The 67,373-nt window shown below is 40.0% G+C and overlaps 2 protein-coding genes across 2 annotated transcripts; both read left to right on the forward strand.

Annotated features, from left to right (window-relative positions):
- Positions 1–3,525: 3,525 nt before the first annotated feature.
- rundc1 (RUN domain containing 1) lies at positions 3,526–30,780 on the forward strand. The gene is made up of 5 exons (XM_034055361.3): positions 3,526–4,336; positions 20,221–20,379; positions 22,340–22,538; positions 22,949–23,023; positions 29,529–30,780. The coding sequence occupies exons 1-5, from the start codon at positions 3,935–3,937 to the stop codon at positions 30,395–30,397; spliced, it is 1,704 nt and encodes a 567-aa protein (XP_033911252.1). The 5' UTR covers positions 3,526–3,934; the 3' UTR covers positions 30,398–30,780.
- A 14,297-nt stretch (positions 30,781–45,077) lies between these two features.
- On the forward strand, positions 45,078–51,614 carry LOC117433340 (large ribosomal subunit protein eL27-like). Its single transcript, XM_034055498.2, has 5 exons — positions 45,078–45,201; positions 46,519–46,601; positions 46,986–47,155; positions 49,397–49,507; positions 51,530–51,614. The coding sequence occupies exons 2-5, from the start codon at positions 46,521–46,523 to the stop codon at positions 51,576–51,578; spliced, it is 411 nt and encodes a 136-aa protein (XP_033911389.1). The 5' UTR covers positions 45,078–45,201; positions 46,519–46,520; the 3' UTR covers positions 51,579–51,614.
- Positions 51,615–67,373: the final 15,759 nt, after the last annotated feature.

The following is a 67,373-nucleotide window of genomic DNA, read 5'->3' on the forward strand; positions in this document are numbered from 1 at the left end:
TTATTTCTTAGCAGACGCCCTTATCCAGGGCGACTTACAATTGTTACAAGATATCACATTATACATTATTTCACGTTATACAGATATCACATTATTTTTACATACAATTACCCATTTATACAGTTGGGTTTTTACTGGAGCAATCCAGGAACCCACAACCCTCCAGTCAAGAGTCCAGAGCCCTAACCACTACTCCACACTGCTGCCCCATATTTTATTATTATTATTTTATTTCTTAGCACAACTGTTACAAGATATCACATTATACAGCTATCACATTATTATTTTTACATACAATTACCCATTTATACAGTTGGGCTTTTACTGGAGCAATCTAGGTAAAGTACCTTGCTCAAGGGTACAGCAGCAGTGTCCCCTACCAGGGATTGAACCCACGACCCTCCGGTCAAGAGCCCTAACCACTACTCCATACTGCTGCATTATACGTTTCAAATATTCTGATATTTATTCTAAAGGTTTAAACATGTAAAAAAAAAATGCTAAACGGTTGAAATTAACCTAAAACCGCTCTGTTATTTTCAGCAGGTGTAATAGGTTATTGATGAAAGGCTATCAGGGACAGGGAATAACCTACTTTGAATTAAGGAGAATAAATCAGCTTTAATAACAGGTAGTTGAAGTGAGATATGTGACCGTATGTGCAAGTATTTGAACTATTTTTGTCCCAGATCAAAATACAGTTCTGTCTAACAACTCCTTTGTGTGAGGGCGGGGGAATCCTGCCAGTTATAATACTCATTAATTTGTCTCACATCACAAAACATACGTTTATATTATCTCTTTATAGCAGGGACTGTTTCTACTATACATTTTCTGATCATGCTGTAAATTATGAAGCTGGTGGAGCACAAGGGAACTTCGATTGCATCCACTTCTGCGATTAGAATTTCTCCCAACATCACCTCCATTTGGTTCTGCTCAGAACTGTTGTTCATTTATCAAAGCTGTCCACGCTGCGTCTGCACAGACCGTGACGTTATAGCCGGCAAAAAAGTGTCGGGAACGCACCCTAAGTTGTGCATTATTATCTCTCTCCGCAATGCGGCTCTTCAGTGGTTTCGTCGCAAACACTTACTTCCTTGGATATTGTTGCTACGCGGTCTAAAACATATGGCGCTCTCATTGTTCTCTGCATAGACTTTTTAAAACTCTTTCAAATCAGGGTAATAACAATCATCAACCAAAAAAGTTTCTCGCTAAATTAATTTTATTATAATTTATTTCTAAGTATATATAAACGATTTCAAATGTATTTTTAAACAAGAATACTAGTAGTTGATAATATTAATGAGAAATACGGGGACTAGTTGACACCGATTTATTATTCTGCTGTACATTTTAACAGTTGTGCTTCGTTGTTCTCTAGTATACAGTAATAATAACAACGAACATGATAAAATTACATGTCTATACAAACATTGTAGTGTTTATTTTTATTAGTAGCCTATTATTCCGACAGTTTCCTACAAAACACCATGTCTTGCCATTTAGGGACCAGCAAGACATAAAATCGATTAACGAACTGCAGTTTTCTCTTTCTCAGAACGTTTCTGAATATTGGTTGCAGTCTGCAGCACAACACTAGACCATACTGTTTACTCTTTTTTGATTTATATAAAAAAAAAATGACCTCTTACATTTTAATGTATAGGTTTTAAAACGCACTAATGCCTTCCCAGCTAACAATTTAATGTTGTCACAAAATTCCTTTCATGTTTTGGCAACGTTGTAAAACTACGTTGTTACAACGTAAATGTGTGGACTCCCAGATACGTCACTACAACGTGAGTAGAATGTTCTGACAACATAACCACAACGTTGTATTTATGTACTTACAACGTTGTTTAATTACGTTGTGAAAACGTGAGTAGAATCTTCTGACAACTTACCTACAACTTCGTATTTACAACATTGTAAACATTAAACACATATGTAAAAAGGTCAAAACAACTGTATTTAATGAAAATTGTTACAACATTGTGAAATTAAGAAATTACGTTTTGCCTCTGAATTGAAACGGCAAAAAAAATGTATAATTCAAGATTGACGTCAAAACCTCCCAATAAGCCTGAACTCAAAAAGAGTTACTAATCAAAATATAAACTTTACCAGAAATCAAATTAAGGAATGAATTCAAACATTAAAAAAAACCCTCTTGCGTTGTTGAGACATTTACAGACTGGAGAATAGATGAGAGCGTTCTATTAATTAAAAAAAAAAATGGCAAAAATGACATACAAGGTTTTGTCATGACGCACAGTGAGTCACATTTTTATTTGAAACAAAACAAATTTGCACCAAAACAAAACAATCAGACATCTTCCATGTTCTCCTCCTTCCATGTTATCTGTAGTGTTGCGTCTGTGGGAAAACAGAATACAAGATAACAACATCAATATTAATTATATTTAGGGCCCTGCGTTTTTCGTGACTTGTTTTTTTAAGCTGTATTTCGGCACCGCGAGATGCCGATATAGCGCCATTATTAAACTACCTAAGCAGTTATTAACAATCACCTCATTGCATTACCTTAATCATCTAATTTAGTGATTCTATTGCACACTCATTGGCACGTTTATTAACATGACAAATTGTTTTATTTAATAACATTTATGGATAACAATACATTAATCATAAAAATAAATACCTCAGGATCTCGACGATCTCCTCCAGCTACAAGTCCGAGTTCTGTTTCACACACACAACTTACTCTAATATATAAAAAATTTAACAAACAAACATACAAAAACACAAATATATATATGTAAATTAAATACATATTAAGAAATAAATGATACAAATAGCTATACAAATACAACAATGTATAAATGATCTCTCCGCTCTCTCTTATTCTCCTCCATAAGCTCTGACAGGTGCGCGAGCATCTTCAGTTGATGCTCCTCGAGGCGCGTGCAATGGAACACTTTAACCAATTAGAATCAAGCTAGTAAACCAAACTAATGCTCTATTCTTCAAGAATAAGAGCTATAGGCTTGAATACTACAACAATAATAAAACTGAAAACACAAATGTAATAAAATAGCTATTGCCACAACGTTTATTTAAACCAAGTAATATATATATATATATATATATATATATATATATATATATATATATATATATATATATATATATATATATATATATATATAACGTTGTCACAATGTTGCGTTTTTCACTACCAGACCACAACCTTACCACAACGTTGTGTATAAGTTGTACAGAACATTTCTACAACGTTATCAAGTGTGGTTGTAGCAACGTTGCCACAACGTTTATTTGAACCAGTAACATCTCTAACGTTGTCACAACGTTGTGTTGGCACCAACCAACCCACAACCTTAGTGCATCGTTGTGAGGACGTTGTGTGTTAGCTGGGTTTTGCCATTGACTCGCCTCCTTGTTTACAACCACATAGAAGCAGATGTGACGTCACACTAAAGAAGAATATCAGACTTTGATTGACCAATAGTCAGGTGATAATGGGTGCGCTCACAGAGATCATTCTGCGCAGATTGTGCGCAGAATCTGACCAATTTAGCCAATGGGTGCGCTCACAGAAATCATTCTTAGAAGATCATTGACTAAATTGGTCAGGTTCTGCACATAATCTGCGCAGAATAATCTCCCTGAACGCACCCTATGTATAGTATATCTTCGCATTTTGATCTGGGGTGGCAATCTGCTAAATCGACGCTCTATTTTGGTTTGCGTGTTGGTTTGTGGGCAGTGCTTGGGTTTAGCCGACGTCACCTATGCTAAGCTTTTTCCAAAATGGCTTACACCTGCTGACTCCGTTGTAATGACAGCAACTGGGATCTGTTTAGGTTTTTATTTTTAATTTCCTTAAGTAATCATAAATCTAATCAAACAAAAAAAACATAACAAAGTAAAAAAAACACAAACAAACATGTCAACCGAGGAACTGTCAACGTCGGACAGCGAGCCGGGGTTTGCCGGTGGAATACGGTGGGCGCCTGTGGGAGCGGTGGCAAACTCGGAGGAAGAGAATGAGGTGAACGTGAAGAGGTGTCCCCCGGAGCCGCAGCCGATAGGTTTTGTGTCGGCAGGAGGGACGGCAGAGATGGCTGAGAAACTCATGAAGCTGGAGGAAGAACAGGATCTCCTCAACTCGTCCCTGCTGGCCCTCACCTCCCATTTCGCCCAAGTGCAATTCCGGCTGAAGCAGATCGTGCACGCCCAGAGCGAGGAGAAGGAGAAGCTGTTGCTGGAGCTCGAAGAATTCGCTTTCAAAGGCTGCCCTCACGTTTTGGGAAGCTGGGCTCAGGAGGCACAGCTGCTAGAAAACTCGGTAAGATCACAACTGTCAAACCGCAGTCTTGCTCAGCTGCCTTTATATATATATATATATATATATATATATATATATATATATATATATCGCTTCTCTCTCTCTCTAGATATATATATATATATATATATATATATATATATATATATATATATATATATATATATATATATATATATAAATGAATAATGTCAAGTAAACATAATGTTTCAGCCTTAGATACCATTTTATGGAATTGTATTGGGCCCATGCCATTTTAAAGATAATGTCATGAAACCGTACATGGGGCTGATGGTTGTTAGCTGCTGGTAGTATCCAGGTTGTCGCTGTGCTTGTTGTGATCTGAGTGTATGCTTTTCTGCCTAAGGCTTCTTGGGATATTATTGATAATCTGTTTAGTCTTGATTAAAACTCTCTTTCTCTCTCTTTTGCCGATATATTTGAACGTGGGACCTTTGTCGTGGCATTTTCTGGGAAAATCGACCAATGTTCCCTTTATCCTCGGTGTGATCCAGCATTTTTCTCTATCCTCTGTTAACGGCGATTACACGGTGATTACGTTTTAAGCGTACCTTTACGCGGGCGCGTAATTTCGTAATTTACGGGGTGTAAATAACAATGTTTTCTGCAGCGTTTCACGAAGTATAGCTTGTTTAATTATGTAATAGTATATAAACACACAAACCAAAAAAACCCTGCTTCTCTGAACTGTAAAATAATCTGCATCATGATTCATTGCAAGGCATGCTCCTAACACAGCCACAGAAGCGGTACTGTTTCTGCTAGAAAGAGAGCATGTTGCGATTGGAATGATTTGTTGTCCTACACCTCATTGCCCTCATATTTCATTTGCAGCCAGTTTATCTGTCTTCAGGTAATAATATCCCTTTAAAAATTAAAGGGTATCCAATAAAATCGTAGTGAAGCAAGACTTCTTAGACTCCATACAAACATTTTGATAAAAGTGCGTTTTGAGACATTTTTTCTGAGACGCTGGTCAAGACTAAGGTATCTGTTTAGTTTTACTCAAGGGAAATATCATCATGTTGAATAAAATAGCTGTCACTGTCCATCAAAGAAAGCAAACGGTAGTCGATAGTACAGGAAAGAGAAGTTAACAGTAGTTGTGGGGTGTGGGAGACAACGACAATGCAGTACAAACTAATAAAGGGCAAGGCAGTGTGTTTTGAAATCTTGCCGACCATACTGAATGATAACCTGATTTTAAATGTTGTTTTTCTTCTTATTCACATGCTTTACTTTTAGGAGGATTTGGTAAGTACTTTTCACAACATTGTTCTGATTTCTTTTTATTTCTTCTACTGGAGCTTGTGCACAGTTAGTTATGTGAAGATTTTATAAGATTACATTTTCATGCATACATCTGCTGGATGTTAAATAATTACTTGTTGATATTTTCAGTGTTCAAGTGCTTGGGGCTGAGTGCAGAAGCTGTTCTTTTCTAGTAACCTGCCATAGACATTTGAAATCCAGGCTAGATCTTTATAAACGTAAGAGCCAGCATATTTGGCCCACAGGAATGTATTGCCAGCAATACAAAATAAAATTGTATCTTAATTCCGTTCACTAGATGGCGCGGGCTCTTACTTTATAAAGACACTGGCTAGCCAGGGTATATACAGCTACTGAACTCGGCTCAAAGCACACAGAAAATATAAAATAGCAAGGGCTTGAATTTCTGCTCGGGATCGCATGAATCACACATTTTCCAAGTTGCTCCCGCATATCTGCAACTTTCAGTGCAGGGAAATCCAGCAGAGATATTTTAAGAGAAGCTACTGTATTCTTTCTTCTCACCCTATTTTTCAGCCAGTTTAGAATGCCTAATTTAAACACATGCACTATACTAAGTAGTGCTGGATATATCAAATGACAAGAGAATTTAATCTCTCGTACGGTGATATGTGATTCTCGGCGGCCATCTTTAAGTATTTTTTTTGTAGAAGCCGTCAAGACTTGGGTAGATGTACTAAAGTGTTGCGGCTGTCACAATAGACTTTTTAGGGAATGCTTTGCGGCAGCAGTTTTTCTTTGAGGTTCAACCTTAGATGAGTGTGTAATTAGAACATAAGAAAGTTTACAAATGAGAGGAGGCCATTCAGCCCATCTTGCTCGTTTGGTTGTTAGTAGTTTATTGATCCCAGAATCTCATCAAGCAGCTTCTTGAAGGATCCCAGGGTGTCGGCTTCAACAACATTACTGGGGAGTTGGTTCCAGACCCTCACAATTCTCTGTGTAAAAAGTGCCTCCTATTTTCTGTTCTGAATGCCCCTTTATCTAATCTCCATTTGTGACCGCTGGTCCTTGTTTCTTTTTTCAGGTAAAAAAAAAAAGTCTCCTGGGTCGACATTGTCTATACCTTTTAGGATTTTGCATGTTTGAATCAGATAGCCGCGTAGTCTGCTTTGTTCAAGACTGAATAGATACAATTATTTTAGCCTGTCTGCATACAACATGCCTTTTAAACCCGGGATAATTCTGGTTGCTCTTCTTTGCACTCTTTCTAGAGCAGCAATATCCTTTTTGTAACGAGGTGACCAGAACTGAACACAATATTCTAGGTGAGGTCTTACTAATGCATTGTAAAGTTTTAACATTACTTCCCTTGATTTTAAATTCAACACTTCTCACAATATATCTGAGCATCTTTTTGGCTTTTTTTTTTTTATAGCTTCCCCACATTGTCTAGATGAAGACATTTCTGAGTCAACATAATCTCCTTTTTCATAGATTCCTTCTTCAATTTCAGTACCTCCCATATGATATTTATAATGCACATTTTATTGCCTGCGTGCAGTACTTTACACTTTTCTCTATTAAATGTAATTTGCCATGTGTCTGCCCAGTTCTGAATGCTGTTGCAACAGTGTTTGCCACCGGCAAGCCGGTGTAGCTCTGGGCGCAGCCATCTTGGGGAGTGCGTGTTGATGTCAGGCTTTATTATAGCCGTGAATGCACTTAATAATAGTTAATGGGGGGGGGGGGTATGTATCCTTTTGCTGGGTTTTAACTATAGTATGCTTAACTGGTGAAAGTGGGTATATAATGTTTAAACAAAGGGAAATTACCCTAACATTTTAATAAGTGTGAATCGGTTAAATGCAGATACTGTAACAATTATAAAACCATACATTAATGAAGGTGTAGTGGATTAGTCCTGGGGAGGGACAAGTGATAAGGGAGGGTATAAGTACCTGTGTAGAGCTCATTTTAGGGGACAAGATTTGAGACTCTAGTGAGGCTGGAGTGACCTGAGTAGCTGTGTACTCAGTAAATAATATCTGTGTTAAATACAGGCTTGGGGATTTCTATAGTTAATTATTAGTGTTTTGTACTCATTTTTGCCTGAGGCTTAAATAAAAGCTTACTTTTGGCATTTTAATTTCAACTTCTGACTGTTTTCTGCCATCTGCAATAGCCACTTGACCATGATACTTTACATTTATTAAAATAAATAATAATAATGGTTTCCCATTGATGTTTTAAGTATTACTGTGCAGTACAGCCATTATTAGATTGTTACCTTTATTAAAAATGTGCACGGATTAAAATACCGATTTTAATCAACTAATGCCCATAAATTGAAACAATCAAAAGTTTCAATCGAGTGACAGCCTGTGGCAAAGTGGTGAGTGAATACAGGTGAATGCAATGCAGTTCGGAATAAACACACGATATCCAGATGCAAGTTTATTGTTTGTTTCAATGTCCAGAGCCTTATGGCAAACACCTGTAAATAATAAATGAAAAAGTGATACAGTGGCATGTATCACTTTGCGTTGTAAATCCCTGGGTTTAACCCGTAACCAAAAGTCTTTATCCCACCCACACGAAACACAAACACAGTTTTTAGTGAGTGAAATTAGTCCTCGTGGTGAAAGACAGTCCTCCGTGAAAAGAAGGAGGAAAGTGCTGGCCTTCGCTACAGCTCCCGATCGTGTTAGTTGTAGTCTACAACAACAGACAAACAGTTTTACTAACACTGACAAACAAAACACAACACAGTTTCTGGAATCACAGGGTCTCCTTTTAGGTCTATCTAACCGTTTACAAAGGAACAGATTACTTACACTACGACCCCTTTTATACCCTCCCCCATGACCTCTAGGTTAACGAGCGCATCCGCTCCTCCAATCCGCATATGCCACGCAGTGTCCCGTCTGTGTCACTGAGTTTGTGTACCGTAGCTCCTCCCCTTTTCTAGATGGCTGACTTCCACCTAACCCAAGGAATAAATTGTCATGCCATTTACACAGCGCCGATCATTACCGCGATTGGGCTGTCTAATTTCGTAATTCACTTTTCCTGTAGCCTGAATCACTTCATATGGCCTTTGCCATTTAGCACATAGTTTTGATTCTGATGAGGGAAGCAGCAGCCTTACTTTGTCTCCTGGTCAAAAGGTTCTAATTTGTGCATTTTGATTGTAATGCAGCTGTTGCCAGTGCTGAGCCGATTTGAGCTTGACCTGGGCAAAACGACCGACCAAATCTAGGCGATCTCTGAGTAGGAGCACATGCTGCACTACATTTTTGGACGAGCCTTTGTGCTCCTCCCACCCCTCTCTTAGCAGATTGAGGATACCGCGAGGCTGTTGGCCGTACAAGAGCTCGAAGGGGGAGAACCCTGTCGAACTCTGCGGCACCTCTGCAGAGGTAGGGAAGGAGCGATGCCCAATGTTTTTGCACTTGATTCACAAATCGTCTCAGCATCTGCTTCAAAGTCTGATTAAAACATTCCACCAAACCGTCCGTCTGTGGATGATAAACAGATGTCCTGATAGGACATTTTTTTTGTATTTTGTAAACTTGCTGTAACGTATTAGACAGGAAGTTAGTTCCGTGATCAGTCAGGATTTCCTTGGGGATCCCTACTCTAGCCATAATCAGCAATAATTCTTTGGCTATTGCAGCGGCACTAGTGGACCTCCAAGGAACTGCCTCTGGGTATCGTGTTGTGTAATCTACCGCCACTAATATATGCGTATACCCGGAGTCAGAAAGTAGCAAAGGGCCGATTATGTCCATTGTGATGCGGTCAAAGGGAGTGGAAATAATCGGCAGTGGAACCAAAGGGGCGGGGCACACTCGACCCAGCGCTACTCGCTGGCAGTCTGGGCATGTGGCTACATATTTCAACACATCTTTATGAAGTCCTACACTACTCTTGTCTTGTCAGCTCCGAGGTGCCCCGCAAAAGGGATATCATGCGCCAGCCTCATGACCTCCAGCCGACAAGACGGGGGAACCAATAATTGTGTTACAGGCTGTCCTGATCCTTATAGCAAACAACTGTAAATAACAAATGAAAAAGTGATACAGCGGCGTGAATCACTTTTGCGTCGTAAATCACTTTGTGTCGTAAATCCCTGGGTTTGACCCGTAACCATAAGTACAGTCTTTATGGCACCAACACGAAACACAAAACACAAACACAGTTTTTAGTGAGTGAAATTAGTGCTCGTGGCGAAAGACAGTCCTCCGTGAAACGAAGGGGGAAAGTGCCGGTGTCCGGGTTGGTGCTTTCGCTACAGCTCCGGATCGTGTTAGTTGTAGTCTACAACAATAGACAAACATTTTTACGAACACTGACAAACATACCTCAACACTCACGGTTTCTAGAATCACAGGGTCTCCTTTTAGGTTTTACAAAGGAACACTTACAAAGGATTACTTGCACTACGACTCCGATAAGCAAGAGAAAAGTAATGGGCAAGTGTATGTTAATACAATGTAATAATAAAGTAACAGACAAACTAACATTAATAAACTGTCAAACTAAATTAACACAGCACCTCTGCAATATACAAACATGCACATAATAGAATGGTGAAGCAACTCGCCAGAACGGGGAGCACCAAATTGTCGTCCCCCCCCCCCCCCCCCCCACAAGAGCTCAAAAAATTTTCACTGTTTGTTTACATGCCATTTTGTAACGATGAGGTGCACTCATGGAAATCGGAATACAAAACGAGGCAATGATATGACGGCGATTCTAGAAAGATTTAGTAAACCAGTCCGCGTGCATAAAGACACTCTTGCGATGAGTCACTTTTGAAATGAGTGAATAAACAATTTTAATTGAACTTTAATGATAATTATCAGGTTACAAAACAGTACTGTATCCGTTGTGAACAAATCGCTGCCAAGAAGGTGTTCTTTTAAGCAAAGTTCCTGTTCCTTTAGCCGGAGCATTTACAATGGGAAAAATCAGTTTCTCCACAAGGGTGTTCCCTTAGGCGAAGTGTTCTGTTGAGACTACTGTATAATGCAGAATTTGTTGCTAGTCCCTTGAAATTAGTATTAACGAGAATTGACTGTCCTCTTGTAAGTATCATAACTTGTCAATGCGGCACCATGGTCTATTTTGTGTTAAATGTCTAGGCTACTAAGTAGGCCAAGTTAAAAATAATAATTAAAATATATATTATGTTACCGGTAATCATAAAAAGAAAGTGCGCTAGGTATTCATTTGATTTTACTACTGTACTGTACTATATAGGCCTGCTTTACAGATTTATATTTTTACATAATATAATGTGTAGCCTACCCAAAATACATTAGTGTTATTTCAGTGCAATGACTTATACGTTTAAAATACATTGAGCACTATAAATGTATGTGTGTTAGATTTAAAAACCCGACACCTCCTAATGTCGGACAAACATGTCCGGTTTAGCGAGGGTATGATTATGAAAAGCTTTTTTTTATAGAAACACATGTTTTATTTGGAGGTGAAGGTGGGGGCCCTGCTATAGAATCTGATGGAATTAAACTGCCTTTCATTATTTATTCGAAAAGATGTCGCACTTCTCTCATAATGCTAAGATGATGCAACAAATATTTAAAGTAGTATATTGCAGCTCTCTTCATTAACTTCATTAATACATACGACAAAATGTATACTTTTGCGAATTGTCGCAACAAAAATGTGAATTGTCGTATGTTTGCGTTGCGACTGGCCCATCTTGGTACATCTACCCCTCATTCTATTGCAGTAAGAGGAAAGTAAACAGTATTGGGAGAAACGGCATTTAAGACCCTCGTTATTTTGCAAGCGGTGACTTTGGGAGTTGCTTTTCTTTATAACTTTAAAAAGACAACACTGCATAAAAAGACTTTTCTTCAGAAATGTCTCCATAAGTGCGATCTCCTACCTAAAACCGTAAAAGTATCAGTGGTAGCCACAGCCCTCAAGAACTACCATATGTGGTTGTGATTTTATACCAAATTGTTTGATGTGTGCGTAATGCGAAGAAGTTCAAGAAATTCAAGCCCTGGGTAGCATAAAACACTATACGAGTAATTTTAAAATAGAACCCTTCAGAATGATCTCAATGTGAATCTGTTGATGGGACTATGAGGAAGTATTGGAAATCAGAGAGTTTGTGCACAGGATGACAAATTGCCACTTGCAGAATTAGCCTCCTTGATTTATGATGAGGCTTATTTAAATTGAACAGCATAAATCATGGTCATGAAAAAGTGTATTTAAGGATTCCAGGGTGAATGGAAACTCTGCTACCATTTGCACAATGAAATCAGGCTGTAAATACAATGTTGCCATGCAATCTAATCAGCAAGAGGGCGTGAAGCAAAGGGCAAAGATTTTCTATGTGGAACTAAAGATGGATGTGTGTGTTTTTTCTGGTAATGGTTTGCTTTCTTTTTCAAATCAATTGACATCCTGTCATTCTTTGTGTTTTTATTGATTGTTTTGTGTCTTCATTCAAAATGTGAACCCATATGCACTGGTCAATATACAGTAAATAAGATCTATGCTCTAAATACTGCCACTGTTTAAATATTTAAAATAGCCAACAAACCTGGCATTGCACTTGCTTGTTAAATTAAATGGACCCTGTCACTGGTAGGCTTTGTGCTGATGTCAGACCAGGAAGAGAGTCGACACACAGGCAAGTACTGTGGGGCGAGACGCTAATGCGCTTGTTTCTTTATTAATTAAATCGCCAAAACACATAGTGGCAAAGTGGTTGCTGATTATGTACAGGTGCAGAGGTGATGCAGTGCAGGAATGAGCAGACAGATTTGTAATCCGGTATGAAAAATAGACGTTTTATTTTCGTTATAATCCAGGTCTGGTGACCAAATAATAAACTCCAGTTATAAGAACATAAGAAAGTTTACAAACGAGAGGAGGCCATTCAGCGAATCTTGCTTGTTTGGTTGTTAGTAGCTTATTGATCCCAGAATCTCATCAAGCAGCTTCTTGAAGGATCCCAGGGTGTCAGCTTCAACAACAGGGAGTTGGTTCCAGACCCTCTCAATTCTCTGTGTAAAAAAAAAAAAAAAGTGCCTCCTATTTTCTGTTCTGAATGCCCCTTTATCTAATCTCCATTTGTGACTCCTGGTCCTTGTTTCTTTTTTCAGGTCAAAAAAGCCCCCTGGGTTGACATTGTCAATGCCTCTTAGGATTTTGAATGCTTGAATCGGATCACCGCGTAGTCGTCTTTGTTCAAGACTGAATAGGTTCAATTCTTTTAGCCTGTCTGCATACGACATGCCTTTTAAACCCGGGACAATTCTGGTCGCTCTTCTTTGCACTCTTTCTAGAGCAGCAATATCCTTTTTGTAACGAGGCGACCAGAACTGAACACAATATTCTAGGTGAGGTTTTACTAATGCATTGTAAAGTTTTAACATTGCTTCCCTTGATTTAAATTCAACACTTCTCACAATATATCCGAGCATCTTGTTGGCCTTTTTTATAGCTTCCCCACATTGTCTAGATGAAGACATTTCGGAGTCAACATAAACTCCTAGGTTTCTTCTTCAATTTCAGTATCTCCCATATGATATTTATAATGCACATTTTTATTGTCTGTATGCAGTACCTTACACTTTTCTCTATTAAATGTCATTTGCCATGTGTCTGACCAGTTCTGAATGCTGTCTAGATCATTTTGAATGACCTTTGCTGCTGCAACAGTGTTTGCCACTCCTCCTATTTTTGTGTCGTCTGCAAATTTAACAAGTTTGCTTACTATACCGGCATCTAAATCATTAATGTAGATTAGGAATAGCAGAGGACCTAATACTGATCCCTGTGGTACACCACTTGTTACCTCCCTCCATTTTGAGGTTTCTCCTCTAATCAGTACTTTCTGTTTTCTACATGTTAACCACTCCCTAATCCATGTGCATGCATTTCCTTGAATCCCTACTGCGTTCAGTGTGAGAATTAATCTTTTTTGCAGGACTTTGTCAAAAGCTTTCTGGAAATCTAAATAAACCATGTTGTATGCTTTGCAATTATCCATTGTCGATGTTGCATCCTCAAAAAGATCAAGCAGGTTAGTTAGACACGATCTCCCTTTCCTAAAACCATGTTGACTGTCTCTCAGGATACTGAATAGAATAATCTGGTCACCTCGTTACAAAAAGAATATTGCTGCGCTAGAAAGAGTGCAAAGAAGAGCAACCAGAATTATCCCAGGTTTAAAAGGCATGTCGTATGCAGACAGGCTAAAAGAATTGAATCTATTCAGTCTTGAACAAAGAAGACTACCCGGTGATCTGATTCAAGCATTCAAAATCCTAAAAGGTATAGACAATATCGACCCAGGGGACTTTTTTGACCTGAAAAAACAAACAAGGACCAGGGGTCACAAATGGAGATTAGATAAAGGGGCATTCTGAACAGAAAATAGGAGGCACTTTTTTACACAGAGAATTGTGAGGGTCTGGAACCAACTCCCTAGTAATGTTGTTGAAGCTGACACCCTGGAATCCTTCAAGAAGCTGTTTGATGAGATTCTGGGATCAATAAGCTACCAACAACAAAACGAACAAGATGGGCTGAATGGCCTCCTGTAAACTTTCTTATGTTCTTATGAATGTACCTGAAGTTTTTAGATAAGCTTAGAGTTCAACTTTATGGACGTTGTTTTTCACTTTGATAGAAGCCGTGATCTGGACTATAGAGCCAGTGTAGTGTTAGAAAGTGCTACATAGTCAGAATGTGGTATGTGTACCAACACATGAGTCGTGTAACGTCGGAAAGTGGTATGCTGTCCGATTTTGGTACAGGTGCAATCAATTGCGATCGGATGGGTGTTTTCCTATTGCCAAAAGGAGGTACATTTACCATTAATTCATTTTTCTTTTGCAAACTTAAACTGGAATCGGGCAATTCATTTCGCTAAAAAGAAAAGCAATTCACGAGAAGTCCACCGCAAAGTTGCACAAGCAAAAAAAAAAATGTACAAGACCCTATTTATTGCATATGATACATATTCTCATACTATTTTCTTAATGGTGGAAAAATATGATAAATTACATTAAAAATGATGTAAAAGACTAGAAAATATGATAAATTAAATTAGAGTCTGAAAACAGCAAAATGTGTCAGATTTGAATGGGTGCTTCCCTGCTTCCTTAGCGGAAGTTGTTTAGTAATGCGCGCGCAAGAGCAATGCACCGAGTACCACTTTTTAACGCATACCTGAAAATAATAATAATATTACTAATACTATTCTTTTTTTTTTTTTTTTGCAGCAACTTAATTTCATTAAATGGCCCTCAAGGTACATTTTTGCGGCAACAAATGTTTGTGCTTTTGGCCTGCTAAATTACATGAATCAAAATCACAATATTATTTAAAAGAAGAAAAACAAAATATATATTGTGACAGGGTGGCTGTGTGGACAGAGCTGGAGACCGTAAAACTGCAGTTTTAGCGCTGCTGCACAGGTTTATTAAACAAAAATATGAAAACAAAACTCAGCTCACAGAGCAAAATAAAGGTTGTAACAACAATCACGTACCACAAAAATGAACAAACAAAAGAACCCTCACCAAGCAGTGCTATCGCAGTGAGGTTTTCAAACAAACATTTCAGGAGCATGTGTCTCTCTCCCAGGTGCTCTCTCTAAATGGAGTTCTTTAGCTCCCTTAAATACCATGTGGCCAGGGTTGATTGAGAATAATTCAATCAACACCTGGCTACATTCTGCACAGGTATTTGGCAGGGATAGGAAACGTATCCCTGCCAACCACCACCACAAATACACCCAAGACAACCAGGGCTGGAATCTTAATTTCCAGCCCTGCCATATCTAACAGACACTTTTTCATATTTACAGTTTATATTTACACATTATTTACATGTGCAGGGCTTCTGCCCTGCCACAACTATTTATTGGCATATCAAAATCAAGTACAGTACCTGGCTATTTTGGCTTGTGTTGAAGGGTCATACTCATACACATTATGTCCTCTTTTACGTGGTCGTTCAGTAGCCTCAATAACTTCTTCATTGGCAGATGCTACTGCCAGGAGTTCTGGGTTGTTTTTAAACTTTACCCAGCGGAGAAGCATGATTACAAGTAATTTAACACAACCAAGTAATACAGTACTGCATTCAGAAACAATGAACGATTCTGTTCTATCCAGTAATATTTGGGACCAGCACCATGGCAACTGAGAGCGTGCACGTGACCAGAAATAATGTACTGTAGAACTGCTGTTGCAATTACCCATCGGGTGTGTACTGTACGGCTGGGATTGTTGTGTTTTTTTTTTTTTTTTCTTGTACGGTACACATTTTATGAATAATATATTTCATGGCACATTAATTTGCAGATTTTTAATAAACGTGAAATTCGCAAAAATGTTTTGCTCGTAAAATTCTTGTTTTACAGTAGCTATGAAAACAGGAAAACATTTATTTTCTAATTACTAGATTAAGTACTGTAAATGTAAAACTGCTGTTAAAAACCAACAAAATAAAATACAATTAGTTAACAAATGCACCAACTAAAAATGCAAAATTGTTTCAAAATCCAGACTCCAATAAGTATGCCGAAACAAGTTCAAATTAAGAGTCCAAAAACAAGTTATGCTTCCAAAAAGGTTCCAAATTAAAACAAAATCAAAAAACAATTCACAACAAAAGCATTTCTTCAAACAAATGCAGAAGTGTAGAGAGAAAACATGTTTTTAAAAGTTACAAATATAGGCTTAATTATTTTTTAAATTTTTTCAATTGAACTCGAATTTTGTCATTGAACACTTGAGCAGGGACAATGTAAGATACTATGTGTGTCTTGAGCGGTGTCGAATCCAGACAGAATAAGCACATTGTTTTGAAGTGAATATTTCCAAAAGCTAATTTGTTGAAAGTAGAAAGGGGATATTTTATATTGGGCAGTCAAAAATGGCTTTTAGTAAAATGCTTACATGTTAAAGTGTTTAGTGCAGTAGTCTGTTCGTGTTAATCAGCTGCAAGTTAAATTTAAAGCTTATTGATGGGCACTCGCTGTTTGAGATGAACACACTTAATAGGTCTGGAGTAGGAAATCCAATTCTGGACACTTTTCCCAATCCCAGGATTTAGGGATTGATTTTTGTTCTAATACCGCGATTCAATTTTCCTAATAATAATAATAATAATAATAATAATAATAATAATATTGTGCTTTTGCTTTTATTAATAATTACCGGTGTGGAGGCGTAGGGTAATGCACTCACATGACAAAGGAGTTCTTCAATGAATTAAATAATGAAAAACACATAAAAGCATCACAAGTAAAGATAACAGTCGTGTCGCTCCAGCTCCAGCGCAGAACAAGTGAGTGATTTCACTGTCTAAGTAGGGCAGCCCAGCTGCCTGCTCAACTCAATAATACTGTTATTTACAAAAACTTAGATAAAACACTGAACTGATTAAACTACTGAACATTTAAATTCCAGAAAGTAAACTTATCTAGTAAATACTACACACTTTTAAAAGAAGCAACATCATACAATGACAATCTTTGAGGGTTTTTTAGCCCATAACTCACTGCTATTTAAATATGTACATTAACCATATTCGAGTCCTGCAAGTCTGAGCACACACACATTCTTTATGCTATATATGAATAGGCCTGTTTTGTATTTCTCAGCAAATTAACTCTAAATAAGCAAATAAACGTGTAACATCACAAAGACTTGACTACAAAATTAAAAAAAACACACTCCTCAATGAAGTTGTCTTGGGCGTCCTGATTATGGCATGTTAGTCACTACATCCTGCTCCTCCTATTTCTTTTATTACAAATGTTCTACTCTTTAGCCAAAGAGAACAATCCTATCTTTTGATAACTTTCATAAGTGGTGCCTAAAAGTAAATATCCTTCTTAATGCTGCGTAAGCCAAATATGAGGCTTATTGCTGCCACCTAGAGGTCTGGTGTGTACCTTAGTCAATGCTGTTATAGTCTAGAACAGTTTTTTTTTAAACAAGCAAGTATTTTACGGTCATTTTGCTGCAGTGTAATAGATGACCACGAATATGCACGTCTGCGTCCCTTTCACATTCTGTGCTTCCCGTGAACGCAAGACAAAGTATTTGTCCATCCAATTAATTTATTTTAAGTTTTTTAAGTGTATATATTGAAATATTATAATACCTTTTTAGGGTAAGATTTTTATTTATTTAACCAGGAGTTTTACCCATTGAAACTGAGGCCTCATTTACAAGGGGCATAAAGGTTTTATATAAGTTGTAATTTTATGTGCCCCTTTAAATGGTAAAGAAGTGAGAAATCATTGAAACTGTCTGTGAACATTCAGTGATTTCCCTGTGTGTAATGTAAGCTCTGAATCAATGCAGGGTCAATGAACTCTTAAAATCAAGCTGGTGTACTTCAGCAAGTTTGCAGTCATCATACTTGTTGTCATACTTGTTGTTCGACCTGGTGATGCGTGGTTATGGCGCGTTGCTGTCTGTGAGAATTGAGCAAAACACATTTCATATCTGGGTTTCTGCTGACCTTGATGAAGTGAAGAAGAAACGCAGATGTTAACGTTAATGTGCTTTATCTCACACCATGCATCACACTAGGGAAATAAGACCAAATTTGGTCAAAGAAAGTACGTAAGCTAGCTGTATATCTGAGCTGTACAAAGTAACTTCTTGCTCAGACATACCATCCCCGTGCCATGAGGGTTCAGAAACACCATCTCTGTTGCCATGGCAGCTCAGACATCTTAAGCCAGGGCGGGGCTCAAATACCACCTGCAGAGGCCTGTAGGTTTGCTTGCAGTACTGTTGCGATTTGTGTTCTGATTTCTTTGTCCCTGAATAAAACTCTTTTGATTAAAACTTACCTGAAGAAGACTGCCTGGTTATTTCTAAGAAGACAAACCTTACAGATGTCCTGGAAAACAATAAAAGGGCAATTGTAAAGTACAAACACAATAAAAACATGTGTAGTTTAGATGTAACCAGTCGCATAAAGAGATCAAAGAACAGAATAAATAAGACGTATCTATTTGTTAATGTGGACTGAAGGAGAAGCATTGGCAGGAGATCCTAAGCAATTCCCAAATATTCCCCAGATCTTTAAAACTAGAGAAAGAAAGATTATCAAATTCCATTCCATGAGGGAAACAGTTCCACATCATTGGGAATTAATATGCAAAAGATAATTCTCCCAAACGTGTTTAAACACTCGAAACAGCCAAATTAGCAGGATCCTGAGGAGGTAAACTGTTGCCAATGCTAGTCCTTTCTCCAGAGCACTCAAATAGGGAGGTACCAAGCCTTTAAAAACCTTAACAACAAAACCATAGCAGTGAAAAGGCCTCCGGTTCATAGGTGAGAGCCGGCCTTGCATTATGTACAATGATGTGTCAAAGGGCAATGCTCCTGAACAGATCTGCCCCATGACTTATACATTACATCTAATCTGTGTAGAGGCTGTGTACAACAAACTGGTAAATATATCACCATAATAAATTCCAATTCAAATTCAAATGTGCTTTAATAAGATAAGAACATAAGAACATAAAGTTTACAAATGAGAGGAGGCCATTCAGCCCATCTTGCTCGTTTGTTTGTTAGTAGCTTATTGATCCCAGAATCTAATCAAGCAGCTTCTTGAAGGATCCCAGGGTGTCCGCTTCAACAACATTACTGGGGAGTTGGTTCCAGACCCTCTCAATTCTCTGTGTAAAAAAAGTGCCTCCTATTTTCTGTTCAGAATGCCCCTTTATCTAATCTCCATTTGTGACCCCTGGTCCTTGTTTCTTTTTTCAGGTCAAAAAAGTCCCCTGGGTTCACATTGTCTATACCTTTTAGGATTTTGAATGCTTGAATCAGATCACCGCATAGTCTTCTTTGTTCAAGACTGAATAGATTCAATTCTTTTAGCCTGTCTGCATACGACCTGACTTTTAAACCCGGGATAATTCTGGTTGCTCTTCTTTGCACTCTTTCTCGAGCAGCAATATCCTTTTTGTAACGAGGTGACCAGAACTGAACACAATATTCTAGGTGAGGTCTTACTAATGCATTGTAAAGTTTTAACATTACTTCCCTTGATTTAAATTCAACACTTCTCACAATATATCCAAGCATCTTGTTGGCCTTTTTTCCCACATTGTCTAGATGAAGACATTTCGGAGTCAACATAAACTCCTAGGTTTTTTTCATAGATTACTTCTTCAATTTCAGTATCTCCCATGTGATATTTATAATGCACATTTTTATTGCCTGCGTGCAGTACCTTACACTTTTCTCTATTAAATGTCATTTGCCATGTGTCTGCCCAGTTCTGAATGCTGTCTGGATCATTTTGAATGACCTTTGCTGCTGCAACAGTGTTTGCCACTCCTCCTATTTTAGTGTCGTCTGCAAATGTAACAGGTTTGCTTACTATACCAGAATCTAAATCATTAATGTAGATTAGGAATAGCAGAGGACCTAATACTGATCCCTGTGGTACACCACTGGTTACCTCGCTCCATTTTGAGGTTTCTCCTCTAATCAGTACTTTCTGTTTTCTACATGTTAACCACTTGTAGATGACTTGTAGATTTCTGTTAATAAGTGGTGCTGCCCTGTGTGCCCCTGCAGAGCGAGCGAGAGAAGCGGGAGCGCCTGGAAGCCCAGCGAGGGAAGCAGCGAGAGTTGATCATCCAGCTCAAGACCCAGCTCGATGACCTGGAGAGGTTTGCCTATCAGGAGGGGAATTACGACTCGCTCCCCCAGGCCATGGTCATGGAGAGGCAGCGGGTAAGAGACCTCCAGCCCACACTGGGGCTTTCTGTGCAATAGAGGGCCTGGTCACAAAACTTGGAGGAATGCTTTTAGGTTGTGCCTTGACAACTGCAACAAAAAAAAAGAAACTGAAAAAGGTTTTGATAACTGGAAAATGGTTTACTGTAAAAAAAAAAATAATAATAATAATAAATGTACTATATAAATGGAAATGGGCTTTTAAAAAGATTCATCCATAATTATAAACCCCTCCTGGTGGTATATGTAGCAGTACTAAAATAAACTTACAGATTTCTATGACAAATGTTTCAACTGGAAGTCTTGTTTCTGTATTAGAAACAGGGTCATATTTGTGAAGCGTTTACTCCTTTATTAACACCTGTTAATTTTCCAAAACTAGAACCAAGCAACCAAGTTATATAATTCAAGTTCACTTTGGCTTGCTCAAGGTGTTTTGCTTTTCATTAACATGATTTTTTTTCTCCTTTAAAAAAAAATAAGTTCATAATTAAAGAATGGAGGAAACAAGTTTGATAAATACATTTTATAGATGAAAAAACTTTAATTACTGAATAAGGCAATAGACTTACAATGGAAAGTATTGACTGCATAGTGCAAGTGTTTTTTGCTGCAGTACCACAGCACACCCTGCTGACTGAAATGGAACATGCTGCTGTATATGTAAAATTCATAATGGATTGTGGAATCAACATTTATTTATGTAGCAGAGTTTTATTTTTATTACAACTACAAAAAGCAAACTAGTTTATGCCTATTGAGCTTCGTCAGGGATGTAAAGCAGGGCATGTTTAAAGATAGCTCTTAAAGCCACTTGTTAAATAATGTATTTCATTAGGTAGCTACACATTGGCTGTGGCGCAGAAAAAAACACATGCTATGTGAAATATATTGCGGTAATCCATTTTGAAATAATGAAATATCAATGCAAGCCAATGTGTCTCAAGTTCACAGCTGGGATGTATTATCAACCTTTTTGAGGCAGGGAATCCTGATTGGTTTAATAGTTCTTTACACTTTTATAGACACTAGACACAAGTTTGTCTAATGTAGTCCTACTTTTTTAATGTTTATCAAGCTCCATAAAGGTATGTTCTGGTATAAAGCCATATGTTATTTTTTCAAGTCTCTAAGTAATTGCATGTTTTGCTTGTGATGCAAATAGACCATACACCATATGTTTTGCTCAACCATTGATCCAATGATTTAAAGCCAACATAGGAATTAAAGCCAATGGCTTTAAGTTTTAATGTTCAATGGTAAACATAGTGCTGTATTTGTAGGAAAGCCCATTTCAGATGTTTATGCTGCATTGGGCAACTTTTGAATCCGAAATAATATAAAGGGATATGATCACAATTTAAATAACATTGAACTGTTTTTTTGAAAATGAAAATCCATGTAATAAAGATGCATCTGGACTGCAGCCATATTAATTTTGCTTCAAATTAATAAAGAACAATTGATGTCAGTGTTAATATTAACATTAATATTGCTGAGCATTTGCTCTGTTTTATTAAATGCATTTATCCAGCGATTACACAGTAAAATGAATGCTGTTAGAAGGCTGTGCAGTGTTTTAGTATTTAGGTCCTCTGCTGTTTATATAATAGACCCCATATACTCATGTACAAGGAGGTCCCTGGAAAAATGACCTACGGTAAGCGTTAACAAAACAAATCACTTAATAAAAAAAATGCTCATACAGTTGGTAAAAGCATACAAGACAACATGGCAATCAATTACAATTCACGCCATTGTCAGTATTTCAGAAATATAGACATGTGTTCAAAGGTATTTGAGAACAGGGAAGATGCCATCTTTTAAAATTTAAAGAAGTGACAAGCCTGATATACAGGCTTGTTGACCCATATTTTAAAGCAGGTGCGGAGTGTTGTATGCAGTCTCCAGAAGTTTGTGCTGTGCTGATGACCTCCCTGCTTGTTGCTGTGTGCAGGTAATCATTGATGAGCTAATTAAGAAGCTGGATGTGAATCTGAACGACGATATCGGCAGCCTGTCCCCTGAAGAGCTGCGCCAGAGAGTGGACTCTGCCATCGCACAGGTTGTCAACCCAGCACGAGTCAAAGAGCAGCTGGTGGAGCAGCTGAAAACACAGATCCGGGACCTCGAGATGTTCATCAGCTTCATCCAAGGTGCTTGCAGAAGCCATGAAGGAATACTTTCAGAACACCTACATTTCCACATATTTAATTTTCTACCAGTTTATTATCATATAATTTGTTTTATTATAATTCTGATATATATTATATTGTATTGCTGTTTTGATTAAATGTTTTTCTACTACTGTTATTGTTACTGTTCCTTCATGCTGTGCTATACATGTATCTGAAGTGTAAGCACAAAATTAATCTCAGAAAATGTTCACATTTCTTTTACTGTCTTTTTAAATTGCAATAGATAGTACCAAAAGGGTACACCTCATCCATTGCATTCAATGGTAATGCTGTTTCATCAGTATGCTTACTTAAATGATTCAATAGTGTGATACTTTTGTGTACAGTTATTTACTTCTATTTCTAACATTATTATTTTTGTTTTAAAGATGAAGTTGGAAGCCCCATGCAGTGTGGACACTCCACAAGCCCCGGTATGAGAGTGCCTCCTGGCAGAAAGAAAGGTCAGTACTGCTGCACCTTAATAATGTTTGCTTAGTAGTTTACTGAAGCTAGAATAACAGAACTATATATAATAATTATTGTGGGTATGTGTTTGGGGAGGGGTTAGAATGGAAGGGAAAAAGCGTTTCCTGCATAAAGTGCAATCTCGTCTTCTGTTTACACACATGCTGTATCAGTCCGTTCCAACCAGGTAATTGTTCAGTTGAACACCCAGAATATTTAAATAACAAGTAGCATCAAATTACAGTTTCGTAGCTCTATAGTCCTCTTAGGATATTTGATGTCTAATATTTCTGACTGAATTTTACTGCAGATATTATTCAAATGTTGTGTTCGTGCAGGGCGCAAAATAACCGACGGCACCAGCCACTTGCCACAATGCCTCTCAAATTTAGGCCGAAGGAACACTCGGCTAAATCTTCTTTTCCCATTACTCCCAATAAATAACCACATTGTCAATATATGCTGCCGCATATTCACAATGTGGGTGTAAAACCTGGTCCATCAGTCTCTGAAAGGCAGCGGGCGAACCATGAAGCCCAAACTGCATGGCGGTGAAATGGAACAGCCCTTCTGGTGTTGAAAATGTGTTTTTCTCTCTAGAACTGCGGGTTACGGGGATCTGCTAGTATCCCTTCGTCAGGTCCAAAGTTGAGATGAACCTTGCCGTTCCCAGTCTATCGAAGCTCATCGACCCGAGGCAAGGGATATGCATCAAACTTGGCAATAGCGTTTACCTTATGGAAATCAACGCAGAAGCGGTTGGTGCCGTCCTTTTTGGCCACTATCACTATTGGACTGCACCACTCGCTCCTGGAAGGCTCAATCACCCCAAGTTCGAGCATCGCCCATACCTCTTTGCTAACGCCACTTCGTCGACTTTCTGGGATCCGGTAAGGTATCTCTCGCACTGTGACATCTGGGGGAGAGACAATGGCATATTCAACCAAGTTAGTTCTACCGGGCACGTCAGAAAAAACATTGAACACCTCAATTAACTTGCGCAGCTCTCGTTGCTGATCAGGAAGTAACTGTACCCCCATCGAAATGTCTTTTGTGCTAGAGGTCTCTAGACCGGGGCCTAAATCATCCTCTACTTCGCCTGGGGCTATAAATAAGTCCTCCCTTGCCTGCCAGGGCTTTAATACATTTATGTGATAAATTTATCTTTCATTATGGCGATCAGGCTGTCTAATTTCATAATTCACTTTTCCTGTAGCCCGAATCACTTCAAATGGCCCCTGCCATTTAGCACATAGTTTTGATTCTGAGGAGGGAAGCAGCAGCCTTACTTTGTCTCCTGGTCAAAAGGTTCGAATTTGTGTATTTTGACTGTAATGCTGCTGTTGCCAGTGCTGAGCCGATTTGAGCTTGACCTGGGCAAAACGACCAACCAAATCTAGGCGATCTCTGAGTAGGAGCACATGCTGCACTACATTTTTGGACAAGCCTTTATGCTCCTTCCACCCCTCTCTTAGCAGATCCAAAACAAGAGCTCGAAGGGGGAGAACCCTGTCGAACTCTGTGGCACCTCTCTCACTGCAAAAAGGAGGTAGGGAAGGAGCAATGCCCAGCGTCTCAGCATCTGCTTCAAAGTCTAATTAAAACATTCCACCAAACCATCCGTCTGTGGATGATAAACAGATGTCCTGATAGGACGTTTTTTTTGTATTTTGTGTTAGACAGAAAGTTATTTCCATGATCAGTCAGGAATTCCTTGGGGATCCCTACTCTAGCCATAATCTGCAATAATTCTTTGACAATCGCAACAGCACTAGTGAACCTCAATGGAACTGCACTCGACTCGGCGCCACTCACTGGCAGTCTGGGCATGTGGCTACATATTTCGACACATCATTATGAAGTCCTACCCAATAAAATCGAGCCAATATTCATTCCCTTGTTTTGTCAGCTCTGAGGTGCCCCACAAAAGGGATATCATGCGCCAGCCTCGTGACCTCAGGCCGACCAAGACGGGGGAACCAATAATTGTGTTACAGGCTGTCCTGTGCCCATGGCAAGGTTTACCCTATACAGTAATTGCCCCTTGATAATGAAATGTGGAAATACTAGCACCCCAGCGCCTTCAACATCCTTACCTTCAATAGACCGGACCTGTCCCCAAGTGTGCACTAGTGAGGGGTCGTTGTTTTGGCCCCACACTATGTCCACGCTTGAGTGCCACATGTCTGGTATATTGAGAGGGGCGGGAGTAGCATCTGCCCTAGATGACCCAGTATCCTTGCCCTCTCGGTCACACTGCGTTCCGACACCCTTTGACTGGCGTTTGTTACCATTGGAGCATTCTCCCACCAAACCCCAGCCTTGTTTCATTAATGCTCCTTCCCATTTTCGTATCCGTCTCTCTTTTTATTTGTTTTTCTTGGATGAAAAAGGGGGGAAAACCATTTCAGTTTGAAAGGGAAAAATATTACAATTATTTCCCTTTCTTTTCTGCCACGTTTTACGTGTGTAGCCTTTCCGCCACCCCAACTACTGGGTGACGTTTTATCGGTCCTACCAATAAGTATGCTTTGATTGTGGGGTATGTCGCTGTGTCTCCATGGATACAGGAGATAGCCACCTGACCTTGTAGCTGCCACGACACACTGCCCAAGAGAGCTATCCGAATTAAGGTCTGCTCACACCCTGTGTCCACTAATGCATGGTGTGGAAGGGTGGTGGGCAATTTACTGACACACACGAGACAGAAGTTTTATTTGCAACACCACACTGGTGTGCCCAGTTTTATTATTTTCTTTTGGCTTTATTTTTCTCTTTAGCCCGCAGAGGGGCTGTTGTCTCTGGCCTGAATACCGACAACGGTAATACCAATACAGGTACAGACCAATGTTTTCCCACTCTCACAGTTGCTCAAAAGAATAATGAAAACGGCCCGGGTCTCCGTCCTACGCTCACCCATCCCATCAACCTGATTGTATTGTTCGGGTTCCCTGCTACTAAAAAAATTCCTTTTCTTTTCTTTTTAATTAATTTGTTGTTGTGCTCGGTGCGGCAGCAGAGCTTCCCCCAGCTGGCTCATTTTGTCTTAGATGGGCAGGCTGAGGGAACACCAGAGCGTTATCTTACAGGGTGAGCAATCCCCCACGGCCCGTCTCTCAGCCACTCAGAGAGAGGGAAAGCCAACACACCCTCTTCCCCACCTCTCTGTGTCACTGCCATGACTGACAGGCGTATCTACGAGGCTGCTGCCCCCCAGACAGTCAGCACAGACCTCCCCTGTTACACCTGGGTTTTCACATTTCCCAAAACCATAGTAACAATACAAGGCCCCTCCCGACCATTTTCCCCTCGCTTACCCGCTTCTGATGTCCAATTGCACGTCACACTCCATCGCAGATGGGCATGACTTGGCTTGGTGTCCCGACTGTTGGCATCTAAAACAGATAGGGGGAAGGAGGGAGAGAAGGTTAAATATCTGTCCCGTTGCTGGTATGGCAATGGGGCAGGGGCAACAACTCTACCCCAGCTGGGGGTCAACCTTGCTCTCCATGGAGGTTAGGCAAGGTTGCCCATTGGGGTCGGCGGTCTAGAAGGTCTCAGACCCGGTCCCGGTGATGGTGGAGTGAAGAGAGGAGGTGGTACTCAGCTGCTCCATTGTGCTGGAGCAGTGAGTAGGCCGTCTGGGCAGAAACCAGGGAGTCTTCAAAGTCCTAATAGAGTTTCACTGTCTTTTCCAGGGTGTCAGGGTATCCACGCTTGTGTATCGGCGCCGACCACATGGCAAAACTGGTCAAGCACAATAGCCTCTCCCACCTGTAGGCTTGTTTTCTGGGCGGGGTTGAGCCAGTGCACCATGTGATCACCCAGTTTTTGTGCAACAACCCTGGCGTGTATCCGGAGACCTCTTGTACTCCCGTTTCAGTTCACCCACATGTAACACATACACAAACACAAACACCAGTCCACAGTGCGTGCTCTAATGCTCATGGTGAATACAGTTCTTTAGTGACATCAAAAGTGCAGTGTTGTTGATGCGGGTTTAGTGCTGGCCTTTGGTGACAGCTCCGGATCGTGTTAGCCGTCCAAATAATTACAAACAGTATTGTTAACAACAAACAAAACACTCACGTTTCACAGCGCAGGTTCTCCTTCTGGTTATTTAACTTAACCCTTAACGGTCCATTTATTCAGCGCGTCTCAGGCGCGTCAGGTCCAATTTATTTTCACATTAAAACAGGTTTAAAAGGCACTGCATATCAACAGGACACTCAGTACTGCATCTCCAGCCCCGCCCCACCCCTTGTTCGCTGTATTTTTCACATAACCCTTCATAGTCGTGCATACCGAAAAATCATCTCCTGATCACTCGTTTTATCACCAAACTCCTCAATAATGCGATCTAAGTAATTATTTTATTACTATAATATCTCAAATGTCTGTGATATTCTTTGAGCGCTGGATGCAGAAGCAGCTATTTTGTTTTATGTCCGGGCTATGTGTATTGCTCAGATCCGCCCCTTTTTTTCGGCTTCTCTCGGCTCCTATCGGTCTCACTCGGCCATTCAATGGTTTTCTCGGCTTTTCCGGAGAAAAAACGACTAGAGACCTGTGTGTTACGTTTTTTTGATGTCAGACAGGGACCGGAAAGGGAAAATTGTGATGTCGGACCTGGTCCAACATAGGATCGCAAAGGGTTAACCATTCACAAAGGAACAGATCATATCACTACGTCCCCTTTTTATAACGTCACCCATGACCCCTTGGTCAACGAGTGCATCCGCTCCTCCAATCCGCGGATGCCATGCCGTTTCCCGTTCGGGTCATTGAGTTTGTATACGGTAGCTTTTCTAGATGGCCGACTTCCACCTAACCCTGGGAATAAACTGTCATGCCAATTAGTGCAGGGTATTCTGTTCCCTTTATGCAGCTACCTCGCAGGTCGGGAGGGAGCTCCAACACCAAGAATCATTCGATGTCTGTCACAGTGCTCTAAAGAAAAGGTGCCATAGATTTGAAAATGAGATTTAGGCTCTTGTGTAGGGCTGTACTGTGTGTTCAGGTTTGGTACCGGAATGCATAGTTGCTCTATAATGTCTTTTTCACAGTGGAGCGGCAGAAAATGATATAAGGTGGTAGACTACAGTATCAGATACATGGTTAAAATGTACTGTTATATTTAATGTTTTAAAATGTTACAGTGCTTACATATGCATTTATATGGAAAGAAATGATTAGGCATATTTAAAACTTTGCTACATATTTCTACTTTAGACATTCACAGAATTGTGGTGCTTATTTAGCAGTTTATGCTCATTGGTTTATAACTCGAGGTTGTAAGCATGTATTAAATCTGGTGAAATGATTCGAGTGGATGCACTGTTTTTCAGTGATCTGAGAGTAGTCTAACTTCCCTAGCTGCTACTGTAAAACAATAAAATATATATATATTGTACCGCTATTTGTTTAATGTAGCAGTAATTACAGTATGTAACTGTGAAATGTTTACTTAACTGGGATATCGAAAGCTGGCAACAGAGCTATTCGGTTAGCGTTAAAGCCTTTACCCACTATAAAAACACAAAAGTTGCACTGAAAACTACAACCGTAGCGTTACACACTTTATTACTAGAAAGTTAGACTTTGTGGAACAACATTTTTGAGTTTGTTTAAACCACTGCCATGCTTTAAAAATACTTGCATTGCACATTTTGTATAATTTACATTATTATTTATTATTATTATTATTATTATTATTATTATTTATTTCTTAGCAGACGCCCTTATAGAGCGACTTACAGTCATACTTTAAGAATAAGAACAATGTTGACAAAGCACAGCACTATCTCGTTGTAAACTGGCCCAATTACTGCCTGTTTGTTCTCGTTCATGATGCTGTTTGGGACAGAGAATGTTCAATGTTGACACAACTTTGCCAATGTTCAATGTTCTCACTTTTTTGTGAGAATTCTAGGAGCTGCATTTTGTACAATCTATATTCGAGACAAGGCCTTATCAAAATATTACCAGCAAATAGGGAATTACAATAGCCAATTTTAATTAGACACGTGCACAAGCCAGCCTTTCGGCATCAGGCAAAGAGAGACAAGGCCTAATTTTAGCAATATTTCTTAGATGGTAGAAGGAGACCTTAGTGGTATTTCGAATATAGGCTTAAAATGTTAACTCAGGATTATGGTTATAAAATAAAGTTTGAAAGAAATGTTTTAAAAGGTTATGTAATTTTTAGATTAAAAAAAAACCTGGTTGGAACAGGGCTGCTCAGTTCAATAAAGACGGGGTAGATGAGCATTACAAGTGCCATATGTGCCATGTTTCCATTTGCCACTGGTACTAGACTATAACTGGGATCTCTCCAACTCGTGCTGATGGTGGAAGTTACCTAATGAGCGTCCAATATTAGAACTTAGAGTTTTATGGACTGGTTTCATTGTGCAGATGGAAATGTGGCAATAGAGGCTGTGGTGATTTAAAAAGCCAGTTGCTAGGGGTACCTGATGGAAATGTTCTTGTTCTCCCCAGTGGATCCCGAGCAGGTGAAGAAGATCAGAGAAACGGGACTGCAGCTGATGAGGCGGGCTCTGGCCGTGCTGCAGATCTTCGCTGTCAGTCAGTTTGGCTGTGCCACCGGGCAGGTCCCCCGTGGGCTGTGGCAGCAGGATGAGTGGAGCCAGGACTTCACGCCCCTGCTGCAGAAGCTGGAGTCATCGGTGGAGAAGGTGAGGCAGCAGGCTCTGAGGAGGCAGCAACACGAGGAACACATCATCAGCTACACCAGCTCTCGCAGTGCCTCTGCAGGGAGCAGGGACGAGCTGACAGCCGCCGTGCGCAAAGAGCTGGCCATGGCTCTGCGGGATCTCCTGGCCCATGGTCTCTACGCTCCCTCCCAGGGAATGAGTCTGGTCCTGGCCCCCATCTCCTGCCTGCTTCCCACTTTCAGCTCCTCCCCACAAACACTGCACCCCTGGGAGCTCTTTGTCAAGTTCTATAATGCCAAAAACGGACGTGCGTTTGTGGATTCCCCTGCCCGCAAGCTCTCACAGTCTTTCAGCTTGCCTGTGATGGGGAGCGCCGTGGTGACGCCCAAGCAGTCTCTGCTTTCCGCTATCCACTCTGTCCTCCAGGAGCACGACCCCTACAAGCGCGGCGCAGACTCAGAGTTCAAGGCACTGGTGTGCATGGCTCTGAATGAGCAGCGCCTGGTCTCCTGGGTGAATCTGATCTGCAAGTCAGGCGTCCTGGTCCAGTGTCACTACCAGCCCTGGAGCTACATGGCCCGGACTGGCTTCGAAAGCGGCCTCCAAATACTGAGCCGGCTGAGCACCTTGCAGTTCAACCTGCCCGTCGACTTGGCCGTACGCCAGCTGAAGAACATCAGAGATGCGTTTTGACAAACTACTACATTTTTTAAAATATTGTTATATTAAGAATATTCTGGACCGGTTCATTGATATCTCCTAGTTGACGGAAACCATCTAATTGTCTATGCCATGATCATCATTTGTCACACCCATATTTACATTTTTTCACTATTAAGCAGGTAGAAAGTGAAAGTAAACTTTCCTAATAATCCCTGTATGAACTCTAAACCTGTTGCATATTTTGGCTGCCAAGAAGTATGAAATTAATTGGACCATTTGAGACAATCTTCCACTTATTAATTAGTTAACTGTAAACTAAAAAAACATGTGTCCATTCTGGCCAATGAAAAAAGCATTATGAAGTGCTTTCCTTCTAAATCGAAATCTGCATCATCAGGAACTGGTTCATGAGTCTCAAGGACTTTACCACTAATCCTATTAAATTAGGTTTGTCCCGGTGCTTCAGGTTTGATAAGGCTTGCAGCTGCTAAACCTGATTTCAGCATTTAACATGGCCAGCTTTACCATGTCTATTTTGCTATGCTTTCTTCATCTCTCCAGTACACAGTATCATAACTTCTATATTATATTGAGATGGACTGCTAAACAATGCTATTTTTGTACTTTCCAACATCAACCATTCCAAAGACAACTGCCATGCTGAAAATCAACATTAGGGTACTTACTACTTAGTCAAAGGGGCCATCTACAAGTGCTCGTTCTGTGCTCTTAGGCAGGGATTAACTACAGACATTTTTTTTTCTTCACTATCATGTGACTGTACAAGATGTATAATTGTTATTTTATTTGCCACTTGATACTTAGTTTTTTCAACCTCAGGAACTTGTCTTCACTATTAGACTACATATAAAAACAATTCCAGTAAATATCTAAGATGTATTACCATCACTTTGTAGATCTCACATTGTCCTATATGAAAGATGCACACATTAGTTTTGTGTTCATATATATATATATATATATATATATATATATATATATATATATATATATATATATATATATATATATATATAAACCCGGATGAGTATCTTTTGCACTCTTTCCCATGCCTCACTTCCTGTTGAAGGGATGTATCTGACATACGGGAGTTGAAGTTTTTTTTATAGACAATGGGCCTGATTTTCATGAATGCACACAGTGGTGGTGCTGGTGCTGTTCACGCACTTGAAGACCATGCAAGGACGTTGGTAAGGAGTGCATCTCGTGTCGATGTTAAATTTTAAAAGGGCACGTGATCACAGAAGAGAGGTGAAATCACAAAAAGAAAATGAAATGCAGCATCACATTTGTATTTTACAGTTGCAAGAGTACACATTGCTTTAATCATTTCTCTTAATGAACTTTCTGAACAACAGGCAGCTTAATTAATTTTGCAATACACAGTTAGCTAAACATTATGGTATTACATTAGGAATACAAACATTATTCATGTCTATAAACAAACAATTGAAAGCTTTAGGGGGAAAAAAAATCCACCCTTTTAAAATATTTTAATAAGATTATCGCCATATCATGACCAACATCTATCTCTTATGTGGCTTGTGAGGACAGCTAACACTATAGAAGAGTGGTAACGTCTTTGTTTGGGGAGCTGGTTATCAGGGGTCAGATCTCAGCTTTGGGTTTTTTTGTCTTTTTATTATTTATTATTCTTATATGTATGTATTTATGTATGCATGTTTGTATGTTATATGGGGTGTTCGGTTGCATTTTTTCTTTCTAGTTTCTGTGTTCCTGGGCAATTGCAGTTGAAATGCAATGCAATTTTCATGACTGTGCAAAGGGTTATGTTTGCGTTTCAAAAGAGACCGGTCGAAGAGGCTCTTTCAAAACGCAATCGGCTATAATAAGTGAACGGCACCCATTGTAGTGTTCACATGTCGGCTCCGGAGTCCAGTTCCATATGTTGCATGTAGCTGTACGGAAGTATAGCACTCCCGCTGCACCCACGGGTGTCATTCTACGTGCTGATACCGAACCACCAGCATGTCTGCATTTGTACTTGTACCGTACTCCCAGTAAACTTGTATACAGTTCAACCTAGCATGGTGTCCGTCGCATTCTCTACAAGTATACAGCAAGACACCACACCCATCTAAATTTAATATTTATCTTGAATTGTATTATTATACCCCAGCTACAGAAACTGCCCCCAACACAATTGAATAATAATAATAATAATAATAATAATAATAATAATAATAATAATAATATTAATAATGTGTACTCTTGCAACTGTTAAATACAAATGTGACGCTGCATTTCTTTTTCTTTTTGTGATTTCACCTCTCTTCTGTGATCACGTGCCCTTTTAAAATTTAACATCGACACGAGATGCACTCCTAACCAATGTCCTTGCATGGTCCTAAAGTGTGTGAACAGCACTCAATGACCAATGCATTTTTTTTTAAAACTGTTTTCACTGTAGAATTGGTTCCTTCAAGCAACCCTGCAAAGTTGACCGGAAGTGAAGCATTGAAGTATTTGCAAGGAGCATTTGATAAATGTTCTTCTGTAACAGCTTCCAATAAATTACCATTAAAACATTCAAATTCACATTTACCACATTTTTCATATAGGAAAATCTGAGACCTGTCAAATTATGGCAATATATATTCGATAAGATTTGCTGGAATTATTTTGTTAACTCCACATACTTTAAGAATTGTTTTTGGAGGGTAAAAAGTGAAATTCGATTAAACATCCCTAATAATCCAATACAATGCTCCCCCTTTGTACCACGGAATTGGTTGTAAGGCGGTATGGTCATGGCTCCCGTTTGTCCTGAATGGCATTACACTAGAAGTGTGTTACTTGTTATAAGGCGGAACACAAACAGCACGGTTTTGTGACTATGGGACCACTATAGTTTTTGAAGATTTGCCAGGATAATTTAACAGTTTTCTTTGTTAAACATTTCTCATGTACAAGGTATATAATAGTTGTTTTGGTTGTAAAATTTAAGCCTGTATTGCAATTTGAAGTTCCATGGTATCAAAACCATTGAAGGAACTTCATACAGCATTTATTACAGTCACGGCAATCATAAATGTGTTTTCTGAGTTTAAAAAACCTGTGACTTGCCACCCTTATAAAAGTTTACCATAGTAAAGTATGTGATTTAAGAATATTAAAAACCTAGCAAACCATCGTAGACTATGGTAAATGCATAGCATAACCGCACACATTTACCAGGATAAACTTTTATAAGGGCAAGACTTATTGAACATCTTTACAGCGTCTGCAAGCTTTCTTGCTACTTTAAATGAATGTATAAAATAAAATAAATCTGTAAAAGCTTAACAGCAGTGGAGACAAGGTTTACACTGGTAAGCAAATAGCACTATTCTACTATATATTATGTTTAGGATTTCATAGTATAATATATTAAAGGAAAAAACTATTTGATTGCATGTTCATATTTTAGATGTTTATGTTGCGGCACACAGGTTTCAATCATGGGGCATGACCTGTCTTCACTGTATTTCTTCCTTCCAAAAAAACAAATGATTATTTTTGTAAAGGAATATTAAAGCAGATGTAGAAAAGCAACTTTTTATTTTAAACTGGAGATTTTTGTAATTCTGTTACTTGGAAATCATATGTTTGATATAATGCATATCAAAGAAAAAAATATATAAATTATGAAGAAAATTATTAATGTGTAATATGAAAAGGATATATATTAGTAAGGGAACCTTTATTTAACCAATGCTACCCTGAGGGTTTATTTGGTGCTTGGGTATGTTTGTTTTAGAATTGTATCGAACACATAGGAGAGGTATCAAGTCATTATTGCCAGTGGTAGCAATCCTTTTTTTTTCACTTGAAAAATGTAACCTTTTGGAAAATTGTAAATTGGTATAGACTGGTTATATGTGGAAAGAAATCTTAAATTGAGGTTTGAAGACATCAGCCATGAATAACACAGATTATTTTTTGTAATACTAAATGAAACTTTCTTTGATTTAAAGTTTGATCAGCAGTCTTTCTCAATATCCTAACGAGAAACACTCAGTGCAGATGTTTGTCTAAATTTTACTAAATGTATTTTAGAATTACTATATGTTCTGCAGTTGAGTTAAGAATGAACAGATTTTTTTGTGTAGGAGTCTCTGTTAGAACAGCACAGGGCAGTGATCTGTGTTCGCAATGAATGACATCTTCAAATCTAAAAGTTGTGTTGCTTTTCCCATCACACCCAATGTTGAAGTTCCACAGAAGAGTGCTCATAAAAGTATTTTCTATGACAAGCATATAGTCAGCTATCCATTTAAATGTATGGCTGGTTTCACAGATACAGATTAGTGCTAATGTTGGACTACCCAATGTCCATTTAGGTAAGGTAGAACAAGACTAGTACCAATCGGGGTCTATGAAACCAGCTGTTAAGAGTTTTTAAGAATTTTTCATGGCAGCCTTTCACATTCATTCTTTGGCCATTAGTGGATGCTCCAGCTATAAATAATTTGACAACAGAAGAAGTGTTGTAGTTGCTTAGAAAATAATGATGGCAATCTTTATGATAAGGATCTGCACTTTGGGATCTGATTTAATATTTTATAACACTGTTTTGAATATTATGCAATAGAGGTACACAGACGCTAACTGCTGCACATTTCCAAGCCTAGCCATTCATTGAGAAACATTACAGATTCAGGCACCTCTGAAATGAGTTTCCTGTTGATATTCTCTCTGTGTGTATGTTTTGCTTTGTTTTATATTGCGTGTCCTGTAGCTGTATTGTTTACATGTACTGTCCATATCGAAGGTGTTTATGTTTGTGAGGTTATTTGAGGTGTTCTCTATGTACTTAATTTATCTTTGAAATGGTGTATATATCTTCCTATAAAACTACAGTTCTGTGTAAATATAAATGTCAGTTTATTGTTAAATAAATGCAAATAATACATTTTTGTTGGTTGTGTTGACCTGTTTTGTAACCATTTAAGGCCCCTTTTCAGATGAGTGATTTGTTCACAGTACTGATTGTAATCTGTACCATACTAAACATTCCTTGTCTACTTGATGCATTTTATATTTAATCAAAAACCAAAAATAACCCTTTGGAAGCTGTACGTGTTTTACATACTTATCATATTGTGAACAAAGATTCTACAGCAGCTACCAGTAAACATTTCAATGTGATAACATTGTTGGATTACGCATCAGTTCGGATTACGCATCAGTTTGGACTACGGGGTCAATTTCAACGACCTGAAAGGAGCGTACTAACTGGGGATGATCCCGTGGTTATTACGGAGGACGGTACAAACTGGGGATGATCCCATGGTTAGTACAGAGGACGGTACTAAATGGGGATGATCCCATGGTTAGTACAGAGGACGGTACTAAATGGGGATGATCCCATGGTTAGTACAGAGGACGGTACTAAATGGGGATGATCCCATGGTTAGTACAGAGGACTGTACAAACTGGGGATGATCCCGTGGTTAGTACAGAGGGCGGTACAAACTGGGGATGATCCCGTGGTTTGGCGGGGTCTCAGGGCAGTCAGGCGGCATCTCCGGGCAGTCAGGTGGTGGCTCTGGTGCTTGCTGGGGGACTGGGGGTTGCACTGGTGGCCATCGCCACTCCTGCTCCCTGCTCACGCCCTTTGCAGGAGTCCTTGAAAGCCCTTGCAGTCGGGCCGGCAGCATCTCTCTTTCAGGTGGTGGGGACGACCGCCCCTCTAATGCTTTTGCTTTCGGGCAGGCAGCTCTTCTTCCTCTTGACGGGGACAGCGCCCTACTTCGTACCTCCTCCTTGTGCCTGAACTCCCCGCAGGCAAGGCAAGGCACCAGCCTTGATCCTCACGGCCACCGAGGGGGCTTTCCAGGTTGCCATCCCACCGGGTCCGGGATGTGTCAGGGTTGCAGTGGATCCACTGGTCCATCTCTCCTCACTGCTCCTGCGTGACACTGTAGGTTTTGTATTTATCCTGCTCCTGACGCCAATGTAGCTTTTCACAGACAGCCAGAAAACAGGAGAGATGGACACATTGGTTTCTTGTTCCAAAAGCTTTATTCGGCACTCAGTCACACACACAGCTCCCTGTTAGCTGCTCTGGAACCATGGCAACCACGACACAACAACAACGACAACAACAACAGGACGTGGCAGCGCCTTTTATAACCCCAGCCCCCCTGCTACTCTATTCAAAACTTAGACATCCCATTGGTCTTCAACCGCACACTTCGGGCCAATGGGAACACACTGAACACGTGAACACGCAGTGACTTACAGACCAATCACAGGGGAGACAGAGACCACGCATCTACACAACTGATATTGCAGGAAGAGCCAATCACAGGGGAGACAAAGAACATGCCCCCGCGCGCAGGCTAGGGTCACACAGCAACAGAGACAGAGTTAAACAACAGCGGGAAATACAGAGGGGGAAGGGAACACAATTACAAACAACGGTAACAACATAAGACACACACAGCACAAAAAAGTGTTTAACCTGTAGTATTTTGTATTTAATCATATCCTGATGTAACTATCACTGACACTGTTATCTGCTGTATTATTGAATTGTATTTTGTCACACTTGTACTTGCTTGAACCAAAGTCATTGTTATTATTTGTTTATTTAGCAGACGCCTTTATCCAAGGCGACTTACAGAGACTAGGGTGTGTGAACTATGCATCAGCTGCAGAGTCACATACAATTACGTCTCACCCGAAAGACGGAGCACAAGGAGGTTAAGCTCAGGGTCACACAATGAGTCAGTGGCTGAGATGGGATATGAACCAGGGATCTCCTGGTTGCAAGCCCTTTTCTTTAACCACTGGACCGCTCTGTATTATTACTTGTACTGTGATACTTGAAATGTATTTGCTTACGATTGTAAGTCGCCCTGGATAAGGGCATCTGCTAAGAAATAAATAATAATAATAATAATAATAAAAATAACAAATGCACAGATCGTTACAATATGCTTTAACTATAAACAACTAATAGTCCACTATCACAGAGTTAAACTTTTCTGTGCCTATGCAGCAGTGTCGGCATCTTAAATGCAAGTACAGTATGATCCGTCAGTTTGAAATGTGTATGAAAAAGACATCTATTTTTACTTAAATATATTTAATGAAATAAAAAGGCTTTTTTTTTTTGTATAGGGATTATCTTACACTGCATTCCACATATCGCATGAGTAAAGAACGGTTTATACAGCTATAATTTTAGGATTGAGAATTTAAAAATAAATAAATAAATAAATAAATAAATAAACTATATGAACATAATTTAGATATTTTATTCAACATCACATAGTCAAAGAAACTACAAAATGATATCGTAGAAGTGTACCGGAATCCTATAACAGTACAGTGTTTCATGTTAAATTTTGAAATGTGACATTTTTCAATTTGTCAGTTTTTTGTTAAGTATATGGAAAACTACAAACTGGTATGTAATTTAATATATTAAAACGTAACATTATTTAACAGGTTTCATTCGACTTTATGAAGCAAAATGTGTTCATTTTACAGGGTGATGCAAAACTTTTGGCTGTAGCTGTAGGTTAGTCCCCATTATCGGTCTAACTTTTTCCGATCAGTTAAACGAATTACCGGGATCATCTGTTTGGTGCGCTGATGTGGACGCTGCAATTGGCAGTGGCAGTGGCAGCGCGGTCAGCGGCAATGCTGACAGCGGAAGGGCCGGCTCCTCCGGACGTGCAGCCAGCAGTGGCAACGCTGACAGCGGTGCGGGGCACACCAGCTGTGGCCACAGCTGGAGTGCCCCGCACCGTTGCCAGGGTGGCCACGGCTGGAGTGCCCCGCACCGTTGCCAGGGTGGCCACGGCTGGAGTGCCCCGCACCGTTGCCAGCGTGGCCACGGCTGGAGTGCCCCGCACCGTTGCCAGGGTGGCCACGGCTGGAGTGCCCCGCACCGTTGCCAGCGTGGCCACGGCCGGTGTGCACCGCACCGTTGCCAGGGTGGCCACGGCCGGTGTGTCCCGCACCGTTGCTAGGGTGGCCACGGCTGGAGTGCCCCGCACCACTGCCAGCATTTCCGGTGGTGGTACTGGGCACTCCAGCTCTGTCCTGCTTCTGACAAAAATGTAGCATGTCGTGTAAGAGGCAGAAAGCGGAGAGATGCTGGATCCTTTTTCAAATCCCTTCTTTATTTCTCTGGACGCTATCTCAGCACCCACACAGAGACCACAGCTCTGTCAGCTTCACAGGAATCAACACAGGAATCCAGGAACTATGGCAACCAGAACAACACACACATAATGGGTGCATTCACGGAGATCATTCTGCGCAGATTGTGTGCAGAATCTGACCAATTTAGCCAATTATCTTCTAAAAATGATCTCCGTGAGCGCCCATTGGCTAAATTGGTCAGATTCTGCACACAATCTGCACAGAATGATCTCCGTGAACATACCCAATGACATAAAGTACCTTCTTATAGCTTAGCTCACAACCCCGCCCTGCCCCACTCCGCCTCTGTGTGGTAATAGATACACACCTCGCTTAGGACACGCCCACCCCTTGGGGGAAAACAAACCGGTTCCTCTCATAGGGATCCACTGAAATCCTGCTTATTTTCATAATCGATTAATACATATTTAATTTGCTATATTAACTTAAAATGTAAATAGTATGTCTCGTGACTACTTTAATTAATTGGGCTCAGAACACCAGACCAGATATATTAAAAAACTTAATAATATAGGGCTTGCAGACTTTCCCTTCGCATTGCAAAATGATTGCTGGAGGAACGACCCAACAAACTGGCCGGAAGTGACATATCCAGACATATATAGCTACTTAATCGAATCTCCCGGTATGTACTGATTTCTTTGAACTTTTTATAAATGGCTTTGTGCTTTTATCTGACATGCTACCTAGGTCAAAATGAGTTTACATTAGTTAACGAGCTAAGATACTTAGCGATTTGCGTCAGTTAGCTAGCTAGTTAAGCCTAACTAGCTAAAGTTATGTCCTACGAGTCGACGTTATCAGATATATACCAGCTTACTGAATCTTTGATTATAAGGTCTCTTCTATAGTCATGTTTGCTCATGTTGTAACTCAGACTACAACATGGTATCATTTGAAGTGTTTTTTAAAACCCCAAAAGTAATGACTAAAGCTAAGGTTTACAATTTTAGAAAAGCAAACTATGAAGGTATGAAACAGAGACTAACAGAAGTAGATTGGAGTAAAATAGAGAAAACATCCACAGAAAAAGGATGGCTGTTTTTTTTAAAAATGTAGTAGTACAGGCGCAAAACAATTACATCCCAAAAGTAGACAAATCTAAATCTAAAACAAAAATGGCCAAAATGGTTTAAAAGGTCAATTAAAAAAATATTCAGCGAAAAAAGGCACTTTACAGAGCGTTTAAAAGGGACCAAAAACAAAGTACACAGAAAGAGTACTTGGAACTGCAAACACAAGTCAAAAAGGAAGTTAGAAAGGCCAAGAGAGAGATAGAAATCAATATTGCTGAGGGGGCTAAAACCAATTCCAAAATGTTTTTCCAATATTATAACAGCAAGAGAACATTCAAAGAGGAGGTTAAATGTCTAAGAGATACAAATGGCAAAATCATAGACGAAGAAAAAAAATAGCAAAATATATTAAATGATTACTTTTCACAGGTTTTTACAAAGGAGGACACGGACAACACGCCCCACATGTCGAGCTGTTCCTTTCCAGTTTTAAATAACTTTTGCATAACAGAGACAGAAGTATTAAAGGGACTAGGAGCTCTTAAAATAAACAAACCCCCTGGGCCAGATGAGGTCCTCCCAATAGTACTCAATAGAAATGAAAGAAGTTATTTACAAACTGCTAACCAAGATCATGCAACAGTCTCTTGACACAGGGGTTGTACCGACAGACTGGAAAATTGCAAATGCAATACCGATCCACAAAAAGTGAGACAAAACCGAACCAGGTAACTACAGACCAGTAAGCCTGACTTCAATTATATGTAAACTTATGGAAACTGTAATAAGATCTAAAATGGAAAATCACCTATATGGTAACAATATCCTGGGAGACAGTCAGCATGGTTTTAGGAAAGGGAGATCGTGTCTAACTAACCTGCTTGATTTTTTTGAGGATGCAACATCGACAATGGATAATTGCAAAGCATACGACATAGTTTATTTAGATTTCCAGAAAGCTTTTGACAAAGTCCTGCATAAAAGATTAATTCTCAAACTGAACACAGTAGGGATTCAAGGAAATGCATGCGCATGGATTAGGGAGTGGTTAACATGTAGAAAACAGAAAGTACTGATTAGAGGAGAAACCTCAAAATGGAGCGAGGTAACCAGTGGTGTACCTCAGGGATCAGTATTAGGTCCTCTGCTATTCCTAATCTACATTAATGACTTAGATTCTGGTACAGTAAGCAAACTTGTGAAATTTGCAGATGACACAAAAATAGGAGAAATGGCAAACACCGTTGCAGCAGCAATGGTCATTCAAAATGATCTAGGCAGCATTCAGAACTGAGCAGACACATGGCAAATGACATTTAATAGAGAAAAGTGTAAGGTACTGCACGCAGACAATAAAAATGTGCATTATAAATACCATATGGGAGATACAGAAATGAAAAAGGAATCTATGAAAAAAAACTAGGAGTTTCTTTTTTTTTTTTTTAATTTAGTCGTTGCCAATTAGTTTTTTATTATTTTCTCCCCAATTTGAAATGCCCAATTATTTTTAGGCTCAGCTCACCGCTACCACCCCTGCGCTGACTCGGGAGGGGCGAAGATGAACACACGCTGTCCTCCGAAGCGTGTGCCGTCAGCCGCCTGCTTCTTTACACTCTGAAGACTCACCATGCAGCCGCCTCAGAGCTACAGCGTCGGAGGACAACGCAGCTCTGGGCAGCTTACAGGCAAGCCTGCAGGCGCCCGGCCAGACTACAGGGGTCGCTGGTGCGCGGTGAGCCGAGGGCGACCTAACCCTCCCTCCCCCCCGATGACGCTCGGCCAATTGAGCGCCGCCCCCTGGGAGCTCCCGTCCACAGTTGGCTACAGAGCGCATCCTGCACTCTAGTGAGTGCTTTTACTGGATGCGCCACTCGGGAGCCCCCTGACCTAGGAGTTTATGTTGACTCAGAAATGTCTTCATCTAGACAATGTGGGGAAGCTATAAAAAAAGCCCAACAAAATGCTCGGATATATTGTGAAAGTGTTGAATTTAAATCAAGGGAAGTAATGTGAAAACTTTACAATGCATTAGTAAGACCTGACCGAGAATATTGTGTTCAGTTCTGGTCACCTCGCTACAAAAAGGATATTCCTGCTCTAGAAAGAATGCAAAGAAGAGCGACCAGAATTATTCTGGGTTTAAAAGGCATGTCATATGCAGACAGGTTAAAAGAATTGAATCTGGGGGCTCCCGAGTGGCGCATCCAGTAAAAGCACTCGCTAGAGTGCAGGATGCGCTCTGTAGCCTGGACGTCGCCGGTTCGAGTCCAGGCTATTCCACAGCCAACCGTGGACGGGTGCTCCAAGGGGGCGGCGCTCAATTGGCCGAGTGTCGTCCGGGGGGAGGGAGGGAGGGTGGCTGGGTTAGGTTGCCCAGGGTGTCCTCGGCTCACCGCGCACCAGCGACCCCTGTAGTCTGGCTGGGCGCCTGCGGGCTTTCCTGTAAGCTGCCCAGAGCTGCGTTGTCCTCCGATGCTGTAGCTCTGAGGCGGCTGCACGGTGAGTCTGCAGAGTGTAAAGAAGCAGGCGGCTGACGGCACACGCTTCAGAGGACAGCATGTGTTCATCTTCGCCCCTCCCGAGTCAGCGCAGGGGTGGTAGCGGTGAGCTGAGCTTAAAAATAATTGGGCATTTCAAATTGGGGAGAAAATAATAAAAACTAATTGGCAACGACTATATTTAAAACAAAAAAAAAATTGAATCTATTCTATTCTTGAACAAAGAAGACTACACGGCGATCTGATTCAAGCATTCAAAATTCTAAAAGGTATTGACAATGTCGACCCAGGGGACTTTTTTGACCTGGAAAAAGAAACAAGGACCAGGGGTCACGAATAGAGATAGATAAAGGGGCATTCAGAACAGAAAATAGGAGGCACTTTTTTACACAGAGAATGTGAGAGTCTGGAACCAACTCCCCAGTAATGTTGTTGAAGCTGACACCCTGGGATCCTTCAAGAAGCTGCTTGATGAGATTCTGGGATCAATAAGCTACTAACAACCAAACAAGCCAAATGGCCTCCTCTCGTTTGTAAACTTTCTTATGTTCTTAGAACATAAGAATATAAGAACATAAGAAAGTTTACAAACGAGAGGAGGCCATTCAGCCCATTTAACAAGTTTGCTTACTATACCAGAATCTAAATCATTAATGTAGATTAGGAATAGCAGAGGACCTAATACTGATCCTTGTGGTACACCACTGGTTACCTCGCTCCATTTTGAGGTTTCTCCTCTAATCAGTACTTTCTGTTTTCTACATGTTAACCACTCCCTAATCCATGTTCATGCATTTCCTTGAATCCCTACTGCGTTCAGTTTGAGAATTAATCTTTTATGCAGGACTTTGTCAAAAGCTTTCTGGAAATCTAAATAAACCATGTCATATGCTTTGCAATTATCCATTGTCGATGTTGCATCCTCAAAAAAATCAAGCAGGTTAGTTAGACACGATCTCCCTTTCCTAAAACCATGCTGACTGTCTCCCAGGATATTGTTACCATATAGGTAATTTTCCATTTTGGATCTTATTATAGTTTCCATAAGTTTACATATAATAGAAGTCAGGCTTACTGGTCTGTAGTTACCTGGTTCGGTTTTGTCTCCCTTTTTGTGGATCGGTATTACGTTTGCAATTCTCCAGTCTGTCGGTACAACCCGTGTCAAGAGACTGTTGCATGATCTTGGTTAGCGGTTTGTAAATAACTTCTTTCATTTCTTTGAGTACTATTGGGAGGACCTCATCTGGCCCAGGGGGTTTGTTTATTTTAAGAGCTCCTAGTCCCTTTAACACTTCTGCCTCTGTTATGCTAAAGTTATTTAAAACTGGATAGGAACAGGTCGACATGTGGGGCATGTTGTCCGTGTCCTCCTCTGTAAAAACCTGTGAAAAGTAATCATTTAATATATTTGCTATTTTTTTTTCTTCGTCTATGATTTTGCCATTTGTGTCTCTTAGACATTTAACCTCCTCTTTGAATGTTCTCTTGCTGTTATAATATTGGAAACACATTTTGGAATTGGTTTTAGCCCCCTTAGGAATGTTCATTTCTATCTCTCTCTTGACCTTTCTAACTTCCTTTTTGACTTGTGTTTGCAGTTCCAAGTACTCTTTCTGTGTACTTTGTTTTTGGTCCTTTTTAAACGCTTTGTAAAGTGCCTTTTTTCGCTGAATATGTTTTTTAATTGATCTATTAAACCATTTTGACCATTTTGTTTTAGATCTTATGAGTGCGTTACAATACAATGATATTGTGGCAATACGGGGTCTCCTTCGTTTGTCTTTGTCTTCTTTCTTTAAGAAAAGCTGAATAAATGGACAGACGTGGGGATTGCAGGTGCAAACGGACTGTCCGCTTTTTATTCTCTCTGTACAGTCAGTCTCTATGGGCTGAGACCACGCCAAAAACAACAAAACACTCATCTCTCTGGTTACTAGTGCTTCAGTCTCTCCTATCTTGTCCCTCTCACTCACTGACTCTCTCTCGCTCTCAATTTGTCTACGCAGTTTCTTTTAGGTTAGCGCGCTCTGTCTCTCTGTCTCTCTGTCTCTCTGTCTCAGTACTACTCACTCACAACTCTCTCCTCTGCTGACGTCACTCCCGTTCTTATACCGCCCAGCGGCACTTCACCCTCCCCCAACCTGCTCTCCTCCAATCACTGCAGCACATCACTCTCACTGCCTGCCACTCCTCCACACACACACCCCTCCCCCTTGCTTACCTAACCTAACCCTGGCATTGTCCTGACCTGAACAATATATGCACCTGTTTCAGACAAACAGACAAACCACATAAAGTGTCCCTTCAGGGCGCAGCGCCTTCAGCAGCTCCACAGGTCGCTACAATATGATCATTTCCAGTCTGATTTCAGACTAAATCGAACTCTCCATGTACCACACAGAATAAATCCATGGTCAGAACGTATTAGTCCTTCAGCCAGTCCTGGGTTTAAGAACTTGTTCAGCTGTATTATTGAATGTAGATATACTATAGATGTTAACAGGGGCCTGATTGCTAAAACATAGTATTTCATAACATTACATTGAGGAGTAATGAAACCTAGGACTTTCAACACAACCTGAACTCATAACCCTCCCACCCTTGTCACAATAAAGAGAAATTAGAACCAGTGTGAAAAAAATATATATCTGAAAAAAAATGTGGCCATAATGGGACATTTTTTACCATTACTGGATACCCGCCAGCGGGGGGCGCTGTTACAAAGTTCAATGTCTTAAAATATTTGGAATTGTATACAATTCTGTCACATTTCGTGCTTTTATCCCATATTTTTTCATTGGTCTGAAATCTGCTGCAGTGTAACTGTAGGAAAATTGACTTAAAAAAAAGGAGACGAGAGCATCCTCATTTTCACGCCTTAAAACCATGGCGTTGTGAAAGTGGGTGGGTTCACGGAGATCATTCTGCGCAGATTCTTACAGAATCCCGACAATTTAGCCAATGATCTTCTAAGAATGATCTCCGTGAACCCACCCACTGTTCGACCCTGCAAGCGGAAGAGGCAATGACGTCACCAAATTGGCGATGTGAAAGGTCAGCCGAACGCGTTTCTTCTTCCTTTACTGTCAGAGGCGGCCATTGAGTAGCAGGAGTGAGTAGTTTTTCTGTGACTATAATCACTCTCCATCGATGAGAATTCAGAGAAATAACCTGAAAAATACACAGTTTATGGTTAAGTGCATACTTACTAACAAATTGAAAGATACATTTGGAGGTTTATTGGTCGTGGTAAAACGGTAATGAAGAAGCAATACATACACCTAATGTCGGCCTAGCTTAGTGGAATATGGCAGCGTATATTTCAACCTCATTTACTGCGTTATTTGTTACAGTTAACATTAATACCCTATACAGATCAACGGAGGTGAACTAAACTAAGTGTTGTGTTTAAATCTTCAATTTGTTACAGAACGCGACTAAACATTGGATTAGAACTGCTCAGTAGTTGAGACGGTACTATTTTATAAACACGTGTTGCACTTTAGGGAGGAACTGTAATGCAATACTGTTATCATTACTATATACGTTAGATAAATAAGTATTGTTTGTGACAGGCAGGTTTTTGTATCGTGGTAATGCAACATATGTCAAGGCATGGAATACGTGTAAAGTTGTCACAGAACGCATTGCGTTTCTGTAAATATTACTGTATTGAGAGACTACAGATTCATTTTTTCGAGTTGGGATTCGGTTTTAGAATTAAGAATATATAGTGTTTATATCGTCTTACTTCAGGTCTGGTCTGTGGCCTTCAGGATATTTCTCAGTAATTCAACTGAGCTTACACAATTAAACGAAAGAATACTGGGTTAGAACATAAAGTTTACAAACGAGAGGAGGCCATTCAGCCCATCTTGCTCGTTTGGTTGTTAGTAGCTTATTGATCCCAGAATCTCATCAAGCAGCTTCTTGAAGAAGGATCCCAGGGTGTCAGCTTCAACAACATTACATTGCACAACTTGAAAAATTGTCGAAACTATGAATGCATTGCATTGAACTGAACTCGAAGGTTTTATGATTATTTTGGGAATTGCTATGTTTTTTGTGCTGCCCTGTGTCTCACTGTTTTAGATTACACGTTTCATATTGATTCTGTGTGTTAGACAAGACGCATGTAATTACATTGTACTGCTTTTTAACATTTACGTTTTGGAACCATGTTGGCTTTTCTTGTGAATTTTTTGTGGGAGTTAATTTCAGTGTCATGCAGCAGGGGCAAACTAACAACTATCTTACAGAGGTGCCTATAAGCAGCAAATGCACTGATGTTTTAAATGCATCAATGCAATTCCAAGAGCCAAATGAGTTTGTTTGGGACATGGCGCTGAAAAGGCTGTTAATTTATTTATATGACTTGTTTTTAAGCAACAATCTTCAACTCTCTTTATAAACGCGCTTTTTCTTGCAGAGATGGGTAAATTCATGAAACCCGGAAAAGTAGTAATGGTCCTGGCTGGACGCTATGCAGGACGCAAGGCAGTTATTGTAAAGGTACAGTCCAATTTACTATCTGACACTGTAATATGAACTGTAGGCATTGAGAAATTACAAACATGGTGGTTTATTGAGATTGAGAAGTCTGAAGTGGTAGGAATGAGCATATCTTTAAGAGTAGCCTTACCAGTTCCAGATCTGGTAACCATTGATTACTGGTGATACTAATGTAATGAGCCTATAAAACCAAAAGCTGTCTAAGTGGTATATCATGTCCAGGTTACACTTGCATCTGGACATGATAACCACATGGTAATACATTTTCACTGATGTTTTAAATTGCGTCAGCAATTCTGAGAGCCAAATGAGTTTGTGTAAACAAAGTGATTAATGGTGGGTGTAAACAGTGATTAATGAATGTACCCTGTCTTTGCCTTTCAGAACATTGACGATGGCACCTCTGACAGGCAATACAGCCACGCCCTGGTTGCTGGTATTGACCGTTACCCACGCAAAGTGACAACCACAATGGGCAAGAAGAAGGTTGCCAAGAGGTCCAAGATCAAGGCCTTCGTGAAAGTCTACAATTACAACCATCTGCTGCCAACCAGGTTAGTGACTATTTAGCAGTGTAAATACATTTCAACACTAAGACATGCTGTTATCCCTCAAGAGTTTGATTTTTATATATGTATGTGTGAATCAATCAATCTTTATTTTATGTAGTGCCTTTCATAGTGGACCACCATCTCAAAGCACTTTACAAGATGCAGTAACAAGAAAATCCATAACTTAAAAAAATGTATGTGTATGTATGTGTGTGTGTATATATATATATATATATATATATATATATATATATATATACACACACACACACACTCTACCGGTAAAAAGCGTTTTAGAACGCCTCTTTTTCCAGTTTTTATTGAAATTTACGCAGTTTAATGTCTCAATGTACTCTGAAATTAAAGCATAGAACAAATAAACAATTGGAGATAAAAAATAAATAATGGAATCGTTTTGTTTAACAAAATTTAACCTAAATTTTTGACTCAAAGTAGCCACCTTTTGCAGATACAACAGCCGAACACACTCGTGGCATTCTTTCTACAATGGAAATCAAATATTGTTCGGAAAGTTCTTCCCAACACTGTTGCAGAAGTTCCCACAAATGTGTTGCACTTGTAGGTTGCTTTGCTTTCACCGTTCTGTCCAGTTCATCCCAAACCAGCTCGATGGGGTTTAAGTCTGGAGACTGTGCTGGCCATTCCATGATTTGAAGCCTACCGTCTTGTTTTTTTCTTCTAAGGTAGTTCTGACATTGGAGGTATGTTTTGGGTCATTATCTTGCTGTAGGATGAACCCCTGACCAACTAGGCGTATACCAGAGGGTATTGTATGGCGCTGCAAAATGCTGTGGTAGCAGTTTTGGTTCAGGGTGCCACTCGCTCTGTGCAAGTCGCCGACTCTGGATCCATCAAAAGAGCCCCAGACCATCACGCTTCCTCCTCCATGTTTGACAGTTGGTGTCACACACCGAGGAACCATCCTTTCGCCTACTCGACGGCGTACAAAAACCGTGCGTGATGAACTGAAGATTTCAAATTTTGATTCATTGGTCCATAAGACCTTCTTCCAGTCTTCAGTAGTCCACTGGCGGTGCTTCATGGCCCAGGCAAGCCTCTTTTTCTTATTTTGCCATCTTAGCAATGGCTTTCTTACTGCCACTCAACCTGTCAAACCTGCAGCTCGAAGTCTTCTCTTCACAGTTGAAACTGAGACTTGCTTACTTTGACCAGTGTTAAGCTGTGCTTGAAGCTGTTGTCCTGTGAGCCGCCTATCACGCAAGCTGTTGACTCTCAGAAACTTGTCTTCTGATTCTGTTGTGGCTTTGGGTCTGCCAGACACTTCCTGTCAGAGTTTCCAAGTGCCTTTTGATGGTGTAGGAAACTGTACTCACTGACACCTCGGCTTTCTTTGCAATTTCTCTAAAGGAAAGACCTACACTTTTAAGGGTTATAATGGTCTGTCTGTCTTCCTTTGTTAATTGCCTTTTTCTCGCCATTATGAGAGCAATATACTACTTCCTGCAGTACAATACTGTCCAAATAATGCTTAAGAGGGTGTAGTAACACAGTCTGTTCCAACACTGCTTTTATACAGACAGAGGGTTTGTAAGTAATCAACAAAAGTTGAGACACCTGTAGGAATTGTTAGCATCAACTTTCAAGGCTTAATTTACTTCCATTGCTGCAGAACAGCTGTAAGTTGTTAACCCATTACTTGTTCCCTGAAAAAGGCCTTTTTGTATAACTCTGAAATGTACATTATTTTTCAGTTTTTGGTAACCTAAACTTTTTTTTTTAACCTCTGGCAGTTTACCGCTTACCTTTGTACCATTTCAGGTTATTCACTGGACTTGAACTGCTTAAATTTCAATAAAAACTGGAAAAATGGGGGTGTTCTAAAACTTTTGTCCGGTAGCGTGTATATGGGTGATTCTATGGGAATGGGACAAATTGGAGTTCCAAATATTTTTTAAACTTTTTTTTTTTTTTTTTTTGTTCCATTGAAACAATCTGAATTAAGTAATTCAAGTTGGAAAACAAAGCTTTACATATACCTGAGTGAGAATTTAGGTTCCCCATATCTAAGATCTGAATGCATATGCACTTTAGTTACTGCTGGGCTATCTGGGCAGGAGAACTTGAGGGAAACAAATGTAATACAAACCAAACTTGAGCAAATCTCAAATTGGACAAGTCATCCCTTGTGAACAGCAGCCTGCATAACTATTCAGTGCATCTGGACTGTTATTCCTGCTAAACAATCTCTCTGTGCTTTTCCAGATACTCTGTTGATATCCCTATGGACAAGACCGTTGTCAACAAGGATGTGTTTAGGGACCCAGCCCTGAAACGCAAAGCCAGACGTGAAGCCAAGGTCAAGTTCGAAGAGAGGTGAGTGTAAATGGATTGTGCTCAGTACTTTGTAGAGCTTGAGTAGTTTTGTGGGTTGATTTGTGAATGGCTGGTGTTCATGCAGTGTTAACTGGCAGCAAGTTTACAGCAGATGTACTTTATCCTCGGGTTATGAGAGTCTGTCAATAAAATATTACTATTAAAATCCTAGACATTGCATTATGGTCGTAACACTAAATTGTTCATAACACAGGTACTGATTTTTTTTTTTTTTAATTGGATACACATTCTGTAGTACATCTTGTCTTTTTGCCTGCATGGAACTCATGGACCCATTTTTACTAGTATGCAATCTGCTAGGCATTGACTGTTTGTATATCCAGTACATAAACTATTGAAATATTATTATTATTATTATTATTATTATTATTATTATTATTATTATTATTATTTAAATAATGAGATGAAACTGCAGTAAACTAAACTGCTGTTTACATTTTGATGCTTGTTTGTCAAATTCACAGAAGCATGTATATAGGGACCAACTTTCACTATGTAAAAGTGAAGTGATGTTCAAACACAGTACCCACCATTTCAGATAAATGATGAAATAAATTAGTGACACCTTGCAGAATGACCCTATGTGGGTATGGATATGACCACTTAGTGTTTTAGTGCTTGTAGATTGGCAACCTTAAATAAGAAATTAAAACCCAATATCTACAGAAAGGTAGATTCGATCTTTCCAAGTTTTATATATATATATATATATATATATATATATATATGGGCAGCAGTGTGGAGTAGTGGTTATGGCTCTGGACTCTTGACTGGAGGGTTGTGGGTTCAATCCCAGGTGGGGGACACTGCTGCTCCTGTACCCTTGAGCAAGGTACTTTACCTAGATTGCTCCAGTAAAAACCCAACTGTATAAATGGGTAATTGTATGCAAAGATGTGTAAATGTAATTGTATGTAAAAATGTGTAAAGATAATGTAATTGTATGTAAAAATAATGTGATATCTTGTAACAATTGTAAGTCTAAGAAATAAAAAAAAAAAATATATATATATATATATATATATATATATATATATATATATATATATATATATATATATATATAAAAAAGCATATAGGAGCTGCGCAGTTATCCATTTAAAATCGAAAATTAAATCTCTTGGACAGTTGCAGAGCTATACGAAGTTTTACGATGCATGGTTTTACGAAAAGCATAAATAAATCACGCACAGAAACAAAGTAAACTAATTAAATATAGTTTATTGTCTACAGCTAAATAATGACTCTCCATCCTTCTACACATACAGAAACAAAGAAAACATAGAAAAAATTATAAAATACATTGCTAATAATAAAAATGACTGCTAGTTAGGCATCGGATGTTTCCTGAGAAACCATTTTCAAAAATGTCAAATAAAAATACAGTAAAGAAATGAGATGCAGGTACAGTAGTTAGTCTTGTCTCCATCAATCTCCTGCCCTGCACACAGAGAAAAAAAACATTTCAATAGGTTTTTAAAAAAAAAAAAAAGCTTTTTTATTTTTTATATATAAATAAGACGGCTAGTTGGTCCAAGTACTTCCCTTTCCAATGAGTTGTGGATGAGCACTCCTGGACGTGTAGAACCAGCGAAGCAGACACTTGAAATGGACGAGTGTGTCTATGAATCCGTAGTGAACGGTGATGTGTGTGACGTGTCCTCTTATTATACGTCCCAAACATCCTAGCCCTAAACCAGTTAAATGGAGACATGGCCCATAATCATGGCTATGACCCACGCAAAAAAACAAGATTGGCGATTGGACGGCAGAGATATGCCATGAAAGGTTACCCATCATATATGATTGATTTTTAAAGCGCTCTACTGTCAAGGGGTTAAACTTGGTACCTCTGATCTGAACACCTATTTCTCAACTGTTTCAATGTTTCTGGAGTTTGAATAAGATGTACCTCATGTTTTATATATTTGGCATTTTTTTTAAATCTTGATAAATATGATTTTAATATTGAGCAAGCTTTTTTTTTTTCTTCCTCTACAGATACAAGACCGGCAAGAACAAATGGTTCTTCCAGAAGCTTAGATTCTAAACTTGCTACAATGTTCCAATAAATTTCTAATATCCATCCATTAGTGTCTGTCTTCAATGATAAAGGGTTGCAGATTGTTCAGTTTGCAGCAGGGTTGGCTGATTTTAAATAGTCGGTTTTTTAAATTGTGTGTTTTTTTAAATCATTTTATATATATATATATATATATATATATATATATATATATATATATATATATATATATATATAATATAATAAATATATAATTTTTTTTAATCCATTCTTTTACTATAGATTTTATAGTTTCTCGAGTAAATTACATGAAATGTTTTTTTAAAAACCTTTTTATTAACGAACAAACATCTTAAAATCTTGCTGTAGAACTAAAATCTGCATACATGTTTATTAAGGTAGGGCTAAGGAAAGGCTTTAAACATCAAGATAGATTTTTTTCCATTTTCTCACCAATCGTTTAAAATTTCTAAAGAAAATCACCAACTGTTCATTAAGATTGGGTCAAAAAGGGCAGTGCATTAAGAGGACCAATACATATTACACGGCCTCATGCAGACCCACAACCCCTTTAATGCGACCCGTAGCGTCTTTCCAATTGAACCTTATATGTGGCCCACAGTGAACCGAGCAGCTGCCAAGCACTTGATTTACAACAGAGGTGCCCAAAGCAGGATTATGTAGGAACTTGCATAATAATGTAGGAAAATATTTGTACACGTACTACGCTGAATACTAATGACAGACTGACAAAACACGCAGCATGTGATCATTATGTGGGTGTGGAAAGGTGGACGGAGAGTCTTCGCAAGGAATTAACAATGCAGCAATATTTTCTGAATAATTACATAATGTACTCTCCTTTTTAAAATTTAAGATACAATTGAGAATTGTTGAGGTGGTGGGTATAGCATTGTTTATTTGCTATAACTCAACCCTACCCAGACAGGATTTGTAGATAAGAGCCCACATACCATGCGCACAAATAGTAATAATATTCTTCAGTATATTGAAAATAAAACCAACACTGGTTTAAAACTGTAAATCAGCTTGATCATTTACACTGCCCTCTGCCACATTACAATTAGTAAAAGCATGCCATCAGCAGTTTTAAATACAGTATACAGATGTCAATGGTCACTGAGGATGAAACATCAAAACAAGTCCTCATGGGTAAGCAGCTTGTTGTTTGATAATTATGTTTACTCAAGGCTGCAGTATAAAAAATAAAATAAAAAAAAAACTGGACTTTTTTTCTTGTTATAAAGTAGGTGCTGTAGCTCGTCCTTTAGGTTTGTTGTGTGATGAAAGTAACAATGCCAAGTGTATGCTTTGCTGTTGTGCAAAATCAACTACAGTGAACCTGTTTACAAAGTATTGACTACAGTACGGTAAGAACCACAGAGACCAAGAGAGATTTTGATTGTGAAGCATGTCATTGTTTTTCTGTCATGATATTTTTCATTTTTAAAATAAATTAGAAGGAGCAGTGTATCACGGTATCATTCTAGCAATCAAAGTGTAATCGTTGTATGCCTTTCTTATGTAGGTGTTCAATTCAGGCCACTAGATTTACAAAAACTCCCCTATTTTCAAAACTCAGTGTTGACAGGTATGCAAATAAATGCACTTGAAAAAGGTACGTGAAATTTGCAGTCTAGTTTGGTCACGTTGCGGCCCACGGTCCCACAGTAGCCTTGCTATGCGGCCCCCTGCTTTGTGGTCTTTCTGCAAAAACATGAGGTACATCTTTCCAAAAGTCCACAAAACAAATGTACAAATTGTCAAATAAACGCGTCTGCTTTTTTTTTTTTAGTCTTGTATGGCATGCAGACAAACGAATATGGTGACCTTTCAGTTTTCTAAGACATTTCTATACATTTGTTCTTTGAAACACAAAAATAGCATATTTTCTGGAAAAATATGAAGATATCCCTAATTATATGCAGTAAAAAGCACTTGAGGAAGGGTCAGTTGGCACACCAATTTCCTACAAGAAATCAGTTTTTAGGAATTAAGAAATGTGCCCTGTCTGTGTCCCTCAGTTACTCTGTTTTAGAAGTAGTGTAAGCCCATTCAGTCCATTATTTTTGACCACTTTTCACACTTAAATGCAGCACATAGTTGACATCGTAGCAGGATTTCAGAGAACTGCTTGCTGGAGAGTGCTGTTTTTTCCAGTGTGTCTTTTTTTGCATATGGTATATGATTGCTCGTTGTGATCACTTCAACTTCCTCTGCTGGTAAAGTGTGATTTGAGGAAGTTTTTCTAAACCAAATGAAGTCAGTAGTGCTGACTTCCTCAGGATAACTGAGGAAGTCAGCACCTCAACTCACTGTTTTTAAAGTAACAAAAACGCTTATTCACTGCCAAACATGACCTTTTTTAGATGTGTAATGGCTGCAGTATAGGATACTGACCATAGGTTATGGTTTCGTGTTGGGAGAGGATTATTCATTGTTTTGTTAACAATAATATGATAACCAATCAGAGTGCAGTGTCCTGACAGGAAAATTTGGTGGTACCTTTGTAAGGACAGCTTTAAAAAACACTTGGAAGCAAACTTCCCTTTCACTCTGGGCGCTGTCAGAGGTGAGATTTAATTAACTAAAGTATAGTTTAACAAACAATATTTATTACACTAATAAATGAGTGAATAACCTTGTTTCATATACAGGATGTCAATACTATATGTTATGGGCAAACCCTGAAACTGGGCAGTTTGTGGATTGCCCGGGCAAAGTCTGATATGAATCGCAAAGATCTTTCATTTCATGTTTTCAGGGGAAGGGATGGAGTTACAACTGAAGAGCTTGTTTGACCCGGCTACCTGAGTAGAGTCATTCATTCACTCACTCATATCATTCATAAAAACTACACAGGAAGTCCGGTTTCAGAAAATAGGCATATTTTTATTGACAACATGACTAAATGAAATATTTAATCAGATGTATGACTAATTTATTTTCAACAAATTATTAAAATCTAGATATTTATTACTAAGTCATGATTATTTTTTTTATCAAGAAGTTGCGGGCATTGTGTATTAGTTGTGCTATTGATGCAGTCATAAATATAAACAGTTTGCACGTATATATACTTGCTTTCAAGATGGATTTTTCTTCATTTGTTCAAAAACAAGAAAAAAAAAACATACAAGAACATGTTCTTAAGACTCCCTCTATCACCATTTGAAATAAAACATTTTACGCTGTTTCATTACAAGTGAAGTTGCAGCTACTAACAATAATGACGCGTAACATACAGTACTTGCAAAACAGTAAAAGCTCACTCAGAAAATGGAACAGCCTCTCAGTATTTGCAAAACATCCATATACTTTGTCACAAAATATAACAGTAAGTACAGTACTTGCATCACAGTCTTCTTTCCCGTTGCTATGGTTAGAAAGATGACAAGGCATACCAATCCCCCAGGAGCAAAAGACAATGTGAGAGTGACGTTTCCTTTTCTGTTTGTTTATTTTTCAGCATTATTTTGCAATGAAATCACATATAAATAATAGAAACATTGTAGTCGCATTAAAAGTTGCAGCAATTATAAAAAGTTGTGGTTTGTGTTAAAAGTTGCGGTTTCCACAAAAACTTATGTATTACTGTGACAAAAAGACAATGATTCTTGGTGGTAAATCTCCCTCCCGACCTGTGAGGGTGCTAAATAACATGAACAGAGTACCCTGGACTTCTTGGCCTGACACTTCCTTCCTAGGGTTAAAAGGAGGTCGGTCATTTAGAAAAGGGACAGAGCTTCGGTACACTAACTCATCGACCCGGAAGGGAAATGATGTGGCAGCTGCGTATTGGAGGAGCGACTGCAGTCGTTTACCAAGGGGTCATGAGTGACGGTATAAGTAGGGGACGGAGCAACGCAGTCTGTTCCTTTGTTTTAATTAGAGAATAACTTGGAAGGACCTGTGTTTTGTGTGGAAAAAATTGTGAGTGTTTTGTTTTTTGTTGTGTCAAAATAATGCTGTTTGTGATTATTTAGACAGCTAAACACGATCCAGGAGCCGTCGCTAAAGGCCAGCACAAACCTGGACAACACTGCCCTTTGTTTGCACTAAAGTACTGTATTTTCACCACGAGCACTAGAGCACGCACTGTGGACGGGTGTTTGTATGTGTTACGTGTGGGTGAATTAAAATGGGACTGTTATTATTTCAGGACCGACCCATGGATTACAAATAAGCAATACACGCCCATGTATTGCTTCCCATTGACATTGTTATTATTTACTGTTGTTAGCCATCTGGATTACAAAATACAACCAGTAAACAATACTGCTTTTAATTTATTTTAAAAATGAAAAATATCAAGACAGAAAAACAATTACATGCTTCACAATCAAAATCTCTCTTGGTCTCTGTGGTTCTTACGGTACTGTAGTCAATACTTTGTAAACAGGTTCACTGTAGTTGATTTTGCACAACAACAAACTGTTAACCACTTTGCCACAATTACCTACTTACCTTACACACTCTGTCACTCTGCTGAGTTGCTCTCCAACTCTTTAGATCGCTTGTCATACACTGTCAATCGTGAATCAGATAATCATTCATGTTCCACCCAGTAACTGCATCAATGTCTCTGATTGGACAGTTCAATATAACTCCTTATTATTAGGCTTCCAAGCCTAATAATCATCATTGTTACATGTTGAATGATATCACAAAGACATTAGATTTAAAGAGAAATAAATGTGTGGTTCCATGGCATCAGAAAGCTTATAAATACCTCCAATATTTGTTTTCAAACACACTTTCCCTCGACAAAGGTATGTTAGACATACCGGTGTAGTAGGGAATTAGTAGAGCGGGGAAAAAGTATACTACATACAGTCACGTGTCCTAAGACAAAAGGAAGGCACGGCAGCAGTCTGATTAAAGGGGAGGTAACTACATGAATCAACATTTTCTATCTGGTCATTTTATTTGCCAGATCGTATGGTAATGTGTTCACACACCACTTAATTTTTTATTTATTTTGGTCTGTAAAATATATGTGTGTTGCAAAGTGTTCAGTTATACTGTAATTTACGTCTCTCTTTATACTAGGCCTAGTGTTAAAGCTTGTCAGCTTTTGTCTGTCTGTAAAAATGTCATTGTTAATCAGATGTAGTTGATGTGTAATCACAAAGATTTATTAATTGTATTTTAAAAGGTTTTACACGTCAAAATGGTGTTAATTGTTTAACTGAAATTAAAATGTTTTAGTAATATATTCTAATGACATACAATCATACAATATTGTAGCAATCTCGGTTAATGCAGGCAGGCACATCACACAGGACGAGGCAGTCCAACCCAGGACCTCTCACACTAAAGCATAGCGTCGATACCGCTGTACAAAACAGCAGCTGTTGCATGAGAAACTGCACCCCATGAGATAGTGCGGACCTGTACATATAGTCACGTGACCAAACGCGTCATTGAACAACAGAGTGATATCCTGCATCCCCTTCCTTTAGCAATGGAAAGGTGGAAATGAAACCTCTCGTGTTTAAAATCAAAATATCTCAAGAACATATTATGTACTATTAACATATGAAATAGTAATTCATCCCCTTTATTTTGATGCTATGCATGTCCTGATCTGACACAAGAAAAGGAAAATAGATTATGGTGCACACCTTTCCGCTGTTGATGTTTAACAAATATATTTGTGTGAAACTGATAAATTATTTCAGCATGCATAACAAATAAAACTGTGATACTTATGTTTACATGTAGTACTTAATATACTTCATAAGGTGTAGTCAAGTTCAATTTTAGGGACAAGCACATTGTGAGTCAGTGTAATATTTAAAGTGAGTGTTCAAGGTCATAGCCAGCTATGGCACCCGAGGCACGGGCCTTGGTAAAAAAAAAAAATCATACTAAGAATTATTTAGGCTCTTTTACATGTTGCTTTGCCGCAAAATAAAATGTATTTACTCCCTCGTGTGCATACATCCATTCCCAAGTCCCGCTGATATATATAGCCACTGTGCTTTTCAACATCGACTACAATAGATTGCAACATGTTAAATTGAGCCACTGCTGGCACGTTGAAATTGAAAACCCCTTTTTGTCCTGTCTTTTCCAGATTTAAAACTCAGTTAAACCGGTTTAAATAGAACGTTGCAATTCACCTATCAAGTGGACAAAAATTTGGTACGCAGCAATTTTTCATCATTTGTCCTGTATCCATTCTCCTGTCTCTGTGGAATAAAAATACAGTAATAGAGGCGGAGATGCTTTTTTTATTTTCTTTTTTAAAAATATAATCGCTGGCAGCACTAGTAAACCTGATGCTTTATTCTAATCATACCGAATAGCTAATGAAATACACGTATATTAGTATTACTACCGTATTACTTCGAATTAACGCAGCCCTCGAATTAACGCCTCACTCAGATATCAGCTTTTTAATAGACGCCGCCCTCAAATAAACGCCGCTCTCAATAAAGAAACATAAAGGTATTTTTTTTCTACCCCTGCTCAAAAAATAAAGAAACGCGCAACTCTGCCTATGTACATGACACCCCCGAAGAGACTGCAGCCTCAATCCAGCATGTAATACAAACTAATGTAGCCCACCTTAGTAAGCACATTTTATCTTATGGTACAGTCCTGAAAGACAAGCCATGATGAATTACTTACAGTGCAGCACTCCTTCACGTCCCTTTTTTTCCCCCAAGGAGAGTTTAGTGCCAACACAGCAGGGGATAAAACAAGGGCTGTCTGTTTACCTCCTCCTCAGCTTGGATGGTGAAAACGTAAACTCAGAGGAACTTAGAGCTTTGCCGGTCATTCTAACCGCTATCCGAAAGCTGGCTGAAGATATCTTCTTGTAGGGGGTTCAGTTGTTTTGTTTTTGTATTCATTGGAATTTTACTCAAACCGATATTCAGAGGAAATATTTTTTGTTAAGAAAAATAACTGCATCACACTCAACTACCATTCTCTTGCCTCTTCTTGTCCCGCCCCATAGCAACCAATATACACTCCTGATTCGCTGGTCAGTACTCCCCTGACCTCCAAACTCCCACCTAATAGGCTCTCGTTAACTGTCAGTAAATGTACGGTATTCAAGCACACAAGAGTATAGTGCTGCAGATGGCGCCACTTATAAAATGCCTTAAATCATGTAATAAAATATTGCAGTGTTTGTAAAGAATAGTACTATTAATAAAGGCCGCCCTCATATAATCGCCACCCTTGTTTAAGGGCCGCAGTCATTTTGATCAATTTAAAATAAATGCCGCGGTGCCAAATTGAATTAATACGGTACATATATATATTTTTTTAAGTCATTGCCAATAATTTTTTATTATTTTCTCCCAATTTGGAATGGCCAATTATTTTGTTATGCTCAGCTCACCGCTACCACCCCTGTGCTGATTCGGGAGCGGCGAAGATGAACACACACTTGTCCTCCGAAGCATGTGCCATCAGCCGCCCGCTTTTTTTTCACACTGCGGACTCACCATACAGCCACCCAAGAGCTACAGCGTCGAAGGACAACGCAGCTCTCGGGCAGCTTACGGGCAAGCCTGCAGGCACCCGGCCAGACTACAGGGGTCACTGGTGCGCGGTGAGCCAAGGACACCCTGGCCGACCTAACCCTCCCTCCCCCCGGGCGGTGCTCGGCCAATTGAGCGCCGCCCCCCTGGAGGATCCCATCCTCGGTCGGCAAAGGAATAGCCTGGACTCGAACTCGCGACGTCCAGACTATAGGGCACATCCTGCACTCCACGTGGAGCGCCTTTACTGGATGCGCCACTCGGGAGACACGTAGTAATACAGTATTTTACGTATATAGTTTGCTTTTAACAATTGTCTTCTTTTTTTTTAAAGTATGAATTTGTTTTGTCAAACATGCAGTTTGCTTTACAAAGTCCGTTGTAAAAAAAGTCGACGAAACACTTAGGATGGAAGAAAAAAACAAACACAGAGTATGATTAATCAACTGTTAAATAGCATCTTTAAAACAACAACGACAACAACAACAACCCCCCCCCCCCCCCCCTCCAAAAAAAAGAAAAACTTATTAAGGCGTAAAAATACATTCAAACAAAAACTTTAGTTGCCTGCCATGGAAATCACTTGAATTGTTCACATTACTAACAGTGTGAAAAAGCAGGAAGCGGAACAATCTAGTTATTAATAAAACAACATATTTTATTAAACATAAACAGCTAAATGTGAATGTTAATATAATAAAGTAGGGGTGCACAATTGCACAGGATGCAGTTTCTCGTAGGTATAGCTATGCTAAAGTGAATCCCCTGTACGTCACATAACGTGCGCATGCGTGGTAAAGTCAACGGCGCTGAAGGCCCGCACTGTCTCATGGGGTGCAGTTTCTCATGCTACACCGGCTCCATTGCAAGGAGCATATTTCGGGCTCATGTATTTGTGTGCGATTACTTCACCTACCAGCCCTGCTGCTGCCTTTCCCGTGCATGCTACAATATTAATGTAGTATTGCAAGGTCGATTATTATTTTATAAGTAGACCTAGCGTTAACTATCACAGTTTACAAAGAAGAAATGTTAACATCCTAGTTAAAAAAAAAAAATAGACATCAAACATGATAGCTAAATTAGTAAACACGTGTAAAAATGAGTACTGTCCATAGGCGGCGTGTATAAGAGGCTTGGGGAGGAAAATAAATTGCCCAAACCTTCACAAAAAATTGTTCTGACCAACACAAATTTTTATTTTTTTTTTTCCCCTGCAAGCACTCAAAGCAGGTCTCACAAACATATTTTTCATTTTCCTACTGCACAACCGCCAGACCGCTAGGGCAGCTGGGATATCAAAATCAACACTGTAGTGTAGATACAGGAATTAGTTGCATTTCAGTGTCATTGGAGGAGACAGTGCTTGGCTGGTTTAATGTCAATTCTTTTAAACCCCCCATACCGCTGCAGGAGGCAGCCGACGAAAACACTGAATCCTTTTCACTCATTCCCTTGCCTGGAACATCCTCTTCACAATTTCTACATTTATTTGAATTTCTGTTATCTATACAAACTGCTTGATCTGAATCTGATTTTACAGAACTTGTGTCAAAATATTTTCGTAGCATACTGCCTGTTTTCCCGCACCATCGTTTTGTGAGAATTTGATAACTGTGACACTACAGTTAGAACATACTTCCTTCGACTGTTTGAACAAATGCCACCTTTCAGAACACTCACTGTTTGTGATGCCAGATTATGAATGTTTCTGAAGTTTTTTCTTTAGATTTTTCACTCCATTTTCAGTGAAAGTGGGGTCTTTTGAACTTCTGAAAAAGTGTCTGCAAGGAAAGCAGAAAACCGCACCTGCCTGCTTACTGGACTGATGAAAAAAATCTGATGAAAATGAATGGTTTTGCTTACCAAAGACAGTTTTCGGATACACAGGTAAACAAGGCTGTGACGGTCCTGTTGCAGTATCACCAAGGTCCAAAAAAATACAGGATTTAGTTGCATTTCAATGTCATTCGAGGAGACAATGCTTGGCTGGTTTAACGTCAATTTTTCCCGCAGATCTGAGCCCCATATAGATATTCGAAAGTTTACGGTAAGAGTGCAGTTTTATTTATTTATTTTTTTGCAAATATACCTTATGAAATACGTTGAATGCCCCTTGATTATAAGTACAATAGTAAGTGTGTGTTTAGAAGCTTAATAGTAAGTATTAATAATTGATTTAAATTGGTGTGAAGTGATGGAAATGGTACTCGAAATTGGTGTAGGTACTGTAGGACTGCAGAACAGGTTAATGGATTTAAAGGTTTTAAAAAACAGTGCAGCTTGTTATCCTTACTGTTTTTTCTAATTTGTTTAAATAGGCATAACATGTTTTAAAGTATAAGCTAGTGTTATAATGATTTCCATTACATGAGAGTAGATGTTAAAACTTCATGCTGATTTGAACTCGGCTCTCGCCAAGATAAGCACCAACTAAAACTTAGCTTTACAGTAAACTAATGTGATCCATCTGTGTCTCCATCCATTTGCTTTTCCTTCCATATGATGATGTAGATATCCTTCTGCCTGGTGTTGATGGCTGAAGCGCAATGCTGGCTCCGGGGATCAACCACAGTGCGGTCTCCTCAGCGCATCAGTATGACAACCGTCTGGATTGAGCTAAGTAGGGTACATCTCTGGGGTCTTCAAGTGGGCACCTTCCATCCTCGGTGTTTCGTCGACTAGCCCACAACACCTCAAGAGGGCTCGACGGTGATTCTGGCGTCCCAGCATCGCCCCCCTACGTCCCCCACTCAACTCAGCCCAGCTTACTTACCCGTACATCAGTGTTTCTTTCTTTCTATTGTGCTTGAGATCCCCAAACAGAATCTTTCCGTCTCAACCACAGCCAGTTTCTGCTCCTCTCTGCTGCTTCAGATAAGTTCTTCACTGTGCGACGCAACTCTTGGCCACTGAATCCGATGTCTCTGAGAAACCAGGTTGTAGAGTGTGCCACAAATCATTGACAACCCACCTCCACTGGGTAAACCCGGACTCTCCATCCTCGCTGTTCCGCTTCAGTGGCTAGTTGAGCATACCACAGTTTCTTCCTCTCATACGCCTCATCTACAGCATCCTCCTATGGCACTGTTAACTCTACCAGGTGAACAAGGCGTGCTGATCCAGACCACAAGACAATATCTGGTCGAAGGTTAGTGGTGGCAATCTCAGGTGGAAAAATAAGCCGTTGACCAACATCTGACAGCATTTTTCAGTTGTAATGGGCGAGGATTGGTTTTAACACCTTTTCTTGGCAGTTGCTCTCCTGGGCGGAGGAATGTTGTCTTTTGTGTGTAATGTTTTGATGGAACTGGTGGCAACTTATTGGTCATGTCTTCCAATGTTAAGGCCAAACATCACAGCACCTGGTCATGGCGCCAAGTAAACTGTCCTTGGCTAAGAGCCACCTTTCATCCTGTCAAAATGTGCCTTAATGTTGCAGGTGATGAACACAAAGGATATGAGGGATCCTCTCCTGCCCAGATGTTTAGGTTCTGTGGTGATGGGAGAACATCATATGTTGACCTGATGAGAAAACTGATCCTGCTCTGTTCCATTGTCCATAGGTCTTGCCAGCCAATCTTGCATTGTTCCACACTCTCCCATCTCATCCATTCTCCCTGCTTGGCCTGGGAAATGGCCTTTACGCACCTCATCCTCTCCTGCTTTTGCACCTCGTTGACTACCAGCTTCCTCCATTGAGTTGGGGCTGCCTTGTGACATGTAGGAGGAGCTGAACTGAGACCAAGCCCCCCTCTTCCATGCTGAACTTGCCCCATGATATCACCGATTCGAAGGGCAGCCTTTGCATCTTCCACAGCTTTCTTTCAGTTTTCAACACAGGTGCTGTCTCTCTTACGCATTGGTCGCTTGACTCTACTAATGTAATTTCCATTCGGACCTTGGCGCACTTAAACTCCTCGGTTAGAGCGGAGACTGGTAGCTGCAGTATTCCTTTACCATAAAGTCCCACTCTGCTGAGGCAGCGTGGAACTCCCAACCATTTCCTGATGTATGAATTGATTAAAGCTTCCAGCTTCTCTACTGTTGTCAAAGAAACCTCATACACAGTCAGTGGCCACAGCAGCCTCGGCAGTAGACCAAACTGAAAGCACCAGAGTTTTAGTTTGCCTGGTCTCCCCCTCCGCCACTGTGTTATTTTGTATTTGTTTATTTATTATTATATAGGACGAGCGAGGTGCCATCCTTCAGTGTTTTGTATTTGTTTTGTTATTGCTTATTTGTATTTATGTATAGATATATGACGACGAGAGTCGTGTTTAGTTATTGTATTGATGGCATAGCCGAATGTTTGTTTGGTTGTTTGTTTTTGTTTGGTAGTGGGGCTTCCCATCCACGGTAATTTAAAAACCTTGTGCAGAAGGTGGCAAATTAATTAAGTGATTAATTTATTGCTAATGGGGAGATGGTCACCTGCATAAAAGCCTGCAGCTCTCTGCACACAGGGTGGGTGTTAGGAGTGAGAGCGGAGAGAGCGAGAGGAGCGAGAGAGAAACGAAACTTAAAAAATTAAAACGTATAGGAACAGTGAAGGCGATAGCCCAGCCTGACCTATTCAGTTTGTATTTTTGTATTCGTGATTTTGTTTTGTTTGACTGTTTGATTTTGCTCTGTGAGCAAGTGTTTTTGTTTAAATATTTATTTTATTTTTGTATTTAAATAAATGAAGCGCCGCATCTTTGAACTGCAGTACTGCCTGGTGTCAGTGTTTTCCCTTCCTGCATCTGGCCTGACGTCACTGCTCAGCCATCCTGTCACAGTGCCCATTCAAAGTTATTGGTTAATTTGCCCAATAACCGATTGGTGCAGGCTACTGTTGTAGTCATGGTTGTCATGTCATCCATGTATGCTCGAATTGGTGGTAGTCGCATTCCAGAAGCCAAACGCTCTCCTCCCACTACCCATTTTGATGCCCAAATGATTACTTCCATTGCCATGATAAAAACCAGTGGAGAAATGGTGCATCCTGCCATTATTCTAACTTCTAGGCATTGTCATGTAGTGCTGAATTCTGAAGTTGAAAAACTAAATTGCAAATCTCCAAAGTAGGCTTTCACTAAATTTGTTATTGTCATCGGTACACTGAAAAAATTAAATGCTGCCCAAAGAAGTTCATGTGGCACTGAACCATATGCATAAGCCAAATCCAGGAATGTTACATGGAGCTCCTTCCTCTCCTTTTTAACTGATTGAATTTGTTGCCAAATCACATTGATGTGTTCTAAGCATCCTGGAAAACCTGGAATGCCAGCTTTTTGTACTGAAGTGTCAATGGAGCAGTTCCTTAATAGGTAAGCTGTCAATCTCTGAGCAGTAATGCTGAAGAAAATCTTGCCTTCTACGTTTAATAGGGAAATAGAACGAAACTGACTGATGCTTGTAGAATCGTTATCTTTAGGTATAAAGACTCCACCTGCTCGGCGCCATGCTCTTGGTACAACCTGTTTTTCCCATGCCACTTTCATCGATTTCCACAGGATTCGTAGAACTACAGAAGCACTCTTGTACATTCTGTACGGAACTCCATTAGGCCCTGGAGATGATGAAGCCCTTGCTTTATTCACAGCTTGCTCTACTTCTTTCCACTGAGGTGCACAGTCCTCCATTTGGTATTCTGGTGGATTGATAAGTGGGATGTCTGAAGGAATTGACATAGGGGAAAAAAGTAAAATATATATGTAGCATCCCTGAGTGGTTTCAAGGTCTGTTTTGTGCTATAAATTATCATGCAGTACAAGTTCTCAAAAAGACGCAGGAGAATGAATCCAGTTTACAACTTCTATTTGTGTCCGTCAGTCTGACTATTTTTCAAACTCACACAATGAATGAAACTTAGTATTCAGACTCACTAGTAAAAGAGTAATAAAAACAAAATGTAAGTCTTAATTATATATATAATTAAGACTTGCATTTATAATTAAGACTTGCATTTTACAGTAAGATACACACACACTATACAGTGCCTTGCATAAGTATTCACCCCCCTTGGACTTTTCCACATTTTGTAGTGTTACAACCTGGAATTAAAATGGATTTAATTGGGATTTTTTTGTCACTGATCTACACAAAATAGTCCATAATGTCGAAGTGGGGAAAAAAATCTACATATTTTTCAAAGTTATTTACAAATAAAAAACTGAAAAGTCTTGATTGCATAAGTATTCACCCCCTTTGCTGTGATACCCCTAAATAAGCTCTGGTGCAACCAATTGCCTTCAGGAGTCACATAATTAGTTGAATGGAGTCCACCTGTGTGCAATTAAAGTGTCACATGATCTCAGATTAAATACACCTGTTTCTGGAAGGCCCCAGAGTTTGTTAGAGAGCATATCTAAACAAACAGCATCATGAAGACCAAGGAGCTATCAAAACAAGTCCGGTATAAAGTTCTGGAGAAGCACCAATCAGGGTTGGGTTATAAAAAAATATCCCAAACTTTGAACATCCCCCGGAGCACCATTAAATCCATTATTAAAAAATGGAAAGAATATGGCACAACCACGACTCTGCCTAGAGAAGGCCGTCCACCAAACTCAGTGACCAGATAAGGAGGTCATTAGTCAGAGAAGCAACCAAGAGGCCAATGGTAACTCTGAAGGAGCTGGAGAGATCCACAGATGAGATGGGAGAAACCGTCCATGGGACATCTATAACCCGGATGCTCCACAAAGCTGGGCTTTATGGAAGAGTGGCGAGAAGAAAGCCATTGCTGAAAAAAACCCATATCAAATCCCGTTTAGATTTTGCCAAAAGGCATGTGGGAGACTGTGGCAGGATGACAGGGTTTGAGGCTCAGAGACAGTGGAAGGGGCAAAATAATGATCTTTATTAAACAAAAAATAATCAAATAAATAGGCACAAGGGCCAACAAAAAGGTTCAAACAAAAATACAGAAATGTAGGCTGGGCATTCGCCTTCACTACAGTTTCTTTTTTCAAAACTAAACAGCACACCAACAAACAAACTCACCCCAAAACTCTTCTCCCTAACAAAGGGTTTCAGCTGTCTTTTATAGTCTGTGGCTGGAGCCCAATTAACTAATAATTAACAATTAAACACTTAAGGCTCCAGCCACACTCACATGCATTTTTACAGGGAGGAATTTAACCCCCTCCCTGCCAATCCAAAACAAACCAAGAATCACAAAAACCATAATAAAAATAGTAAAAATACAACAATAACAAAACACAAATTTATAGGGGCGAGCTAGCACCCCATCACATTTCCCCCCCCTTGTGCGCAGCACACTTGGCCCCAACGGCCACCTCCCCCCTTTGTCCCAAAGTCCCGGACGAGGGGAAGCAAGTGGCCCATGGGGGCGGCCATGGTGGGAGGTCTTCCTTCTCCCATTGCTGAGGATGGGTCAGTCCATAGCCCGGCGCCCTCTTGGCGGGACCGAGACCTGGCGAAAGGGGACCCAGGTGCATTGGATGGGGCGTCGGGAGCACAGGCAGGCGACCAGCCAGCTGCAGCCCCAGGCAGAGGTGCGAGCCCAGGCGACAGTGCAGCGACGTCTGGGCAACCAGGGGGAGCGGAGCAGGAGACCAGGCGACCTCCTGTGCCTGGTGGTGCTGCGACCTGGGAGTCAGGCCCAGCGACCAAAGGTCCAGACATGGAGCCTGGGTGTCCGGGAGCCCAGGCCGAGGGATCCAACCCCCAGGCGCCGGGCTGTGGCACAGGGGTGGTGGTCGGGGCTGTGGTGGAGGTGGTCTCCTCACCTCCCCCCCCTTCTTCGTGGCCGGCAGTTCCCCTTTGTGAGGCTCCGGCCACAGTACTTCCTGCTGCCATTCAGGACTGGCAGCGACTCCAGGCGAAGCAGGACCCTCGGTGACCCCAGGCGAAGCAGGACCTTCGGCGACCCCAGGCGAAGCAGGACCTTTGGCGACCCTAGGAGGAACAAAAGCAGAGCAGCAGGCAACCCCTGGCGATGCGAGGCAGGCATCCTTGGGCGTGGCCAACATTGCAGGAACCTCCGGCCAGGGTGGCAGTGGCCAGAGTTCCTCTTCTCTGTTGGCAGCAGGAGGTAGAGCCCGCTCCAGCTCCTCTGGTGGCGGACGGGGGAACAGCAGCTCGTCTCCCTCTGATGGCGAAGGCGGGAACAGCAGCTCGTCTCCCTCTGATGGCGGAGGCGAGAACAGCAGCTCGTCTCCCTCTGGTGGCGGAGGCGGGAACAGCGACGCTGGTCCTACCGGCGACGCTGGACCCTCTGGCGACGCGGGACCCCCTGGCCCCTCGGGCAACGTTGGACCCTCTGGACCCCCTGGTGGCGCTGGACCCT

The sequence above is a fragment of the Acipenser ruthenus genome, chromosome 33, assembly GCF_902713425.1.
Source record: "Acipenser ruthenus chromosome 33, fAciRut3.2 maternal haplotype, whole genome shotgun sequence".
In the NCBI taxonomy this organism is placed as follows: domain Eukaryota; kingdom Metazoa; phylum Chordata; class Actinopteri; order Acipenseriformes; family Acipenseridae; genus Acipenser; species Acipenser ruthenus.

Excerpts from the sequence above, each read along its gene's own strand:
- rundc1 (XM_034055361.3), top strand. The coding sequence starts at position 3,935 with ATGTCAACCGAGGAACTGTCAACGTCGGACAGCGAGCCGGGGTTTGCC. Across the intron at positions 20,380-22,339 it reads TGGTCATGGAGAGGCAGCGG|GTAATCATTGATGAGCTAAT; the intron begins GTAAGAGACCTC and ends TGCTGTGTGCAG. Across the intron at positions 22,539-22,948 it reads GTTCATCAGCTTCATCCAAG|ATGAAGTTGGAAGCCCCATG; the intron begins GTGCTTGCAGAA and ends TTTGTTTTAAAG.
- LOC117433340 (XM_034055498.2), top strand. The coding sequence starts at position 46,521 with ATGGGTAAATTCATGAAACCCGGAAAAGTAGTAATGGTCCTGGCTGGA. Across the intron at positions 47,156-49,396 it reads AACCATCTGCTGCCAACCAG|ATACTCTGTTGATATCCCTA; the intron begins GTTAGTGACTAT and ends GTGCTTTTCCAG. Across the intron at positions 49,508-51,529 it reads AAGGTCAAGTTCGAAGAGAG|ATACAAGACCGGCAAGAACA; the intron begins GTGAGTGTAAAT and ends CTTCCTCTACAG.